We start from the raw sequence: 72089 nt of genomic DNA, 5'->3' as shown, positions 1-72089 counted from the left end.
AAATTATTGAAGTTTGAAAACCCAGAACCAAGAAAATAGAATCCCCTTCCCCACTCCTTGTCAAAGGGGGTGAGAATTTATAAGTTTACTATAATAAAGAGTGACTTTGTATTTGAAAATTTTTGGCCATCACTTATAAAAATTATGAAAATGTGTAGGGTAATTTAAAATGTGACTTCAATACATTAATAAGTCAACTATCAGATACTTGCTATATACAATGTGGTTAGTTTTAATTTATAAATGAAGGCTAAATGACATGTAACTGTTAGGGAAATATGGGAAAACTAATAATATATAAGCCCTAAGTTGTGGTTAGTGAAATTTTCTATTTGAAATAAACTCTTAAGTATAATCTGATATTGCTTTGAGTTTGATTTCAGATACTGTTGCTTGAAATGTTATTAAGCCAGTTTTCTACCAGTTAAAGAGGAAATGGTGTGTGCTTAAGTCTGAGAATGGCTACATGTAGATGTCTGTCCCTGAGAAAAATTGGGGGAGAATCTTAGCGGAGCCTAACATAAGAGTCTCTTGACTCAGTTTCCCCATTGTGCTTTTTTGTGAAGAGTCAATTCCCTACCTGGTTAATCCTGAGTTTTTGATACTCTGTGAATGATGTGGAGCTTTTCTACATGATTGACCATCAGATATGTTTTGTACCTGGAATCAAACAAAGCTAAGGGAGATTTTTTCCCTGTTATGAAAATTTGTCAATCCTTTTTCCTTTCATGACAGATTTCTATAATTAGAGCAGGTAAGGAGTAGAATTTTTGTAAGTACAATACTAAATCTATTAATTAATGGACTGACATTGGAGCATCTTTGAGTCACTATAATAGGATGCAAGTATGAACAATCTTGAAATTTTAATCTGTATTTGTGGTCAAATTATAATATAGGGATCATATCCTCCTAAGGAGGAAGGGAAATTAGACAAAATAATTAGACAAAGTAAAATTTGAGAAAGTAGCAGAATTAGACTATATTCTCTAAAAATAAGAATAGATTTATGAATAGGATTGACTTACAAATGCAACTAGTATGGAAATTCAAGCTTCATTGTGTTTTAATGATCAGTTCATGAAAATTGGATTAAGGATTTTACATATAAAATTACATTAAGAAAATGAAATTATTTTCTCATTTTATAAGATACTTATCGGTCTGATCATTTTAAAAGACAGAAAAGTTAATTTTGCAAGTCAGACCCTCATGAATTTTTTTTTAAAGATTTTTATATCAGATATAGGGTTTAGGCAAAGAAAAAAACAGAAAATGGTATATAAAAACTGAAATTCTCTAAAATCTCAGGTGAATTCTGGGTTCCTAATTTGATGGCCTTTGTATAGCTCTTTTGTTAATCAGATTAGCTCCATAAGATTTGAACAGGTTTTCATCACATGAACTTATTATTGAAAAACCAAATTTAAGAATTTGTGTTAAATTTTATTGAATCTTGTTACTGGCAGATTTTTTTTCTAGATAATATTTTATTTTTCCCAACTAAATGCAAAAAACAATTTTAACTTTTTTTTTTAGGTTTCATGTTGCCAGTGTTACCCTTTTTTCCCCTCTCCTCTCCTATCCTTGAGATGGTAAGCCATTGGATATACATTTTACATGTACAATCATATAAAACATTTCAATATTAGTCATTTTTTGGGAAAAAAAACCTCAAACTCTACCTTCCAAAGAAAAAGAAGGAAAGGAAATAATAAATAAATAGTATGGTTTGGTCTGTGTTTGGACTCCATCAGTTCTTTCCCTGGAGGCAGATAGCATTTTTCATCATGAGACCTTTGAGACTGTATGGGATCATTGTAAAACTGTTAATAGCTAAGCATTCACAGTTTTTCATTGTGCACTATTGTTGTTACTGTGTACAGTGTTGTCTTGGTTCTACTCATTATCACTTCATTTAAGCCTTTTCCTATTTTTTTCTTCCTGAAATCATCCTGCTTGTCATTTTTATAGCACAATAATATTACATTAAAATCCAATTCTTAGCCACACCAAAAAGAGCTGCTATAAATATTTTTGTATGAAAAGATCTTTTCCCCTTTCTTTAACACCTCTTTGGGATAGACACTTAATAGTATTGATAGGTCAAAAGATATACACAATTTGATAGCCCTCTGTTCATAGTTCCAAATTGCTCTCCAGAATGGTTGGATCAATTCATAACTCCACCAACAATGCTATACCAGTTTTCCCATATCCCCTCCAACATTAATCATTTTCCTTTTCTATCATATTAGCCAATCTGACAGGTGTGAGGTGGTACCTCAGAATTGTTTTAATTTGCATTTCTCTGAAGCATCTTCTGATACAAGTATAGATAACTTTGATTTCTTTTTCTGAAAACTGACTGTTCATATCATTTGACCATTTGTCAATTGGGGAATGACTTGTGTTCTTATAAATTTGACTCACCTCCCTACGTATTTGGGAAATGAGGCCTTTATCAGAGATACTTGTTGTAAAAGCAAATTTTCCCAATTTTCTGCTTTCTTTCTAATTTTGTTTGCATTGTTTTTGTTTCTGCAAAAAACTTTTTAATTTAATATAATCAAAATTATCCATTTTAAATTTTGTAATGCTTTCTATTCTTGTTCCCCTCTTCATTGATTTGACAGGTAAAATATTCAATGCTTCCCTAAATTGTTTATGGTATCACCTTTATGTCTAAATCATCTACCCATTTTGATCTTATCTTAGTATACACCATGAGATGTTGGTTTATACTTACTTTCTGTCATACTGTTTTCTAGGTTTCCCAGCAATTTTTGCCAAATAGTAAGATTTTCCCCAAAACTTGGATCTTTGGGTTTATCAGACATTAAATTACTATGGTCCTTTATACAATGTATCATGCACCTAATCTGTTCTGCTGATCTACCACTCTATTTCTTAGCCAGTACCATTCTTTTGGTGATTACTACTTTATAATACAGCTTGACATCTGGTATAGCTTGGTTACCATCATTCATTATTTTTTTAAATTAATTCCCTTGATATGTTTCACATTTTATCCTTTTAAATGAATTTTGTCACTATTTTTGCCAGGTCTACAAAATAAATTTTGAAGGTTTGATCGGCATGGCTTTGAATAAGTAAATTAATTCAGGTAGAATCATGATTTTCATTATTTTGGCTTGGCTTCAGAATGAGAAATTAATATTTTTCAGATTATTTATACTTGACTTTATTTGTGCGAAAAGTGTTTTGTAATTGTGTTCATATAGTTCCTGAGTTTGTCTTGAGAGGTAGACTTCCAAGTATTTTATATTGTCTGTAGTTATTTTAAATGTAACTTCTCTTTCTAGCTCTTGCTAATGGACTTTGTTGGTAATATATAGAAATGCTGATTTACTTGAATTTATTTTATATTCTGCAACTTTGTTAAAGTTGTTCATTATTTCAAGTATTTTTTTAGTTGATTCTCTTGGAATCTCTAAGTATATCATCATATCATCTGCAAAGAGTAGGTAGTTTTGTTTCCTCATTCCTTATTCTTTAGCCACTGAAATGTAGCATGGAGAGGAGGGAGAGGCAGAAGCACAGGCAGAGACAGAGCCAGAGGTAGAGGCAGAGGCAGAGGCAGAGGCTGCCTCCTGAACTCCAGGTTTACTGGCTAGATTTCTTTCTCAAAAATCAAGCCTCTAACCCAATTCACTCTGGAGCTCATAGATTGGACAATAGGTCCCTGCCCTCCTAAGCACATAGTGAATGTAAATACCAAATAGTAACTGCTTCTCTTTTGGCCAGGAACCCTGAGGGTCTTCTCCTTCCAGTTTGATTTTTTTGGGGGGGGTTTTGATTAAAGAAGCCATTCCTTGATTAACTTTTTAAAGAGGGCTGTTTGTTGAATGGGCCTTACCTCACTCAAAGTGAGAACCTGAAAAGATCTTAGCCTGAAAGGGCCAGGGTCTCACAATGCATCCTGGGCCATCTCCTGTTGTCCTGGTGAATATCAGGCCACTGGACCTAGATGGCTCTGGAGGAGAAAGTGAGGCTGGTGACCTTGCATAGCCCTCCCTCACTCAAATCAAAGTCAACTGCAAGTCATGTTGTGATTTCCCTGATATTATGGTCCTCTTCAAGAACGAAGGAAAAACACAACAGCAACCTTATTATAATTCCTTAATTTTTTTCTTTTCTTATTATATAACTAGCATTACTAATATAATAATGAATAATAATGGTGTTAAGGGACATTCTTACTTCATCCCTGATCTTATGGGGAAGGTTTTTAGCTTATCCCCATTATAGATAATTCTTGGTGATGATTTTAGACAGATGCTACTTATCATTTTAAGGAAAGCTCTATTTATTCTTTTACTCTGTAGCTTTTTTTGGTGTTATTTCCATGTCTTGACAACTTGTTTTTTTTAAGTTTAAAATGTGTTTACAATTAAGAAATATTTTTCTCTCCCTACAACCCCCTTTCAGGAAAAAAGAAAAAGAAAAACAAAGCCCTCATAAAAATCATTCAATTATTCATAGTCAAAACAAATTCCTACATTGGCCATGTTCAAAAATCTATACCTCAATCTGCATCTTGACTTTATTATTGCCCTCTCAGGATGTTGGTAGCATGCCCTCATTATCATTTCTCTGCAATCATAAGTGGTCATTGCACAGATCAGAGGTCTAAAGTCTTTTAAAGTTGTTTGTCTTTACAATGTTGTTATTGTGTAAATTAGTCTTCTAGTTCTGCTCACTTCACTCTGCATCAATTCATCTGGGGAGTGTCAGACTTGTTGACTTGGCTATATGAACACCTATGTGCTCAGCAACCTGCCTTGTGACTGATACTACATATACTTCTAGAAGTGGAGTGAGTCATGGAACTGAGTAGAAATGAGATATGTTCCTCACTTCCTAAGACTGTACTCACATGTCTCTATGTCATCTGTGTCAGATACATTATGAATTACCTGCTCTTGATATCACTCTCCTATTATATTTGTTGGCTCCTCTCTCTAATGTTTTTAATAGAATAAGTGTTGTATTTTATCAAAGGCTTTGTCTGTATCTATTGAGATAATTATATGATTGATATTTATTTTTTTGAATCACTATTCATTAGGGAAATTGGTTTATATTTTTTTTCTCTGTTTTTACTCTTCTTGGTTTAAGAATTAGCACCATATTTGTGTAGTAAAAGGAAAAGTCCTTCTTCACCTGTTTTTTAAAGTAGTTTATATAGTATGGGGATTAATTGCTCTTTAAGTGTTTTGTAAAATTCCCTCATGAATCCATCTGGTACTGGGATTTTTTCTTAGGTAGTTCATTGATGACTGGTTCAATTTCTTGTTCAAATTTATTTTTCTAAGATGGGTTTATATTTAACTATTCTATTTCCTCTTCAATTTTTGTAATGGCAATCAGAGCAGGATTTTTTTTGTTGTTTTCTCTTTTAGAATGCTAAAGTAATTGAGTGCCTTTGATTAAGTCTTGCTAGATGCTAAGCTTCAGGCCCACACCCTTTTGCTGATTAGGTGTGAAGCCTTCAGGGTCTAAGAGGGGTATATAAACTCAGAGGTTAGCATTTTGTTTGGGCGTCTCACTCACTGGAAGAGTGTGGTGTGATTTGACTAGACAAGACTCTGGACAGCTGTTGTTAAGAGCCTCCCAGGCTTTGAAAAAACTCAGATGTTGGTGCTTCTCTGGTAACTATGTATTGCTTTGGATAGACTTTATTTTTTGTTATTTGCTATGTTTATTTAATGTGTGTTTGTTATTTCTGTTTGTATTTGCTCTGAAGTTCTGGGGGCTGATGTTCCCCCCCACCCCAACTAAGTGAATGATACATGTATGTTTAAGTAAATTGAGATTGTTTACTCCTTAACATTGCTTTTCTTAGAAAAGCACATCAAAGAACCTGTGCTGGCAACCCTTCTGTGTGCTGGTGTTGTTGGTCTTACACAGTCACAGTAGTGGCAAGCAACATTATTGTTATAGCTACACACACACACACACACACACACACACACACACACACACATTATCCATTTCACTTAGATCATCAGATTTATTGGCATATAGTTGGGCAAAAATACCTCCTACTGGAAGATTTTAGCAAAATTACCTAGGAATTTCTATAAGTCATTTGGAACGAGAGAAACAGAGCATTTTTCAGAGATGTCCTGAGAATGAGGTCTAGTTCATTCTTTCTTTCTTTCTTTCTTTTTTTCTTTCTTTCTTTCTTTCTTTCTTTCTTTCTTTCTTTCTTTCTCTCTCTCTTTCTTTCTTTCTTTCCTTCCTTCTCCCTTTCTTTCTCTTCCATCTTTCCAGGATATCATACTCTTACCTGTGGGTGCTCTGCCCCAAGAGAATGCCCATTTTAATCTCTGAAACTTTTTTCCCTCTTTCTTAAAAACCAGCATTAACTCCAAATAATTCTGGCTCTCATTGATTGCCCAACAGTAGGTCCCAGGTCAAGCACTACTTGGGATTGTTTGGGCCCAGATTGACTCAGAATGAATATAAATAGAAATTCTTCTTATTTTGACCAGAAACCCTGAGGATCTTCCCCTTTCAAATCTATTTTTTTTTAACTAGGTAAAGAGGCCATTCTTTGCCTCATTTCTTACCTAGCTTGTATTTCTTTTCTCTTTGTCACTTCCCAACTCCTCACACTACAAACTATATCAATTCACATATAAAAGAAAGGTCAGCATTTTCAGTTACAAAATCCTAACCAACACATATCTTTATGTAGATTATGAAAAGTGTGATAGCAAATAAAAACCAGTGACTGTGAAATGCCCTGTGACAATCAAAATGCAGCTAGCTCTAATCATTTGGCAAGGGGTGTGTGTGTGTATGTGTGTGTGTGTATGTGTGCAAGCTATCACTTATAGAAACAAGAAAGTCAGGAAGAGAACAAGTACAGTCAAAGTTCAAGTACTAGAACTTTGAATGATATTTATTGTCATGCTCTCAAGTCAGCTTTTTTTCTTTCTTTTCTATGTTTCTGCCTCAGTTCTTTCTAGCTCAATTTCAAATGCTGCTGCAATTATCTGACAAATTCTCAAAGGAATATGTAGGCTATAAATCAAGAGGTGGCATCAATGGGACAGCCAATGAAATTATGATCCTGCTGGGGAGTTGTATAAATCCTAAACTTTATACAAATCTTTACCTATCAAGTCTCAGAGTTACCTTTTTTGATTTATTTAGGAAAAAAAAGGCTTATGTTATCTTTTGATTGTTTCTTAAGTACAGAAAACAATAACTAATGTTAACCCTTATCAGAAATAGTGATAATGAAACTGGAATAGAGTTAAAGTTTAATTAAAGTCTGAAGTACTAATCAAAATCAATATTAAACAATCAATAAAGGTCCTCTACGTGCAGGAAGAGTACTAGGTAATGGGGTTACAAAGACAAAAACTGTTGTCAACAGTGGAGCAGAAAGAGAGTATACAGTTTTCAGAGATTTGGTGTACAGCATTGCATTTACTCATCTGGGCCAAAACACTCACAAACATCAATATTGCTTTGACAAAAAATGGTAGGGAAATTCAGAAGCTGATAAATGAAAAATGAGGATTCCACAGGGTTAACCAGCAGGATATTTCAGTGTTTCATTCCATCAAAAGTGAAGTACAATATTAACAGCCATAGTGTATGATGACTGACTTTGATAGACTTAGCTCTTCTCAGCAATGCCAGGACCTAAAACAAGTCCCAAAGACTCATGATGGAAAATGTCATTCACACCCAGAAAAAAGAAATATGGAATCTGAATGTAGATCAAAACAGACAATTTTTTTGTTATGTTTTGTTTTATATTTTTCTTTCTCATGGTTACTTCCATTCATTCTAATTCTTTTATACGACATGACTAATGTGAAAAATATGTTTAATAGGAATATATATGTAGGGCCAATATCAGATTATATGTTGTGTTGGGGAGGAGGAGGGAAGGGAGGGGCAGAAAATTTAAAACTTATTTAAGTGAATGTTCAAATTAAAAACAAATAAATTAGCTTCAAACAAAAGTAAAGCACAAGTGAAACTTAGCAAGATAAAGGATTCTTGGCTCAGTAAGAGGCAGATGAAGTTAGTTTTATGCTGACGTTAACAACTGAAAGTACTTTCATGGTGCCCTATAGGCTATTAATGGGCCAAAGACATGCATCTCAACTACTCAGTGCTGGTAAAGCCACATTGATTAGTGATAAGGACTTGATCCTGGAGAGGTAGGCTAACCACTTCCATAGACTATCATCAATCAATGCCGAAGTCACTGAAGATATACTTCAAGTTGAAGTCAATCCCTCTTTATCCAAATTTCCAAATGAAGATGTTTTGAATGCTCCTAGGCTCTTCTCATGTGGCAAAGTGCCTGGTGCAGATTCTATTCCAGTTGAGATTTAAAAGGTAAGAGGTCCACTGATCACATAAAAGCTGACAGAAATTTTCTGGGTTATATGACAAGACGAGGTTATCCCCCAGGAGTTTTAGGATGCCTCTATTGTCTATCTCTATAAAGGTAAAGGAAATAGATTGTCCTACGACATTCACAGGAGTCTCTCTCTCTCCCTCCCTCCCTCCCTCTCTCTCTCTCTCTCTCTCTCTCTCTCTCTCTCTCAATTATTGCTGTCAAGATTCTTGCCAGAGTCCTCTTTTAATAGGGTAATCCTTCACCTGAAATCCATTGTGGCTTCAGAAAAGGCTGAGGAATGGTTGATATGGTGTTTGCTGCCTGACAACGCCAGGAGAAATGACAGGAACAAAGCAGAGTTCTGTACACAATATTCATCAATCTGACCAAGGCCTTTGATAATGTCAGTCATGAAGGCTTGTGGAAAATTATGTCAAAGTTTTATTGCCCAGAGATGTTTATGATTATCATAAATCAGTTTCACGGCAGTATGCTTTAATGGGTTCTGGATAATGGACAATGCTCTTTCCCTTTCCGAGTCACCAAAGGAGTGAAGCAAAGTTGTGTGCTTGCTCCCATTCTTTTTAGTATGATGCTTTCAGCAATGTTATGAGACACCTTCAACAAGAATGAAAATGGCATCAAGATAAACTACCATTCTGATGATAAATTATTCCATTTGAAAAGGCTACAAGCCAAGACCAAAGTGGAAGGAGTATTGGTGCTTGATTTTCTGTTTATAGATTATTGCACACTCAATGCAACCTCTGAAACTGAGATGTAACAAAGTATGGATCAGTTCTCTGCTTCTTATACTAATTTTGGTCTAACAATAACACCAAGAAAATGCAGGTTTTCCACCAGCTAGAACCATCACTTAAAGCAAATGGAAAAATTTTGAATGTTGTGTATAGGTTGACTTTCTTTGTCAATATACTTTCCAAGGATGTATGTATAGATGATAGGGTTAATGCACACATTACCAGTAGTTAGCTTAGTGTTTGGAAGGCTCTGAAAGAAAGTGTGGGGAAGAAGAGGTATTAGACTGCCTATCAGTGAAGGTCTAAAAAGCTGTTGTGGTAACCTCATTGTTATATGCCTATAAAACCTGGACAGTATACCAGCGTCATGCCAGGAAACTGAATCACTTCCTTTTGAACTGATTCTGCAGATCATCTGGCAAGATAAAGTACTGGACACTGAGGTTCTTTCCCTAGCTGAATGGTCAAGTATTCAAACTACTACAGAGAGCATAGCCCCAAAGGGCTGACTATGTTGTTTGAATGCTAAATATACATTTGCCTAAAAGACTACTTTACAGAGAATCTTACCAGAAATAAGAGAGAGAAAGAGAGAGAGAGAGAGAGAGACAGAGATAGAGACAGACACAGACAGACAGAGACAGAGAGACAGAAACAGATAGACAGAGAAAGAGAGAGAGACAGAGAGAGAGAGAGAGAGAGAGAGAGAGAGAGAGAGAGAGAGAGAGAGAGAGAATCACCCTCCTGTGATTGTCACTATAAAGAATACAAGTAAATCTGAAAAGGTTTTTGTGAAAAATGCAAAGAGGAAAAAAGTCAAACTAGAAGAATGGAGTATACTTGTTTTGAAATAAGGAAGGTCTAAGTCGAAATCCTACCCCAGACCCTTACTATCACTTTCAACCTGGGCAAATGATTTAACTTCAGAGCATTGGTAAATGTAAAATGTCTAGAAAAAGAGCATTTATCTCACAGTGAGATTGTAAGGGCCAATGTTAATCAGGGCGGTGCTTTTTGCTGTTCTTCTCTTAATTGCCTTTAATGATTCTTGCCTTTCAAATGCAATGGCCAGCAAAATGGGATTTTTTACTGTTCTTTGAGTGCTTCTCAGCATTGAGGTTATCAAGTGCCCCAGAGCCCTGAGACAGGTATATAAGATCCAAGGTTGGCGTTTGACTTTTGTGGCACACTCATGGAACGAGTATTGAGACCCTGGGCAAGCCGTAACTGCCCCCCAGCTTTGCTAACCTAGACCCATTGGTTCTTCTCTGGTAACTATGTATTGTGATTTGGTCAGACAAGGTCAGTCTGTTATCTTTGTAATTTGTTTGTATTTGCTTTGAAGTTCGGGTTGCTGACTTTTCCTCCTGAACTAAGTGAGTTTATATATCTATCTATATCTTTATCTATGTCTATGTCTATATCTATATTTATATCTATATTTATAGCTATATCTATATAGCTATATCTATCTACATATGTGTTCTATGTATGTATTATGTATATATGTAAAGTATTAATTAAAGCTTGAAATCAAATAAGCAATGAGTATTTATTAAGTGCCTATTATGTGCCAGACTCTATACTAGGTGCTTGGACACAAAGACAAAAATTGAGCCTGTGACAATTAATAACTATATGAACATGGGCAAGTCATATGTCATGGTACCATGAAAAAAGACATGAATGTGTATTCATGAGGCCTGAGTTTGAATTCAAGCTCTGCCACCTACAACCCATATGACCTTTGAAGAGCTATTTAACATACTTGCACCTTACTTTTTTCACCAATAAAATGAGCAGGTTGGATTCAGAGGTCTCTAAGTGCCATTCCAATGTCAAGAAAGTGAACTCTGGGCCTTACCTTTCTCATGTGTGAAATGGAAAAAAAAACAACATGAACACTATCTTCCTTCCAGTTTTCTTGTGACTAATTTGTGCACAAAGCTTTGAAAAATGATTATTTAGATCTGTTTTTATGAAAATAGGGCTTTGTAATGCTGTTGATAATGTTCTTTGTCTTGGCAGCTAGAATTGCAAGTCATTTTAGGTAATTATTTTAAAGGGGATTTCTCTTTCTAGATTTTTTTTCCTGTGTTTTGTTGGTAATAGAGAAAGGCAGATGACTTGTTTCTTTATATTTTATATTCTCAACTTGCTTTTGTTGTTAATTGTTTAAATTAGTTTTATAGATGATTCTTTAGGTTCTCTAAGTAAACCATTATATCATCCACAAAAAGTGAGTTTTGTCTCCTCTTTACCTATGATTATTCCTTTATCTTTTCTTATCTTATTGCTATCACAGTCATTTCTAATATGAAATTGAATAGTAGTGGTGATAATAGACAGCCTTGCTTCCCTCTTAATGTTAAGTGGAAAGACTGGTAGCTTGCCCCCATTTTTAAATGGTTTTTCTTGATTTTAGAAAGATAATACTTATCATTTTAAGAAAAAAATTTATTTATTCCCATGCTTTCTAGTATTTTAACAGGAATACATTGTACTTTGTGAAAAGTTTTTTCTATGTCTACTGAACTAATTTACATGATTTTTGTTGTTTTGATATTAATACGGTTAATCACATTTATGGTTTTCCTAATATTGAATGAGTCTTTCATTCCCCATATAAATCCATTCTGGAAATAGTGTATGATCTTTGTGATATAGTGCTATAATCTTTTCACTATTCTTGTATTTGCAATTTTTCACCAACATTCACTAGGGAAATTGATCTATATTTTTCTTTTCTGTTTTGATTTTCTTCAGGTTAATGGGGAAGTTAGTCTGTAGGTTGTTAAGATTTGTTTTTTTAAGGTTCATTTATTACATGCCCAATTCCTCTAACTAGACTTTTTCACTTGTATTGTTGAAAGTGATTAGAGATAAAAAATTTTCCCCTACATACTGCTTTGAATTTGAATTTTTCTCTCATTTTGTCTTGTTATTGATGAAATTATTAATTACTTCTATAATTGCTATTCAACTCACCCATACTTTGAGATTACCTTATGTAGATTCCAATTAATTTTTAATCTTTGCTTCAAAGGCCCTTTATTGAATATAATATTTTTCATTATGGTTGGTAAAAAGATACATTTAATTTTTTTTGCTTTTGTGCTTCTGTTTGCAAAGTTTTTATGCCCTAGTACACGGCCAATTTTTGGACTTAGTATGCACAGTTAAGAAATAAGTATATTCCTTTCTATCCCAATTCAATACTCTGAAGATGTCTATCATATCTTTTATAAAATTCTATTCATCTCATTAACTTCTTTCTTGAATAATTTTTGTTAGATTTATCTAGGTCTGAGAGAGTTAAATTGAGGTCCCCAACTATTAAATTTTACTATTTCTTCCTGTACCTCTTCTAACTTTTCCTTCAAAAATTTAGATGCTAGGCTATTTGGTGAATATGTTTAATATTGATATGAATTGATTGTCTATATTATCTTTGAACAAAATTCAGTTTCCTTGTTTATTTCTTTCTGTAAGGTCTTTTTGTGCTTTGATTTTGCCTGAGATCAGGATCACTAAACCTTATATGTATGTATGTATATATGTATGTATATATTTTACTTCAGCTGAAGTATAGTACATTCTACTACAGCCCCTTATTTTAAATACACACATATCTTTCTCATCAATATTCAGAGATATAAAACTTACCGTAAGAACTGCTTTCACTGCATCCTGCAAGTTTTGGTATGTTGTCTCATTATTGTCATTCTCTTGAATGAAGTTATTGACTGTTTCAATGATTTGTTGTTTGACCCACTCATTCTTTAGTATTAGATTATTTAGTTTCCAATTAATTTTAGTCAATCTTTCATGGCCCTTTATTACATAAATTTTTATTGCATCATGATCTGAAAAGGATGCATTTAATATTTCTGCTTCTCTGCATTGGATGGTGAGGTTTTCACACCCTAGTACATAATCAATTTTTGTGTACATGCCATGTACCACTGAGAAAAAAGGTATATTCTTTTCTATTCTCATTCAGTTTTCTCCAGAGGTCTACCCTATCTAACTTTTCTAAAATTCTATTCACCTCCTTAACTTCTTTCTTGTTTATTTTTGAGGTTAGGTTTATCAAGTTGAGAGAGGGGAAGGTTGAGATCCCCCACTAGTATAGTTTTGCTGTGTATTTCTTCCTGTAACTCCCTTAACTTCTCCTCTAAGAATTTGGATGCTATACTGCTCAGTGCACGTTTAGTAATCATATTACTTCATTGTCTGTGGTGACTTTTAGCAGGATATATTTTCCTTCCTTATCTCTTTTAATTAGGTATGTTTTTTTTTTTTTTTTGCTTTTCCTTTGTCTGAGATTACTATTGCTTCTCCTCTTTTTTTTTTTTACTTCAGCTGAAGCATAATATATGCTACTCCAGCCTTTTACCTTTAACGTGTGTGTACTCCCCACCCCCACCCCCCTTTCAAATATGTTTCTTGTAAACAACATTTTGGAGGATGATGGTTTTTAATCCATTCTGCTATTCACTTCTGTTTCATGGGAGAGTTCTTTCCATTCACATTCACAGTTATGATTACTATCTGTGTCTTTCTGTCCATCCTATCCCCCTCCCCATCCCCATTTAGGTTTTTATTTCTCCTTTCCCCTTTTCTGTCCTCAAAAGAGTTTTGCTTTTGACCACTGCCTCCCTCAGTCTTCCCTCCCTTTTATCAGCCCCTGTCCTTTTTCTTTCCCTTTTCCCTTACTACTTCTTCACTTCCTTCTAACCACTCCTTCCTTTTGCTTTCCCCTTTCCCCTCCTAGTGCATGTAGGGCAAGTTAGAATTCTATACCTAACTGAGCATGTTATTCTCTCCTTGAACCAAATCTGATGAGAGTAAAGTTCAAATAATGCTCATCTCCCTCCCTTTATTACCTCTACTATGTTTTTATGCCTCTTCATTTGATGTAACTTATACTTTTCTGACTCCTCCTTTCCTTTTCTCCTGGTACAATCCCTTTTCACCCCTTAATTGGGTTTCTAGTCATTATATCAATTAATTTATGCCCATACCCTCTGTCTGTAAATATCCCTTTTAAATGTAGTAATAAAGATACAATTCTCAAGATTTATAAGTATCATCTTCCCATGTAGGGATACAAATAATTTGCCCTTATTGAATAACATGTTTTTTTTTTTCCCTGTTTACCTTTTCAGGCCTGTCTTAGGTCTTGTATTTAAAGACTGAATTTTCTGTTTAGCTCTGGTCTTTTAATCAGGAAGGTCTGGAAGTCCCCTATTTCATTGAATGTCCATCTCCTTGCTGAATGAATATGCTCAGTTTTGCTGAGTAGTTGATCCCTGGTTGTAATCCAAGCTCCTTTGCTTTACAGAATATCATATTCCAAGCCCTCTGATCTTTTAATGTAGAAGCTGGAAGGTCATGTGTGATCCTGACTGTAGTTCCATGATATTTGAATTGTTTCTTTCTGGTTACTTGCACTATTTTCTCCTTGATCTGATAATTCTGGAATTTGGCTGCAATATTCCTTGGTGTTTTCAATTTGTGATCTCTTTCAGGAGGTAATGGGTGGATTCTTTTGAGGACTATTTTACCCTCTAGTTCTGGGATCTCAAGGCAGTTTTACTTGATGATTTCTTGGAAGATACTGTCCAAGCTCTTGTTTTCAGCATGCCTTCCTGGTAGACCAATAATTCTTACATTATCTCTCCTGAATCCATTTTCCCAGTCAGTTGCTTTTCCAATGAGGCATTTTACATTTTCTTTTATTTTTTTTCATTCCTTTGATTTTGTTTGACTGATTTTTCATGCTTCATAGACTCATTAGCTTCTACTTGCCCAATTCTAAATTTTAATGAATTGTTTTCTTCAGTTAGCTTTTGTAACTCCTTTTCCATTTGGCCAATTTTACTTTTTAAGGAGTTGTTTTCTTTGGTGATTTTTTTTCCATTTTGTCAATTGTATTTTTAAATGATTTGATAAATATTTCTTCTATCTCTCTAATTTGACTTTTAAAATCCTTCTTGAGCCCTTCCAAGAAGTCCTTTTTGGGCTTCAGACCAGTTCATATTCCCTTTTGAGGTTTCAGATGTGGATATAGTGACAAAGCTGTCCTCCTATGAATTTGTATTTCGATCTTCCTTGTCCCCGTAGTAAGAATCTATGATCTTTGCTTTTCTAAGTTGCTTTTTGCTCATTGTGTTTACCTTCTTCCTGGCTTTTAAAGTGGATCGGGCTATGTCCCATGCTTTTTGTTCTGGGGACAAGGGGCCTGATTACTGGCTTTGTGTGCTGGGGCCTCTGGTTATGGCAGCTGGAAGCTTTAAAATGTTGTAGCCTACCTCAGCCTGGTGCTGAGCTGGAACTGGCTGATATGTGCCAAGGCCAGGTGAGGTCTTTCTTCATTTCCCTGGGGTTACAATGAAGCTTGGGTTATAAGGTGTCAGGGATTGGTGGTCTGGCTGTTGGAGGTCTCCTCCTCCCTGACAGCTGTGCTAGAGCACTAGAAGGCTCAGCTATTAGTGGATGCCCATCCATGGTGCAAGTGGTGGTTCTCTGCAATGGTGTCTGCCAATTCCACTAGCTGTGTGAAGGCACTTGGGGGGCTGGCGGAGGGTTCTTGGTGTTTGTGTTTGCTGGATCCACCTCCCTGAGGCTCAGGATCTCCTGCTGGTTTGCTGAGGTGAGGCTTACTGCTACCTTGCCTGTTCATCTCCTGTCCTGTACTGGTTCCTTTCAGCCACAGCAAGTGGGATATTTCCTATTAATCCCCCTAGCTTCCTGAGTTAAAAAAAAAAAAAAACTGCTGCACTGCTGGCTCCACTTCTCCAGGATTTTTTTCCTGGGGTAATATTTTCTGGGTTTTTCAAAGTCAGTAAAGGAAAGTGAGAGCAACTTATTGCTTACTCCACCATCTTGACTCTTGGAAGTGTTCTTTCTATTTCAAGTGTGTCTCTTATAAACAACATATTGTTGGATCGTTTTCTAATATATTCTGCTCTTGCTCTGTTTGATGATTTCGTCTCATTTACCTTCACAGATATTATTGCTAGGTATGTATTCTCCTCCGTCCTATGCCCTTATACTTTTTCCACCTTCCCTTTCTTTGTTTTGCTTCTGAATAATGCCTCCCTTAATATCTCTTCCATCTTCTCCCCCCCTCGCATTTGCTCACAATCCCTTTCTCTCTTATTTTCTTGTTCAGTGAGGTATATTCCTGTGCCCAAGTGTGTGTGTGTGTGTGTGTGTGTGTGTGTGTGTGTGTGTGTGTGTAGTCTTCCTTTTAACTCTTTAAGTATTGCCTCTCCCTCTCTCACTGTTCCTCCCTTGTTATTCAAACTCCTCTTTTCATGTTGTATTTGTATTAGATAAATTTTCCCATTCTTTCTCTCCCTGTCCCTCTCTCCCATTGTATTCTCTTCACACCTTTTCCATTCTTATTCTGAGATCTTCCAGACATAAGTCACACTCAAATCCTCTATCTTACTAGACTCTCTTTATGATGCTTGGTGATAATAAAGTTCTGAAATAGCATATGTATCATCTCCCTATATAGGAATATTTTAATGTTATTTAGTACATTATGATTTCTCACTCATGTTTATCTTTTTATGCTTCCATTGACTCCTGTATTTACAAATCAAATTTTCTACTCAGCTCTATTCTTTTCATCAAGAGTTCTGGGAAGTTTTCTATTTCATTAGTGATCAATTTTTTTCCTTGCAGATTTATACTGAGTTTTACTGGGCAGGTAAGCCTCGAATATAAATATCTAAGTTTGCCATCTCAAATATCATCTTTCATTCTCCCTACTCCTTTATAAAGGTGGCTTCTAAATCTTGTGATATGCTGACTGATTCCACACTACTTGAATTCTTTCTTTCTATCTGCTTACATTATTTTTTTTCCTTGACACAGGAGCTGTGGATTTTGACTATAATATTTCTGACAGTTTTAATTTGAGGTTTCTTTCAGGAGGTGACTGGTGGATTACTTCAATTTCTTCTTGCCTTCTGCTTCTAACACATTTGGCAAGTTTTCTTTAAGCTTTCTTGAATTATGATGTCTAGTATCTTTTTCTCTCAATCATGGCAATGAGAGAACCAAAGTTCTTAAATTATCTCTTCTTGATCTATTTTTCAGGTAAGTTGTGAGATTTCATATTTTCTTTTTTTTTTTTAGGTATTTGTTTTTTTTTTTTTTTACTTTTTGTTAAGGTCTCATGGAGTCATTCACTTCCATTCGGCCAGTTCTAATTTTCAAAGAGTTATTTTCTTCAGTAAGTCTTCCCCTTTTTCTAATCTGTTGATTTTTTTTTTGCACCTTTCCTCTATAGCTCTTGCTTCTGTACCCATTTTTCCTCTACTGATCTCATTTTATTTTCAAAGCTATTTTATCTATTTTTTTAAACTCTAGCTTTAGCTCTTCTACAATTTCTTGTTGGACTTGTGCAAAAGTTTCATTTTTCCTTGGAGCTTTGCTTCAGGATGTTTTGGGGTCATTCTCTTCTGTGTTTCTTTCTTGCCACAGTAGCTCTTTGTTGTGGGTGGAGATTCTTTTTTCCCCTTATTCTTTTAATCTATTTCTTCATTTTGCACTTGATACTAGTTCTGGCATCTACATATTTCTTAGTGTCATAAGGTAGGAGGATATATCTGGCTTTAACTTCTGTTCTTTTACATTCCTTTGCTGTTTTCACAGGTCAATCCGGGAGCTTGCAAGCTTTCAGTGCTCCCAATGTGGTGAGATACAAGGAGAGTCTATTCACTTCTTTCCTGATCAGAGCTATGAAAGTCCTTGACCCAGATTTGGGTCTATTGGCTTGTCCTTAATTGGAAGCTGTAGTAGATTACTTCTGTATTAAGCCACTCTTAGCCCATTGGAAACTCTGAAGGTTCAGAGAAACTGAACTCTTGGCTCCCCTTTAGGTTGGGACTGCAAGCTTACACATTTAACTAACAGCAAGAATTGAGTCAACACTCTGTTTCTGGGACCAGAGGTCCACAGCCATGTTCCTGGAACTTGTTCCTTGCTCAGTACAGTTAGGGGCCATGATTGCAATAGCTCTTCTCCACCCCAGAACTGTGACCAAGAATTAGGTACTAAGTGACAGAGATTCCAGATGGCATAAGTTCCTTCACCCAGCACTACTTCAGGGATCCTTTGGGATCTCTTTCTGCCCTTGTACTTCCTTCCCTGCTGCCCTGTCTCAGATATATTTCAGTCCCTAGGTTCTGGAATCCCCCACACTTTAAATGTTCCTGGCTTCCCTAGTCTCTGCAGGGCTCACTGGGCTGCTTTCCTGGGCTGTAAAATTAATTCACTGTGACTTTTTCTTGTCTTTCCTGATCAGAAATTGGTTTGGTAGATTTATAAATCTTTGTGAAGAAGGAATGGTAAGGAGCTAGACTCTACTGCTTCCTCTTATTCCATTATCTTTACTAGGTCCTCAGTCAATGATACCTTTTTTTATGGATCCTGAGACTTTATCAGCCATTTTGGCTACCATATCACACTATTCATTCATATTGAAATTTTAGTCAATTAAAATATCCAAATTTTTTTGTTTCCGATAAACCTACTATATAACTTAACCAATACTATCTTCTTCTGTGAAGGTCATTTTTTGAACCCAAGTACAAGCCCTCACATTTCTCTTTATTAAAATTTATCTTATCTACTAATATAAACAGAAAGGGTTTGGTGTGAAGTTTTGGTTCAAGCTTTTGGTGTTAGAAACACATATGAAATACCAGAAGTTTGTGTTTAACCCTATAGACAATGAAAAAAATACTGGAAATTCAACTAGGAAAATGGTCTTTTGAAAGTAACATTTTAGGAAGAATAATCTGGTATGCATCCAGAGGATGGATTCATGAAGGGAGAGATTCAAGGGAGGGACACCAGTTACAAACCTACTCCAATACTGCAACAACATAGGGATGAGATCGCATAGATTTACACTTGCATGGCACAATAGAATGGCAATGAATAAACAAATAAAAAAAAATGATTGCTGAATGGAGATGGTGAAAAAAGAATTAAACATCTTAGAATATTCCAGTTGGAAGAACATCTAATCTTTCTACCAGCACCATTTAATTGATCATTGACTTTTCTTTCAAACATTCAAGAGCCCAAATTAAATAGGTCAAGGACTTAATATTTATTGGGGGAAATTTTAAAGTATCAGAATTCCATTGAACCTGACTTGGACAGAAAGAATACATCAAGATAGGGGGTTGGGTTTCTAGTGGCTCCAAATGTTTTCATGTTTTAATTGTACCTCAACCACATCATATCCTTGGGTGAAATAGAGGCTAACCAGATATATAAGAGAAGTTGTTTTGACAGTTTACAAGATTGGGTATAAATGCTCTTTTTTTTTGCCAGTTTTTGTCACCTGAAATCAAGCCTGTTATATATTTGATGAATTGTTAGCATGAATATTTGTGTGGAAACTGAAGATACTTTTACAATTTGCATAGAGAACAAGAAAAAAGACAAATGTTGATGTTTATGGGTGAAACCCTGAATGGGTACACAACCAAAAGAGTGTGACTTGTGAAGAATCCCTAATACTGAACTCAATCTATGAGAGCCCAAGTCTTTTTTCAGGGATTACATGCAAATGTTTGTGGAAGGAAAAAAGAACTAACTGAACTGTTTGTCCCCTTACCAGTGCTATCAATGTTAAATTGGACTTCTATAGGAACATTCTGATCAGTTAATTGGCAATAAAAAATTAAGATAATCAAAGCCTACACATTACTCCTCCAAGTAAATAATATCAAAATGACTTTAAGGCATACTAGACATCAAGGAAGAAATTTCCAGAAATATCTTTAGTGGTTTGTAGCAGCATAGTAGTTAAATAATGAATATTAAATAAAGAATATTTTATTTTTCTCCAATTACATAAGAAGACAATTTTTAACATTCATTTAAAAATTTTTTGCGTTCCAAATTTCCTCTCTTTCCCTCATCTCCCCTCTCCCAAAAACATGAAGCAATTTAATACAGGTTATATATGTTCAATCACAGAAAACATGTTACCATGTTAGCTATGTTGTGAAAGAAGATACAGAATCAAAGGAAAAAGTGAAAACAAGAAAGTAAAACATAATGTTCTTTGATCAAATGCAGAACACTAAAAATAAGTAATATGCTCCCCACAATATTATTACATTCAATATGTTGTAATTTTCAAGGAGTATTGTTGATAAAAATAAAGAAGAGGCAATTCATGGTTTTCTCTATGTTTATCCATTGAGTCACCAAAGCTTAGTAATATCAAGTGGTACTAATATGGTGGGGGTCATTTCTTTTGGAATATGATCAGCTGGATCACTGCATGTGACACTTGATACCACTGAACATAATACATAGCTCTCAAACATGGAGGTGTCCAGAAGACCATCTGAAATATCTAAACACTCCTCTCCTATGATTAAAAAAAATCACTTCTTTTTTTTTGATTCATTAGGTAAATTAAGTTACATTTGCAACCCTAGGATTCAGGGTCTTTAGACTATAGAAGAGAAATCTGGGGCATGATTGTAGATACAGGTGAGTAGAATGAGAAAGAGAATTTCTAGTGTTGGTTTCTCTTCTTGGACCTTGGTACAGCCTGAAGGACAATGGGTACAGTTGGTGAAAGAAGAGGCTGATTACTCAGCTTCAGAGGAATCTGCAACAATAAAGAAAAACAATTAGAGTTCAATAAGCAAAGAGTACCCAACAACAGAAAGAAAGAGAAGTAGTTACAATTGTTAATGATATCTTATGGAAAAGAAGATTATACCAATGAAGAACAAACAAACTAGAACGCCATGCAAAGGAGTATTAGAGTGATATGATTGTAATTGAGACCCAATGTAGGTTTAACTTCTGAGACGGTCACAAAATAATCAATCAATAAATATGTATTAACTGTACACTTAGGTTTTATTAATATTGGTCTATTGTAAGATAGAATCAAGAATCTTATGAAAATTAAGAGATTTTATTCACTCCCATGACCTTTGACACTGCATATTTTTTCTCATAAAACAAAGGAATGAAAAAGGAGCTACTATACTTTGGCCTTCAAAAACTATATTTTTGTGACAAAGAATTTTGTATTATTGGTATTGTTATTATAATTAAATGACATTAATCATACACCCAACAACACTCTAACTGTTTCTCTCTTGGGCTTTGTTGCAAAAATTTGGCTAACAGCTGCTGTGGGGGTGAAAGACCAACACAAGCCCAACAACAAGAATGCTGCCAGCACAGGTTCTTTTGATCTGCTTTACTAAGGAAAGTAACATTAAGGGGGTTAACAATCTTATTTCAATCCAACATACAAATATCATTCACTTAGTTCAGGGGAAAAAGCCAGCACCCTGAATTTCAGTGCAAATACAAACAAATTACAAACATCAACAGACAGACATTTTCTGATTCAAATCTCAATGCATAGTTACAAGGGTTTAAAAAGTCCCAACATCTGGGTTTACAAGCTGGAGGGCTAGTAACTACAGCTGTCCAGAATCTCCACATCAACATGCCTCCAAGAGTGAGAGCTCTCAGCAAATAACTCTGTTCTATCTTTTTGTGCACTCTTTAGCCATCATCAAATGTCATCTGAGTCACTAGAACTTAGGCTTCTACTATTGGCTCTGGTCTTAGCAACTCCCCTTAGGACCCTGAGGGCTTCATGCCCACATAGGCTTAGCACCTAGTAGATAGGGTTTTGGGCCTGGGGCTTTGCACCTAGTAAGGCTCAATCAAAGACACTTAATTAATTTATCATTCTAAAACAGTAAAAAGTCCCAACTTAATTGATATTACAGCCTTCTGTATATTTCAATTTTAATAAGGTAAGTTAACTCTTAATAGCCTGCCCACAATAAATAGGCAAATTAGGTTGAATTAAATTTGTCCATGTGGCATAGGACAATTCTCTACTTTGAAAATAAAATCATCTTGATAAAAACCATCCTAGGTACTGAAACAAAAGACATGAATCCTCACCTGTGTCTCTTCACAAGTCCTAAAGGAAAATTCCTGCAGGAGTCGGCTAGTTGCAACTTTCATACTCATAAGTGCAAATCTCATCCCAATGCAGTTTCGGGGACCAGCACCAAAGGGCAGGTACATATAGGGGTTCATGTGCTCTTTATTTTCCTTGCTGAACCTGGTTTTTCAAGATAGAAAGAAAAAAGAGATGAGAGAAAAAAAAAAGAAGATCTAAGACTTGTCAGAAGAACAATGAATCTGACCTTGGAAGAAGTGCATCAATCAATCAATCAATAAACATTTACTTAGTAACTGCTATGTGTCAGGCACTGTGCTAAGTTTGGGGATATATAAAGAGGCAAAAGATATTCTTTGCCCTCAAGGAACCTGCAATTTAATGCGAGAGCCAATATGCAAAGAAATCTATATAAGGCAAGCTATATACAAGATAAATAGGAAATAATAACAGAGGGAAGAAAGGCACTGGAATCAAGAGCGGTTGAAGAAAGAGTCTTGCAGAAGGTCAGCTTTGTGCTAGGACTTAAAGGAAACCTGGAAAGTCAGAAGTCAGAATAGGGGAGGGTGTGCTTTCCAGGCAAGGGGAACAGCCACAGAAGATGCTTGGAGCTGAGCTGGAGTATCTTGTTTGTGAAACAGGTAAGTGACCAGTGAAACTAGATCAAAGTGGAGTAGGGTGGAAGAAGACTGAAAAATAACTAGAGGCTAAGGGCATGAAGGGTTTTGAATGACAAATAGAACATTTTGTATTTACTCCTGGAGACACTGGGGAGACACAAGAGTTTATTGAGGATAGGGGTTACCTGGTCATGCCTGCACTTTAGGAACCTCATTTTCATAGTTAAACGGAGAATGAATTGATGTGGGGACAGACTTGAGGTAGGCTGACCAACTAGCAGGCTACTATAACAATCCAAATATGAGGTGATGAGGCCATGCACTGGAGTTGGAACTACTTGTGAGGAGAGAAAAAAACATTTTTGAAAAACATTGCATAGGTGAAATCAGCAGGTCTTAGCAACAGATTGGATATGGGAGGGTAATGGGGAGAGATAGTGTGTAGTCAAGTTTAACTCCAAGGTTCTGCATATGAATGACTAGGATCATAATATTGCCAAAAATATGGAAAGTGGGAAATGGGTTTATGGGGAATAATAATGAATTCTGTTTTGATTATATTGAATATATTATATATTATCATGTATATATTATCAAGAAAAATCCTGGAGCAGAATATATTATGCTTCAGCTGAAGTAAAAATAGAAAAAGCAGGGGTAGCTATCTTGATCTCAGACAAAGCAAAAGCAAAAACAGATTAATTAAAAGAGATAAGGAAAAAAAAACATGTCCTGCTAAAAGGGACTATAAACAATGAAGTAGTATCAACACAAAACCTGTATGCACCAAATGGTATAGCATCCAAATTCTTAGAAGAGAATTTAAGTGAGTTAGAGGGAAAAATAGATAGCAAACTATACTAGTGGGGGGAATCAATATGCCTCTATCAGAACTAGATAACTCTGTCCACAAAATAAAAAAGAAAGAAGTCAAGAAAGTGAATAGAATTTTAGAAAAGTCATATATGATAGACCTCTGGAGAAAACTGAATGGGGACAGGAAAGAATATCCCTTTTTCTCAGTGGTATATGGCCCCTACAAAAAACAATTGATCATGTACTAGGGCATAAAAACCTCACAATCCAATGCAGAAAGGCGAAAATATCAAATGCACCCTTTTCAGATCACGATGAAATAAAAATTATGTGTAATAAATGGCCATGGAAAGACAACAAATTATATAAAAATCAATAACTTCACTCAAGAGAATGACAATAATGAGACAACACATTAAAACTTATGAGAAGCCACCAAAGCAGTACCAAGGGGAAATTTTATATCTCTAAATGCTTACATGAATAAAATAGAGAAAGAAGAGATCAATGAAATGGGCATGTAACTAAAAAAGCTAGAAAAAAAACAAATTAAAAATCCCCAACTTAATATCAAATGAGAAACTCTGAAAACCAAAGGAGAGATTAATAAAATTGAAATTAAGAAAACTGTTGAACTAAGAAAGAAAACTAAGAGCTGGTTTTGTGAAAAAAACAAAACAAAACAATAAAAGAGATAAACCTTTGGTTAATTTGATTAGAAAAAAAGAAAGAAGAAAACCAAATTGCTAGTATTAAAAATAAAATGGTGAATTCACCACCAATAAAGAGGAAATGAAAATGACAATTAGGAGTTAATTTGCCCAACTATGTGCCAATAGACCTGACAATCTAAGTGAAATGGAGAAATATTTACAAAAATATGAATTGCCGAGATTAACAGAAGATGAAAGAAAATACTTAAATAACCCTATATCAGAAAAAGAAATTGATAATAAGCCATCAGTGAACTCCGTAAGAAAAAATGTCCAGGACCAGAAGGATTTACAAGTGAATTCTACCAAACATTTAAAGAGCAATCAATTCTAATACTATGTAAACTACTTGGAAAAATAGGTGAAAGAGTCCTAACAAATTATTTTTATGATAATAGGGTGCTGATATTGAATTGGGAAGAGCCAAAGCAAAGAAGGAAAATTATAGACCAATCTCCATAATGAATATAGATGCAAACATTTTAAATAAAATATTAACAAAGAGTTTACAGCAAGTTATCAGGAGGATAATACACTTTGGCCAGGTGGGATTTATACCAGGAATGCAATATTAGGAAAACTGCCAGCATAATTGACCGTATCAATAACCAAATTGACAGAAATCATATAATTATCTCAATAGATGCAGAAAAAGCTTCTGACAAAATACACCACTCATTCATATTAAAAACACTATAAAGCATAGGAATAAGTGGAATTTTCTTTAAAATGATGAGTAGCATCTGTCTAAAACCGTCAGCAAGTACCATATGTAATGGGAATAAGCTAGAAACCTTTCCAATAAGATCAGGGCAGAAACAAGAATGTCCATCATCACCACCGTTATTCAATATGGTACTAGCAACATTAGCTTTAGCAATAAGGGAAGAACAAGATATTGAGGGAATTAGAATAGGCAATGAAAAAAAATAAGCTATCACTTTTTGCATTGGATATAAGGGAATATTTAGAGAATCCTAGAGAATAAACTAAAGAAACTACTTGAAATAATGAACAACTTAAGTGAAGTTGTAGGATATAAAATAAAGCCAAATAAAGCATCAGTATTTCTATATACTACTAATAAAACCCAGCAGCAAGAGTTAGAAAGAAAAATTCCACATGACTAATGTGTAAATATGTTCGTTCATGTACAGCCTGTATCAGATTGCATGACAACTTGAGGAGGAGGTAGAAATGGAGGAGAAAAAATTTGGAACTCAAAATCTTATAAAAGTGAATGTTGAAAACTAAAAATAAATTAATTAATTAAATAATTTTTAAAAATAGAAGCATTCCTGAAACAAAGACCAGCTGAATAGAAAATGTGACATTTAAACATCTGATTCAAGAGAAATATAGAAAGGTAAACAAGTGAGAAATCATGAGGAACTTAAAAAGGTTAATACATTTACATTCACAAATGGAAAGATGATACTGTAACTTGCAAGAAATTTATTATAATTTTAAGGTACTTAGAAGGAGTCTGAGGTCCTCTTCCTGCCCCTCACCATCCAGAAGTCATTCCCAGAAGTCGGCTGCTCAGAGACAGGGCCCCCAACTTTGAGGTGGATAACATGATTGGCCACATACGTTTCCATGACTTCCTCGAAGAATCAAGGGGCATTCTCTTCTCCCACCCTCAGGATTTTACTCCAGTGGGCACTACAGAGCTGGGCCATGCTGCAAAGCTGGCCCCAGAATTTGCAAAGGGGAATGCTAAGATAATTGCCATTTCTATTGACCCTTTCCACGACCATCTTGCCTGGAGTAAGGTTATCAATTCATACAAAGGAGACAGGCCCACAGAGAAACTGCTTTTTCCCATCATTAATGATCACAAAGGAGACCTGGCCATCACGTTGGGCATGTTAGACCCAGATGAACAGGATGAGCAAGACATGCCTCTGAAAGCTTGTGTGGTTTTTATTTTTGGCCCCAATAAGAAGTTGAAGTTGTTTATCCTATACCTAGTAACTCTGGCAGGAACTCTGATGAGATCCTCAGAGTGGTGGATTCCCTTCACTTGAGGGACTACAAGAAGGTTGCTACACCTGCTGAATGGAAATGTAGAAATATCGTCATTATTGTTCCAACTATCTCTGAAGAGGGGGTCTAAAAAACTCTTTCCTGAAGCTATCTTCACCAAAGAGCTTCCTTCAGGCAAGAAATATCTATGGTACATCCCTCAGCCATAGGTTACTCCAGCAAAGACCATGCTGGGGTCTGGCTAGGGCTCCCTTGAAGATCTCTACCAGAAGGGATGCCAGCCTGCCAATCATGTCTTCCAAAAGAAATTGATCTAAAAAAAATTTCTGGGAAAACTGCAAAGCAGTCTGGCAGAAACTAGTCATATATAAGCATCTCATACTGTATAGCCAGATAAAGAAAAGATGGGTTCATAAGTAAGCACAGAGGGTGATATCGTAAGCAAATTAATGAAGCATAGAAAAAATTACTTTTCAAATGTATGAGTAAAGAAGGTTTTATGACAAAACAAGAGAGAAAGAGGATCCCAGGAAGTGAAATGGATGATTTGGGTTACATGAAATTTAAAAGTTTTTGCACAAACTAAACCAATTCAGCCAAAATTTGAAAGAATGCAGAAAACAGGGGGTGGGGGGAATTTATAGAAATTTCCTCTGATAAAGGTCTCATTTCTCAAATATATATGGAACTGAGCCCAAATTCATAAAAAAAAATGAGCAATGCCCTATTGACAAAAGGGCAAAGGACATGAACAGGCAATTTTCATAAAAAAGATACCAAAGCTATCTATCGATATCGATAGTCACATGAAAATATCCCCTAGATCATCATTGATTAGAGAAATTGAAACCTCATCGTCTCTCAGGTACCACCTCAATCCTATCAGATTGACTATTCTGAGAGGGAAAAAAATGACAAATGCTAAAGGTAATATGAAAAAAAAGGTTTATTAGAACATTGTTTGTGGAGTTGTGAACTGGCACACCCTTCTGAAAAACAATTTTAAACTACACCCAAAGGGCTATAAAACTGTAAACTCTTTGATCCAGCAATCCCACTACTACATTTCTATTCCAAAGAGATCAAAGAACAGAGGTAAACCCATATATACAAAATATTTATAGTAGTACTTTTGTGGTGGCAAAAAATTTCAAATGGAATGGATATCTAACGAAGGGGGAATTGCTGAACAAATTGTATGATTGTAATGGGATATTATTGTGTTGTAAGAAATGATAAGGGGGATGGTTTCAGAAAAAAAAAAAACTTATAGGAACTGAAAGTAGTTGCCCAATTTGCACAGTAACAGGAAAATTTTAATAATGATGAACTGTTAAAGACTTAGCTACTGTGCTTGATGCAAGAATCCAAGATTAATTCCAAAGTTACCATGATGAAAAATGCTATCTACCTCCACAGAGAGAAATTCTGAATTCTGAATACAGATTGAAGCATATTGTTTCACTTTATTTTTCTTGCTTTTTTGCACAAGGTAAAAATGGAAATATGTTTTCATGACTTCACAGGTTAAATTAATTGATATTGCTTCATTCCTAAATGGATGGGGAAGAGACCAGAAGGAAAGAGTGAATTTAAAAACCAAAGTTTTAAAAATTAACATAAAAAATAAAAAGGAGATATACAAGCAAACATCAAGATCTGCCTTAAGAAGACAGTGGCAATATTTAAAGCACCACTTGTATATCTTCAGAACAATTCCTTCCTATTATTATACCCTATTTGTTATTTGTAATTTTTTTGAAATCCCAAACTAGGCTTGAAAGGAAGAAATTTCAACAGACTCTCAACAATCTGTTCTAATATCAATTTTATATACTTTGTAGAGATGCTAAACCTTAACTTCCTAAGAAATGAAATGAATGAAACTGTTGATCTCTTATTACAATAGCATTTCATTAAGAGTAAAGCTATTTTGGGCTGTTGGGTGGCAGAATAGATTGAGCCAGGCCTGGAGTTGGAAAGACCTGAATTCAAATGTGACCTCAGAAACTTACTAGCTGTGTGACCTTGGGCAAGTCATTTAGCCATGTTTGACTGTTTCCTTATCTGCAAAATAAGCTGGGGAAGTAAATGGTAAATCACTCCATTATCTCTGCCAAGAAAACCCCAAATGGGGTGGTGAAGTGTCATACATGACAACAACAAAAAACTTTAAATAATTCTTTAAAATCTAAAAATGAAGACAAGAGTAAAAGGAGACAAAGTGTTGATACCTATTGTTGGTAACTTTTGAGCCTTTTTATTGGTGAGGAGGTTAGCTACAAAGGACAGAAGAGATATAGGACAATAGCAGGGAGAGAAGGATCAAGTGAGGATTTTTTCAGGATAGAAGACTCATGGGCATGTTTGTAACCAGTAGGAAATTAGTACGTAGACAGGGACAGATTAGAAATAAGTATAAGAGCATTGATGACAGATGATAGATCTCTTAGAAGAGATAGAATCACATGAACGAGTAAAGGAATTGGCCTTAGTAAAGAATACAGTTATTTTATCTTGTGATACAGGCAAAAAAGAGGGGCTAGTATCAGAAGGCATATGAGTGATGGGAAATGAGGAAGTGGCGAAAAGGAGTTCACTGTGAATAGCCTCATTTTTTTCCTGGTAAATATGAGGGAAAGTTCTCAGCTGCGAGAGTGGATGGTGGAGGAGGAACGGGAGGTTCAAGGAGGGAATAAAATGTTTGGAAGAATCACTGCATAGAATGAGATCATTAATACCATTATCCATATAACTAAGTGGTATCAGAGGTGGGCTTTGAATTCAGGTCTTCCTGACTGTTATTGGACTATCATGTCTTCTGTCTGATATGCCCTAAAAATTTACTTTCTGCTAAGGGCTTAAAAACTTCTGCAAATAAGTGATCCTGTCACCTAACTCAGTGTTCTATCCAAACTGTTAACTGCTCATACTGAATAACCTTTTCTCTTATTAAAAAAAGTGTTTACCTCTCAGGGCGGAACTCCTCAGGCTCTGGCCAGTAATCTGGGTCACGATGAAGGACAAAGGGAGAGGCCATCACCACTGTGCCTTTAGGAATCTTCACTCCATTGATCTCAACAGTTTTCTTAGCAACCCTTTCAATCCTGCCAGCTATGGGAAAAAGCCTGAGATTTTCATTTGTCACCATGTCTAGGTACTCCATCTGTACCAGGGCATCATATGTGACTGATTCCTGGAAAGACAACAAATAGTTTTAAGTAGGAGGTTCTAAGTACTAAGTTGGCATATTATATCTACCTTTACTCACTTGGTCTTAGAATGGGTCTATACCAACTCCAATACCTGCTCACCAGATGTTACAGTATTACCTTCTGGAGGAAAGCTATAACAGTACTTTTACTATTGAACCTATGGAATGTTGGGATTCACTGCAGTGGTCATCATGCTAATGAAGTGATTCAAAACTTCTGAGCTCTGTCAAAGTGAGATTTGTATTTGTATAAATATTTTCAAAAAATGAGCCTTTTTGAGCCTGTGACAAAACTCTTTAGCCTCAGTAGAAGGAAGTTGTGCTAAGAAGAGTATTTTTCTTCTGTTCTTCTGGCTTGTCTCTTGGAACAAATCAAGCCAATATAAAGACTAGGATGGGACAAAATTTGCTCGGTTAAGTTTACTTTACATACACTTGAAACCTGAAAAGAGCCCTTCTGTGTCTTCATTGCTCCCCAACTTCCACTTCTCGTCATCTCTGCTTATTCATCCAAAAATAACTATTATCCTTACTCTAGAAGTTCACTATCAATGGTGGGATATTCTAGTATTATTTCACGACAGTTTAGTATTTTATACCTCCAAGAGACTTCACAACAGAAAAGACTTAAAGGAATGCATCTGAAATGGTGGAATTTAGAAGAGATACTTGGGGCAAAGAGGCTTTCCCAGGGTCCCTCCCAACAGATAAGTTACATAGTTATCAAATTAAAAGGGCAACTCTGATCATATCACCCTGTTCTGACATTTGTATATAGCTTAGGTGATATTAGGGGGCTTGGAGGGAGTATGGGAGAATCACTATTTAGCAGTCATCACCTATCTTCAAGGAAAAAAATATCCTGGCAATCTGCAAAATACTAGAAAAAATCAGTAACATACAAAAAGATCTGGTCCCAAACCAAGCAGAATTTGTCCCCATTCATTTGTGTTCCCTAGATTGTACTCAGCAACATTATATGTGCTAGGTTTGGTTTGCTAGGAAGTCAATGAGATCTCAAGAAATCATTTTACGAATTTATTTCCTCTTCTTCCTACTGTCACCACTCTAGCTTGGTCACTCATTACTCTTTGAATGGACTATTTGAATACATTCTCAAGGCTATCCCTTAACTTCATAGAGAAATGACTATTTAAGTATTCTCATAATGACGATTATCCTACTTGGTCCAAGAGTGACAGAAGGAGGTGATCCTGGTGCCTCACAAAGAGCTTCCTTGGTATGAACAAACTCCAATGTCCATTCATAAGACCTTTTGTCTTGTGACACCAGGAAGATTTTATAACTCCTGTTATCTATCAGTCACATGAGATTGAATGAGAATCTGAGAAGAAGGGCTGAGAGCCAAGTAGTGAACAAAACAAACAAGAGACAAGAAAACAGAATATGAAAGGATGAAAGGAGAAAGAGAGTAAGTGAGGACTAGAGAGGAGATGCAAAGTCACAAAGTTATTTAGCATCAGAAGAGATGAGAAATGAGTGCCACTAAATGAAGCAAGGGCCATGAAGTGGCTGTAGGAACAGAGGACAAGTGGGTTTTTCCAGTATTTTGCTAATAATTGGCACTAGTTCTTCAAATATTTCCTTCTCTGCAAGCAGAACTCCATGTAAACCTATGGTGTCTCAACATATCTTTGCCTTTTCAAAACCTGACCATGCCTTAATAATGGGCAAACACTCAGTCAGCACAGCTGATTTTGAGAAAACTTTTACCAGGAGATGAGGCAAATTGGTGAATAGGAAGTAAGTTGGGAGGGGCTGTGAATAGCTCTCTTCTCATTCTCTCACCTTGTTGGGCAGAACTGTATCTATCTCCTCCTGAAGTTTCTGCTGGAACTCAGGGTGGGTGGCCAGATGGTAAAAGAGAAAGGAAAGAACTGAGCTGGTAGTTTCATAGCCAGCAAAAAGAAAGATAATGGATTGGGCCAGGATTTCATCCTCACTCAGATCTGAAATAAAGGCAAGGGAGTTATTCAGACAAAGTCATCATACCTTTGTTATTTCATTCAGGCATATCACAAGAATTTAGAAAAAAGATATTTTACCTGACTCTCCAGAATACTTAAAAGAGATCTGAAATACATTCCTTGATATGATAAGAATTTTCCACCAAAATTTATTACAAGGCAGGAAAGAGATTTAGTCTAACTGGGATTGCTCAACCAGTTTTCTCCCATATCTGTTCTGTTCTTTCCATACACGTATCTCATCCTCATTTGTTATTTCTGGGTGTGATAAAAGTAACTTTTCATTTCAGGGAATTCTCTCTTCTTTCCAGTGCACTGTCATAGGACAGACATATTAGAAGGCTATAATGATAGTCTGGAGGAGAGGGGATAAGCACCTGTGGAAGGTGGTTGTGTATAGATTGAAGGAAATATGCAAGAGAGATCTTTGAAGGATATTACAGATTTAGAGCTGGAAGGGACCTCAACAGCCATGAAATCAGTAAACTGAGGCCAGAAGAGGTTAAGTGGCTGTCCCAAAGTCTCATAGGTGAGAGAGAATTAGAATTTAAATATAACTCCTCAGACTTTAGAATCTATGCTCTTCCCACTGTACACCACCTCATCCTACCTCTGATGGGCTTCATGAAGGGAAGGTGTCCAGAAAGTAACAATAAAAATGGCTTCATTTCTATACATAGTGCCTAGTGTTTGTAGATTAATTTTATACATTCTTTCATTTGACCACCATTACCAGACTGTGAAATTGCTAGTGCAAGAATGCTTCTCACCATTCTTCTGATAGGGCAGTTGAGGTACAGAGCAGTAAGATGACTGTTCCAACATCACTGAGTTAGTAAGTGGTTGAAGCTGAGACTGGAATCTGGCCTTCTGACTCCCAACTCCAGTTACCCCTTCACATAATTATGCTACCTTCATCAGGCTAAATTCTTGTAATAATGCTTAGATGCAGCATAGGAGAGTCTAAGTTCTACTTATGGTTAAATGAGAATAGTGCTAATTAAAACACAATATGAGAAGTTTGCTCACAAGTTTTATATTGTAAGAGAAACTTGTATTGTGAGATCAGTCTCTTTTTTCTTTCCTGTATTGCTGTTCAGTTGTTTCAGTCACGTCTGACTCCTTGTGACCCCTAGTTGGGGTTTTCATGTCAAAGATATCAGAGCATTTTTTTCCATTTCCTTTTCTAGTCCATTTTACAGATGAGGAAACTGAGGCAAATCAGGTTAAATGACTTGCCCAGGGTCACACAACTAGTAAATGTCTGAGGCCAGATTTGAACTCAGGAGGATGAGTATTCTTGACTCCAGGTTTGGCACTCTATCCTATGGGCCATCTAGCTGTCCACATAGCTGAGCATAAAGAAACATGGCCTAGACCAGGGAGTAGAGTAAAGTTATAGGATTCAGAGCTAGAAGATAAGTGAATGATCATCTGGGTGAATGTCCTTCTTTTGCCTATGACATGTAAGTCCAGACAAGTGAAGTGATATATGCAGGGTCACATAAGTACTTAGTAGCACAGTTAGGATAAGAAAACAGATTTTCTCTCTTGAAAAAATTGTGTTTTCTCACCTCACTATGCCACATTGTTGTCTTAGGCATAGATGAAAAAGGGACTTCATTGTAACCATGCTTCAGACTAACTTCACCATCAAGAATTCAAATATGATTTTGAAAATTGCCTTCATCTAGTTCATTTTACAGATGTCAAGCATCTTTCTGAGGTGGCTAGGTGATACGACAGAGTGTTGGACTTGGAAGTAAGTCAGATCCGAATCCAAATCCTACTTCAAAGTTTTACTAGCTATGATCCTGTGGAAGTTGCTTAAACTCTCTCAGCCTTTGATCCTTTATCTCTAAAACAGAAATAAGAATGACAAGTAAACAGAACTGTTATGAAGATCAAATGAAATAATATATGTAAAGTGCTCTGCAAATCTTAAAACCCTGTACAGTCATCATCATTGTCATTGTGGTTGTTTTTGCCATTTGGAATATCATCTAAGCAAATTTGAAATTTTGTCATACTTCCACAGATAATAGCTTCAAGATTCCAATTTGTGATTGCCCTCATTCATAAATTACCTTTATGAGATTGTGTCTCTGAATTTTTAGAAGTCTGAGAATCCATCATAAGCTGAAGGAAATCTACCCGTTGCTGGAAAAGTAATGGAAAACAATAGTTCTGAGAAAGTACTTGAGAAGACAGAAATGAACTATGCAAACAGAAAATTAATATCCCTACTGTATGACAGGCAAATGAAGATCTGAATTATTTGAGACATTGTGGCTTCAGCTCAGTGACACAGTTTGAATTCTATCCAAGGCATTTCCACCAAGGACCCTGGATGGTCAAAGAGACTGAGCCTCAAGTGAATGATATAATAGCTTAAAATCAGATTCCCAATTTGTGAAATATGATGTCCCAATCACCAGCCCAGGATTTGGGAATGGGAAGCATACCCTGAATAACCTAAAAGAAAATACTAAACATTTCAGGGAATGAATTCTCTTAAGCCTGACAGAAAGAAAGATAACACTTCAATGATTTGTAATTTCATTGATGTCAACACCACTGATCGTAATCCTACAATAATTTCATAGCTGGTTATTCAGGATCACTACAGGCAAAGAAATTGATCTCACTGTGGTCAACCAGTAGACATACTAGGACCTGGATTGGTCTGGGTAAGCAAAGATATAATAAGCCAACATACCCAAACTTGAAGACTTTGTAGCTTTTAACGGTCAGCAATAGGTTATAGTTTTCTGGACTGGCCTTCAAGAATTAAGGGTCATAGCTTTTCCAGAAAAAGGCCACTCAGAGGGGAAATTTGTGAGAACATGAAAAATCTTCCAAATGTGGGCCAAGAGTCCACACGGAGAATTTGAATATATTATTACTGGCACAATTGTAACTTTTGTATCCATTCTTATACAGCCTTTGGTATTGTTAGCAAGGCCTGTTTTGAGAGTGTATAAATAAAGAAGAAAGGTACTTTGTTCTTTCTTATGTTCCTGCTATACATCATATACTAATTTGCAATATAATATTGGGTATATGTCTTATCCCACCCTTGTGGTTGTAAAATATCTGAGAGCTGGGACAGTGTCTTTTTTCTCTTTGTATTTCCACAGACACAGATCACTCAGACTGGCCAATAGTAAATGATAGGACTGCAGAGTTAGAGCTGGAAAAGAGTTTAGAGAACACCAAGTGACACTTCTTCAGGTAACAGTAAGTCCTTAAAACAATATGACAATTGGAATTGAATAAAAATTATAGCAAACAAAGATGAACATCAATAAAATGAAACACAAGTTTTGTTTGTTCTATTCTGAGGATAAAGAGTACAACTATGTATAATGTACATATATTTTATTCTAAACATTCGAGAGACTTACATTTTGTGAATTTTTCTTTCGTTCTTCCTTTATTTTTCTAATTGATTTTGATAAGAAATCTATTGTTTCTTTTGGAAATACAGTTACATCCATTTTTTTTAACAAAGGAATAAGGAATGGAAAAATCGCTGAGGAAAACAAAAACACAATATTCTTATGAAACTGTAGAATTTTATGAGTGATATTATCACCTTTATTTGGAGTGTAGATAGGGAGATGGTACAAGAGGTAGAAATTGTAACATGGATTGCTCATTTCCTTTTCATATCACCAATTATCTGTGAACTGGTGAGGGTCAATGAAAAGTCCAACAGTGGAAGGGAATCTCTCTCCAAAATCAGGTGTCCTGTGCCCATCCCTAATCCTCTAGGTTAACTGCTAAGCTTCCTATAACTGACCCGGTCAGCAAATAATTCCCCTGAGGATTTAGATCACTTGCTGTCTGAAAGCTCTCATTCCCTAACAGACAGCAACTAAACAACAGAATCTCCAGAATTCCTCTTAATCCTCTATTAAATTAAGAGGGTAGACTGAAGGGCTTCCAAGTTTCTGTACATCTCTAAATCTATGGTCCAACTTGTTGAAGTTATTGAATTACCTTCAGGAATATTGGGACCACTGAAATTTTAATTATTTATTTCCGTAAAGAAGAATTAACTTACTTATTGTAAGTAAAAGCGGATCCAGAAAACTGAATTTAATTAACTTCTTGATTTCTCTCACAAAGGGATCATTTTGGTTATTCAAGGAATCAACATTGACACCAAATGAAGTGCTAGTTATCACATCCATGCTGTAGGCCCCAAAAATGCTGAAGAGAGAAAGCAAAAAAAGATTCAGAACAGGCACTGCATCTTTCCTCTCCTAATAAAGACATGAAGTGAGCCTCTAAACCCATGGTGTGAAACTCAATAGAAGCTGGGGTCACTAAACCATTCCAAAGGATACCTGTGGGCCATATATTGAAATTAGAAAAGCACATATTAATATTACTTGTACTCTATTGCATTTTTAAAAAATTATTATATATTTCACTATTACATTTATTGAGAGCTGACCAGGTTTGCCAATTGGGCTCTATGTTCAATCCAGCAGGTCATATGGGCCAGAGTTAAAAATGGTCAGTAGCAGCTACTAGGTGAAGTTTTTCAGAATAAATGTCCATTCTTTTCATCATCTACTTAGAAATCCAAAAAGCGTTTTGTAAATGAATGAGTGAATGAATGAATGATAGCTTGGACACTCATGGGACAAAATGCATAGCAGTGCTGATTGGTATTATCACTTCCTTTTTCTAAGGTATTAGAGAAGGTTAGATTTCCCTCATTTAACCAGGGTATATTTTCCTCCCCACAGTGTAATTACTCTCCACTTCCAATTAATAAGCTATTATTTACTAAGTGCTTACTAGTGTCAGGCACTATTCTAGGCACTGGAGATACAAGAAAAATGCAAAAACATTCTCTGGCCTCAAGAAGCTTATATTTAAAGAGTGAAAGGATACACACATACACACATACAAATATATACATACATGCATATATTTCAATATTTACAAGATAAATACAGAAGAAGTGGAAGGTGGCCACATTGGTGAAGGTACTAACAGCTATATCTATAACCCCATATTCTACTGGGTTTTTTAGATTAGCCACACTATCATTGCCATTCTTCATGTTTTTCTTTGTTTTTGTAATTTTATTTATTTTAATTTTAATTTATGGTATAATCTAAGCATTTCCACTAATAACAGCAACAACAACAACAATAATAATAAACTAAGCTTGCACATGAAAGTGCAAACCTATTATGTACAACTTGCTAATCCTTTTGAATATATAATAAAATTATCATGTAAATTTATTTTTCCCTTGGTTTTCCTCCCCACCACCCTAGAGTTGGCTACCATTAGACACATATGGGTATTTGGATATGTGTGTGTGTGTGTGTGTGTGTATGTGTGTGTGTGCGTGAAATCATTCTATACCTATTTTTATTTTTCAGGTCTTTCACTGGATGGAGATAGCTTCTTTCTTTATATATCCTTTGTAGTTAATTTGGATACTTAAATTAGTAATAATTTCTTAGTCACTCAAATTTGTTCTTAAAACAGAATTATTGTTACTGTACACAGTCTTCTCTTGGTTCTGCACATTTTCCTCTTTATTACTTCGTGCAAGTCTATCCATGTTTTTTTTTCCAACATCATCAAGTCCAACATTTCTTATAGCACAGTAGTTTTCTATCATGATCCTATATCACAACTTGTTCAGTCATTCCTCAATTAATAGGCATGCCCCAAATTTCCAGTTCTTTGCCACCCCAAAGAGAGGTGTTATAAATATTTAGAACATACAGGTTCTTTTCCTTTTTCCCTAATCATCTTTGGAAATATACCTCATAGTGTTATTTCTGGGTCAAAGGATACAAGCAGTTTAATAACTCTTTGGGCATAATTCCAGTTTGTTATCCAAAATTGTTGGATCACTTTACAATTCTACCAACAATGAATGTCCAGTTTTTCCAAATCCCCTTCAACATTTGTCTCTTTCCCTTTCAATCATTTTAGCCAATCTGATAGGTGCAAAATGACATCTCAAAGGTGTTTTAATTTGCATTTTCTAATAAATAATAAATTAAGAAATTAATGAGCCCTTAGAATGCAGGAAGAGATGCATAGTGTCCAGAATGAAACAGGTAATGGTCCTGGTGCTTCTGGCCATGGTCAGACCATATCTATAGCACTATGTCCTAAGTTCTGGGCATCATATTTGGAGAAGGACATTAATAAGCTGGAAGTAAATGATGTACAATGACTAGTTTGGTTAAATGATTAAAAACCAAAACTTTGCTGAAGGAACTAAGGATACTGATAGTTTAAATAAAAGAAAATTTAAGGAAGATACTAAAAATGATTTAGAGCATTTTTTCATATGACCATAAATATTTTTATTTCTTTATCAGGAAGCTGCCTGCATACATCCTTCAGCCAGTGATCAATTGGGGAATGAATCATATTCTTATAGATTTGTCAAAGGTTTTTATATACTTGAGATATGAGACCTTTATCTGAGAAACTTTATAAAAAAATCTTTTTTTCAGTTTTCTGCTTTCCTTCTGATCTTGGAAACATTAATTTTATTTGTACAAACCATTTTTAATTTAATGTAATCAAAATTATCCATTTTACCACTCACTCTGCTCTCTATCTTTTGTTTATTTATACATTATTTACCTGTCCATAAATCCAATAAATAATATGTTCCAAGTTCTTCAGATGTTCTTGTAATATCTCTCTTCATATCTAGGTGGAGTATCCATTCTGACCTTATCTTGGTAAGTGGTGTGAGTTATTGCTCTATGCCCAGCTTCTTCCACACTTCTTTCTAGTTTTACCTACACTTTTTACCAAATCTTAAAATTTATCTTAAAATCTTGATTTTTTTAACATTTTAAAATACAAGGTTGCTGTATTTATTTATGGCTGCATGTTGTATACCTACTATGTTCCATTGATCTACCTTTCTCTGTTGGGACCAATAAGAGAAAGTTTTGATGATTACTGCCTTCCAATATAGTTTAAGATCTGGGACTTCCTTTACATTTTTTCATTAGTTCCTTTGATGTTCTTGAGGTTTTTGTTCTTCCAAATGAATTTTGCTCTTTTTTTTTAATTCAGTAAAATATTTTTAGCAATTGAATTGAGATGGCATTGAATATATAAATTAATTTAGGTAAAACTGTCATTTTGGTCATATTGTCCCTGCCTATCCATGCACTATTAATATATCTCCATTTATTTAAGTCAGATTTTATTTGTATAAAATATTTTAAAAATATTGTTTATAAATTTCCTGGGTTTGTTTTGGCAAGTGTACTCCTATGTATTTATACTGTCTAGAATTATTTTAAATGGGGTATCTTTTCCATGTTTTCCTTAATAAATTAAATAACAATAAATTATTTTTGATTGACTAAGCCACAATAAGTGTGTGCTCCATGGATAAACATTCAGCAAAGGAGGTTGAGAAAAAATGATCAGACCTAACAGGAGGAGGACCAAAATTGAGAAGAATCACAAAACACAGAGAATAGAGAGCATTCAGAAAGAGAATGTGGTTAACAGTGTCAGATGCTGCTATGGAGTCAAAAAGGATTAAAATCTATAAGAAGTTATTGATTTGAATTAAGAGAGCAGTAATAGAGATGGAGTTAGTATGGAAGGGAAGCGAGAAGCACAGAGAGCTCCCTTTACCCCCAAGTTAGTCTAGAAAATGGATCAGACTTGTTAATGATTGGGAAATCCAAGAAGGAGAAAAAAAATGACTTTTCTCCATCCAGGTTGTAATAGGGAGACATACAAAGGTCTTTAAACACTTGCCAGAAATTAGCTCTTTGGAACATTCCATTGACTAGAGAAATAAAAGGAAATAAAAGGAAAATTTCTAAGAGAAAAAAAGATTCTTTAAAAAAGTACTGGGACATTGAGAACTCATGTAGGGTAGGGGAAGGGGTACTGAGTGACAGGTTGTCACCTCCAACACCTTTCTTGGTCCCAGATGCACAATGGACTGTGAAGGGACCAGGATCCAGATGTGAGGAACAGTTTACAGGCCCTATCAAGCAAGGAGGAAGTTCAGAAGGAAGAAAGAACAATGTGCTTCAGATGCAAGGAAAAGAGTTTGTTTTCAGCTCTAGCTTTTAGATCAATATGAAGCCTACTGAAGAATAATAATGAAAGGAATCTCAGCTCAAAGGGAAACCATTTAACACCTGGATGATAGTGCTCCAGTCTAGCAGCAGCCTATTGCTACTCAGATCCAAATACAGGTCAGGAACCTGCAAAGCTCAGACATTCCTGGTGAAGGGGGAAGAACAGAGGAACTGATTAGACTTTGCCATGGAAAAAAATACTTAGAACATCAAAAACTTCTAAGTTTGCAGAATGAGTTGGACTTTGGAGCTTGGAATAACAAAACAACAAATAATCCAAAAAACCTACAACAGAACAAACCCAGGTATTTCCTCCAGAAGTGTGGAGAACCTGGACCTAACATAAAGTCAGAAAATTGGAAAAAAAAAAAGAACAAACCAAAAGAATACCATAAAAAAGTTTTTATAGTGACAGAGACACTCAAAACACAACCCCCCCCAAAAAAATAACTCCAAAAACATCCACAAGCAAAGCCTCAAAGGAAAAAAATAATCAACTTGGGCACAAATTCAAATGAAATTTCCAGAAGAGATAAAGCAAAAGGTTAAGGAAAGACTTTAAAATATTTTTGTAATTTAAAAAGGTTATTGGTAACTTTGGAGACATTAAAAGAAAAACTTTATAAAAACCTTAGTGGAATGACAAATTTGGAAGCCAGATTTCATAGAGTTCAGAATATGAAAAGATAAAGAAAAAAGGAGGAAAAGTAGAGCAAACAGCTTAATCCAAGTTTTAGCCTCAGAGGGAAAGATTTCTTCATGTTGTCCTTTACACTTACTTTGCTAATTAAAAAGTCAACAGAATAACTTTATAAGCGAGTGCTTCAGTTTCTGTGGAAAGATGGCAGAAATGAGGCTTAAGCAAGTAGGGTGCCCTGTTGCTCCTCAGATTCCTCCAGCTGTTGCCCCGTACTTACTCTTTCAGTATTACAGGCTTGCCTTTCTCTGCTTCCTTCCGCATGTTCTTCACTAACACATCTCCATATTGGTTAATGATGGGAAACATCTAAATGACAAATGACAATAGTTATATGTGGAAAACCTAGTTCCAAAATAAACCTAATTACCTAAGCTTGAAGGAGCACAATATTTCATGAAAGTCATTTCTCTTTTAAAATGTAAAGAATTACTTATCTATAGAAAGAACAGTCCTTCTAGGCCATGTATTCAAACTACTTCATTTTAAAGATGAGGAACCCGCAGGTAACATGGTTAAATGACTTGCTAATGGTCATTCAGGTAACAGGCATCAGAGGTGAGATTGCTGATCAGGTTCTATAACTCCAGAGACTGTGCTATCTGTCCATTGCACCACAACAAACTAAGATAGAAAATATTCCCTTTTAGGAAGCTCAAACTTGTGGTCCTATAAATTAGGCTTTAACTATAAAAAAATCATTGGAACTTTTTTTTACTCTCCCTTAGACTCAGTTTTCTACTTTCTTTTTGGAAGTGGGGAGGCAGGGCAATTGTGGTGAAGTGATTTGCCCAAGGTCACACAGCTAGTAAGTGTGTCAAGTGTCTGAGGCTGGATTTGAGCTCAGGTCCTCCTGATTGCGGGGTTGGTGATTTACTCACTGCACCACCTAGCTGCCCCTAGACTCAGTTTTCTTGAATCTGATGAATGTCCATTGCTTTACCTCCTTGAGTTTTCCACTTGTAAATGTTGGAGACAACACTGTTCGAATCCTCTTCCATTGGTCATCTTCAGCAATTGAGATAGCACTCTCCAAAATCCCTACTGGACCAAAATTCTAGGAGAAAAAGGTAAAAGGCAAGACCATCCTTGTTTGAAGTGGTAGAACCAGAAGTAGAGATCGATTACACTTTCCAATATAAAAAGGAATTCTTTCTAATTATCTATAGATTGTTATTTGACCCTTTACAGCCCATGAGCTTTGGTGGTAACAGTTTTCTTTTCTGAATACTTAAATGTTGTGACTGTTTTACCTGCAGGAGCAGTTTCCAGGCTGTATCACTATAGAGGTTGTTTTCCAGGTTGATAGCTGGTTGTATTAGGCTAAATGGATTACTCTTCCTCAGGGTCTTGGGTGCCCTGTCCTAGGCTGTCTCCCACAGTGTCTGAGGTGAAGTGATGGTTGAGGTGGTGGTGGTGGTTGTGGTGGGGGTAGTAATTTGACCTGCCTGACACATATCACCTCCTATCTCTTCTTCACAGTTATTCTGGTTGGCCTGTAACACGTGAGATAATTATTTGACAATTGGTAGATATGGCCAGCACCTCCTCCTGAGGTTTTGTCCCCAGGATCATGACTAGGAATGCCTAGCCAAAAGCAGAAAAAGAGGATTGGGGGAACCTTCTCAGCTGATGTCTCCTTTGCCCATCTGTCTCTTTGGAGGCAGCTGGTCAACAGTTATTTCCTGTGGAGAAGAGGAGAGCAGGCCCATTTTTCACAGTGACCTTTCCCTTTTATAATGGCCCTGGGGGCTGCATTATAAGCAAGTCTAATTGTCATGGAGACATTGCTACTCCCAAATCTTTGGGCCCAAGAGATGTAAATGGGGCTTAAATCACCCAGTAAAAGTTGCCTTCTATCTCCAGTTCAAGTTTTATTGCCCTCAGCTAGGCTGTCTTGCCTGCCCTGTCTTCTGCAAGAATGGCAATAGTGAAGCTGGTGTTTATAAATGGCCTAAAAACTGTGTGATCCCTAACACGCTCAGCATGTTTTCCTGATTGCTGCTAGCTTTCATCTTCCTTGTAACTTACCCGACGATTGGTGAAGACAGAATAGCACTCTTTTACCAGCACTGATTTGATAGTTTCTGGGTCCATGATGGACAATACAGGTTGTCTGCCATCAAAAAACCTATAGCCCCAAATGGAACAAATTACAAATGTTACATTGTTGGAAACAGAAGTTTCAAGGGGAAACTATAAATTAATGGCCACGAGCTCACTGCTGCCTTATGTTTGCTCTAATTTGAGATGTGGGAGTGAGCCAGGAATCTAAAATAAAACTCATCTGGGAATATTTATGAAATATTTAGTGCATGCTTACATAAGAATCCTGGCTCAGACACATCCTAGCTCTGTGACCCAATGAAAGTCCGTAACCTCTTTCAGTCTTAGTTTCCTCATCAACAAAACAAGGAAAAATATAGCATCAACCTTAGAGGGTTGTTGTGAGGATCAGTAAGACAACATGTATAAAGTACTCTGAAAACCTTAAAGAGCAGATTCTGTTGTTTTTGTCGTTGATGATGTTGTGAGGTATGATGGGAGAAGGGAATAGCTTCATTGAGGAGGTGACATTTGAAATGAGCTTTAAAGAACGGTCAGGCACTCAGTAGGAAAAGGATGGGAGGAAGACATTTCAATGACAGCAAACAGTCACAGTGGCATGACAGTGGCAAGTGTGATTGGGAGCCAAAGAGTTGTCAGTTTGGCTAGAGAACACAGTGTATAGAGGAGACTAATAGGAAATGAGCCTGGGAAGGTGAGGTGGTAACATGCTAGAAGAGTCTTGAATATTGGGAAGTAGGTTGTGAATTTACTTTGGGGAGGCAATAGGAGAACCAGGAAGGACTTTTTGCAGAAGTGTGAACATAAAATGAAAACAAGAAAGATTATTCGGGTAATTGTATTAAGAATTACAAAGAACCGGCACAGCCAGGTGGCACAGTGAGTAGAGCACCGGACCTGGAGTCAGGAAGGACCTGAGTTCAAATCTGGCCTCAGACACTTGACACACTTACTAGCTGAGTGACCTTGGGTAAGTCACTTAACCCCAGTTACCCTGCCTTCCCCTCTCAAAAAAAAAAATAAAAAGAATTACAAAGAACCAATTCATGATAAAAAATGCCATCTACCCCGGAGGGAGAATGGATGAAGCTATTGTTTTTCATTTTCTTTATTTTAATTGGTTATTTTTGATAGGCTAACATGGAAATATGTTTTCATGACTTCACCTATATGATTGATATCATATTACTTGCCTTCTCAATGGGTCAGGTAGAGACTGGAGAGAAGGTAATTATTATGAACTCAAAATTTTAAAATAATGTTGGAAGTAAAAAAAGCACTTTCTAAAAATAAGCATTTTTTAAATGGACCAATTAGAAGGGATAGTGGAAGCAAGAAGAATCCTATCAGGAGGCTACAATAATACTCTAGATGAGTGGAAGTTAGGATGGATAGAATAAAAGAATTTGAGGGATATTAAAAGGTAAGAAAACATTAAAGTAGCAAATAATATGGTCAAAGCCAAGCATTGAGACAAATAAAAACCAAGGGGAGCAAGCAGAACAGGAAAATGGTCAAGGACTGCCATGTACAATAAGAGTGAGGCCTACTCAGTTTACTGAGAGTGAATAAGACAGGTAAATGGAAATAAGATGGTAATTAAATTGTGGAATTTCAACTCTAGATTTTGGTGTAAGAGAAACTATTAGTTCAAAGGTGTGAACATGCTACCTGAAGGTGGGAAAGGAACTCTTTGGAATTGTATTGTTTGAAGAGTGGCATGGTCAGATTATCTACTGAAATATTCCTTTGTAGTCAAATGCAGGGGATGAGTAGAGGAGAAGATGGGGAACTAGCAGCAAGGTCATTGAAAAACTTGGGAAAATTACTTGGGGGTGAGCAGATAATAAAAGTAAAAGTATTTGGGGGTAGTAGAGGAAGAATGATTTGGAAAAAAACAGTAATGATTAAAGAATATGCCTTCTCCATCTTCTAACCACGTCAGTAGGTGGTGGAGGGATTAGGAGACAGAGCAGAAAACATTTTAAGAGATATGGTATTTTCAGGAGAGTGTTGTGTTTCTATTAAATCAGGGAATTAGAAATCAAGCTGGTTTAAAAGTTTACAGATGTGCAGGAAAGTTGGCAGATGAAAGAATGAGAGTTCCGTGAAGGACAGAAGCAATAGGTGATAGAAAATTAGGTTGGAGTGGGCCTGGAAAGTAGTTGGAGTGATTAGAATAAAGAAAAGGATTCAGGATGAAGCATTGTGGGTACTTGCACCTGAAGTGAAGGGAAAGGATGACCATGATTATGAAGACAATTTAAGAAATGTGTTAGCATGGAATACTTTCCAGAAAAGGTCAATAGATTACCCTCCTGAGAGATTAAGACAGAATTTAGAATCTCAGTGTTCCAAAGCAACTAAGATGTAACACAAGGAGGAAAGATGTGGTGGAAGATGACTAGCAGGGAATAAGTCTAATAGAGTAGCACAATCACATCAGCCAAGGCCATTGACAGCTGTGCAGCTTTGCCAAAATGAAGTGCCCCTACACCTAGATGTCTTGTTCACATGCAGTCCCTATATACTTATCCCTTCACATATGTGCTCTATCCACATGTGTACCAATGGGTAGTTGTCCAGGCATAATTTCAACAAAGATCTCTTCTTCTCATTGAATTATAATGTATTTGTGGGAGAGTGAGCACAAAGTTTATAGAGACCATGTCCTGTTGTTGATTAATTTTCATTGCTATTTAGTTATATTCTCTGTTACAGAGCATGTGCCCTATGCCTAACTAGTAAGAGTAAAACATCCAAAATCTCTAGAATCTGGGATAGCTAATAGGAGTGTTCAGATTGACAAGGTATCAGGTGCTATACTAATGTTAACCAGTATGTTATTGGTTACTCATGGAAATTAAAGTGAGATTGGTTCATGTGATATTATGTAATTTGTAGTTCCATAAATAATCAAGTATCACACAATTATTTTTAACAGTTCTAACAATGCCACTGTCGTTTAATTCTTCACACTCACTGAGAATGATAGTTATTAAGTATGATTTATCACAAATTCGTTGGGTCCAGATTCATGTCTCAGAATTAATAAGATTTTAGACAATGAATTGTCTTTTGATGTATAATTAATTCTCAAAGAAATATTGTTTACCTTCATGGCACAATATGTTATTACCTCTCTGAGCATCTTTTTTTCACTACTATTTTTTTTAAATGTTGAATTGTACAAGAAAATGGAAGCTCCTTCAGGGAACTTCAGGAACTTTGTTCTGACATTGTATCTACGTTGCTCAGTCGGCCTGTGTATTGGTAGGCACTTTATAAATGTTTCTTTATTTCATCAACATTCACATTCTCATAGCACTGAACTAAAACAATGGGATATATACAAAATCCATGACCCGAAGTAATATACTAGGGCATCTGTTATGATGCTATTGTCCTGAACTAGAATTCTGTGGCATTAAACACATCTCTAATACCTCTATTTTCACAAATGCAATTGGGTTGAGTGGGAAGCTGTGGGTGACTGACCATGGAAATGTGTATGCATAATGGAAAGATAATTTGGAATACTTACCCCCAGGTTTTCCCATATTTTTTAAAACAAGTCATGTCAAAATCTGTAAAACCCTGCAAAAAACATTTTAAAATCAGATATTGGCATGAATTTTTAGTGATGAATGATGTTAAAATGCATTATATTAGGAAGTTAAATATAAAGTAATTGCATTTTTTATTATTGTTTTGATGTTCTCCACTTTTCCTGGAGATTGCTGCCCACCCCCCATCTTTACTCATTGACCTCTGACCCAGTTCAGATGTGGCCTCTTCCATGAAGCTTTTCCTGATGTCTCCAGGAGAAAGAGATTTCTCCAGGATCCTTGGTCTCTTGATTTTAACTCTACTGCCTTTTTCCTGTTCCGTGAAAACCTACTCAATATGAAGCTTTTACTATTGACTTTATTTGCCTTGTGCCTTAGGGTGGGAGGCCTTACAGCTGGCCTGCTGTGGCACTGGCCTGCTGAGCCAAAAACACTGGGCCTCAGTTGTTGATCTGTGCTGTGCTAAGAGCCTTCCACTGGCTTGATTGAACACTGTCTGCACTAGGCTGTGCTACCCTTCTAACCAAATGACCATTCCTAAAGTCTTTCCAAGTTATCTTAAATTAGAAAGTTGTTTCACTCTGTCATTTTGTAGGTTCTGTTCTCCATAATCCTTATAGAGGCTTGATTTAACACTGTTTCTGAAGGATAGTGGGGGGAACTTAGGCAACTTCCAGGCTTTTCTATGACATCTTGGCTCCAGCCCACTAAAAAGTTATTGTTAATATAATTATGATGATGAAATCTTTTGGCAAATCCCTTTTACATTTCACAGTATCTTACAATTTTCTATAGCTATTTCATATCCATTTCATGAGTCAATGTGTCTCATTTGATTCTCACAATTGCCTGATAAAGCAATTAGTAACTACTGACCCATCAAACTGAATCTTTGGATTCTAATTCTTTCCAATATGTGACACATCTTCCGACCTAAAGTTTCTCCTGGAATCTCTCCTATCTGGAGAAAAATCCTCAGTGAAAAGTGCACAGTAGTCAGTGAAAAGTCAGAGATCCTTCAAAATTGCTCTCAAAACCTAGGTTGAAGTTCTTCATCTCCCACAAGCTAGTTGGGTGACCCTGGGCAAAGTAACTAATCCATACTGCAGGTAACTCTATAAGACTAAAAGTTGTGGGGAAAGTCAGGAGGTAATAGCTATTACCTGACCTGGGAATTCTTATGCCAGTAAATTAGTCTAGTCATCATCCCCTGGAGCACTGAGGGGACAGGACTCAAAAGGAATTTCCCTTTGAATCAATGGGCAAATCTGCCAGAGAGTATTAATAACACTGACAACCACTCAGGCAGAAATTAATGTAAAACATTCAGTATCTAAGACTTGTTAATGAAGCCCTTTGCCCCATGAAAAGAGGGCCTGAATACCACTACACAATACATCTTAGAACACTGAAGGACAAGTGCATTACAACTTATTTTTAAGAAATCTGAGATTGACTCTTTGACCCAGCAATATCACTTCTAGGGCTGTATCCCAAAGAGATCATATAAATAGGAAAAGGACCCACATGTAAAAAAATATTTATAGCAGTTCTTTTTCTTGTGATGGCCAAGAATTGGAAATTGAGAGCATTCCCATCAATTGGGGAATGGCTAAACAAGTTGTGGTATATGAATGTAATGGACTATTATTGTGCTATGAGAAATAATGAGTAGGCAGACTTCAGAAAAACCTGAAAAGACTTAGATGAATTGATGCTGAGTGAGGGGAACAGAACCAGGAGAACATTGTATGCAGTTACAGCCACATTGTATGATGATGTAATGGCAAATAAAGTGGGACATTTTGTTGTCTTTTGATTTGGAGTACTTCTCAGCACTAAGGCAATCAAGTGCCTTTCTTTCAATCAAGAGTCTCTTATTGAATAGAGAATCTTTGATGACATGCTTAAGTCACAGGAAGGCTTAGATCACATGGGTTTAAGTAACATGGCTGTGATGTCCTCTGACCCTGAAGAAGTGCATATATACTATGAGGTTAGCGTTTTACTTGGGGCTCACTTATTGGAAGAGTGTCATGTGGAGATTCTGGGTAGCCTTTAAAGAGTCTTCCAGCTTTGAAAACCCAGATGCTGGTGCTTCTCTCTCTCTGGTAACAGTATATATTACTATAGTTAGGAGGTTAGAAGCCTGTCTACTGATTTGTGTTTATTTGCTGTTTATATAATGAATGCTTGTAATTTCTGTTTCTGTTTTCTCTGAAGTTCAGGGTGCTGGCTTTTTCCCCTGAACTAAGTGAATGATATATGTATGTTTAATTAAAGTAAGATTGTAAACTCCTTAAAGTTGCTTTCCTTACAAAAGCAGATCAGAGGACCTATGCTAGAAGCCCTCCTGTGTGCTGGTGTTATTGGTCTTTACACAGTCACAGTAGTAGCAAGTAGCATTGTTGTTACAGATGACAAATTAATAGATTTAGCTCTTCTCAGTAATGCAAGGTTCTAAGACTATTCCAAAAAGCTCATGCTGGAAAATGCTATCCACATCCAGAGAAAGAATTACAAAGTCTGAATGCAGATTGAAGCATACTATTTTCTCTTTCTCTTTATTGTTTTGTTTTGTTTCTTCTTTCTCATGGTTCATTCCATTGGTTATAAGTCTTCTTTACAACATGACTAATATGACAATATGTTTAATATTAATGTGTATGTAGAGCCTATATCAGATTGCATGCCATCTTGGTGAAGTGATAGGGGAGGGAGGGGGAGAAAAGCTTGTAGAACTGAATATTATAAAGTAAAAGTGAAAAAAAATAAATTTTTAAAAAAAGAAATCTGAGATCATACAAAGAATTAGAAGATCCTAGACTAGCTGAAAGTCCAAGCCTCTCATTTTACAGATGAGAAAACTGAGGCCTACAAAGAATAATTGATTTGCCCAAAATCATATAGCATAAACATCAGAGCCAGCATGTGTATACAAGTCTCCTGACTCAATAGCAAATGCTCTTTTCACTGCCCAAAGTGAGTAAAGGAGAATTCATAGAAACTTACTTTGCGATAAGAAAGAACAGTGCCAAAGAAAGGAAGAGGTGCTGGTCCTGGAATTCCCAGGTCCTTAAAGAGCTTGTGTGTCCAGGTCCCATATCTGTAAAGTGAAAAAAATACAAAGACATTAGAGCCAAGGCCAAGACCAAAGACATAAATGGTGCAGTCCACTTGTCATTAATCAGAAGAGGAGGAACTATAAAGGTATTGCTGACATAAGGCTGGGTTCACTCAGATCCATGAACCAAGCAGGCACTTCCAGAGATATTTACTGGCTCCCACAAACATCCTGAGATATTACACAAACCAGCTGAGATTCCCTGAAGTCTCAGTAAGACTCAGTAAGGCTTGAGGCAACACATTAGGTGTAGTCAACTTTGGCAAGCCTTGAATAAACCATTATCAGCATTGCTGCTGGAATATAACTCCGTTGTATTGTTCTGTGACTAGTACCAAACCTCTGTTGCTAGACAGGACCCAGTCCAGGGTCAATGCACCAATATACACAACTAAGAAAGTTCAAGAAATGAGAATCAGACATGAATCTCTTCTCTTCTCTTCAGGACCCAACCCAGTTCTGATGCCTGAGATACCTCTTGAGAACCAGAACACCAGACTTCACAATCATAGTTTACAATATCTTTCAGTGAACTTAATGACCCCTCCCAACACCAAAAACTTAGATACCATACCTCTTATTGTTAGGACCTTATATGCAGGAAGAGCTATTTACACCATTCCTAATATCCCTCCATCCTTGATACTAGAAAGAGAAATGACTATTTGCTATGACTAGCATATTCCCACTACTTACTCTTCCATTTGATGCAGAGTTCCCACATGACCAAGCAAAAATTACACACTTCCTTTGCCTCCATTTGCCATCCTCTTATTTCTATACATCATAGTCCTATCCCTCTCAGATAGCAATCTAGCTCTGCCCACCTCTTCCATTGTGTCTTCTGGATCTTCATTCTATTATCAACACATTTCCCTTTGTCTCCTGGGTTCTTATGGCTCAGAAATACTACTCCTCATGGAGGATTCAGTATATTCCTCTCTTCCTCCTTATTATTACTCCAAGACCCTAACTCTGTCATTACCAAACAACTTATTGTCCTTTGAGTTTTATACTTTCCAAATGTATCTTACCCCATACAGTTCTGGAAGCAGTTATATACTGGATTAAAGCCCTCTTTTCTCAAGCAGTTCAGATGCTGGCTCATTCTTTCCCTCTAATCTAACACTGCCCTTATGCCAAGTGACATCAATATTCAGTTAGTCCCCAAGATACCCTGGCCTCCCTGTTCCTTGATCTCAACTCCCATGTCCTACGCCTTCATCTCCCATCAGTTGCACACAGGGATAACAAAAACTTTGATCTCATTATTACCTTAAATATTCCACTTCTATTGACAAGGATTCTAAAATTGTCTTGTCTGACCATATCATAAAATTTCTTTTCTCTACATATCTTATTTTGATCCCCAAACCACCACCATTCAGTAGCCTCTTAGTTATTGGCTTCACTTTTTTGGTAAAAATAATTTTATGTTAACAAGCATTGGCTCACATTCCCTCTATCCTCATTTTCCACACACACACTGTGAAAAGAAAAAGGGAAACAAAATCTCTATAACAAATAAACAGTCATGCAAAACACATCCCCGTATTGTCAATATCTAAAAATGCATGTTTCCCTCTACATTTCTAGTCCACCACCTCTGTCAGGAGATGGACAGCATTCTAAACTATCAGTTCTTTGGACTCAAACTTAATCCTTATGAGAATCAGAGTTCTTAGGATTTTCAAAATTGATCATCTTTTAAAAAATATCAGAACATTAATTCTTCTTTTGGTATTGCTCACTTTGCTTTGCATTCAGTTCAAAGTGAGATTTAAGTCTTCATACTCTTCCTCCATCCTTCCTTATTTGTTTGAATTTTTACTTCAATTCTACTTGAATTTCTCCTTTCAATTCTACTCCAACTATGAGATATGTACCCTCGAATATGGTAAAAATTTCTAAAAAGCCTGGATGGGAACTATATTATTTTCTTTTCTTGTTGTTTATATGCCACTTCATGTGATTCTACTATGACATAGGCTTCAGTGTGGGGGTAAGATTATGACTATAGTTGCAAAGGCTCAACTCTTTAAGTTTTTGCCTCACAATACAATTTCAAATTTTTTTTTTAAAGAACCTTGGTTCTTTGAAAGAACCATTCATCATCTGTACATTTAATATTGATATTATTTCCTCATCAGGGTATAGTTTCCCTTCTTTTTTGCTTAGCATTTCTGTTTGCTGATTATAACCTCAAAGTAGTTAAGTTCCATAAATAGACTATATTGTATTATGTTACTTTACTACATCTATGTTATGTTGTGTTGTATTGTATTCTTAGGCAGGCTCCTTCTCTTGCCTTAACCTCAAGTCCCTCATCTGTCAAATGAGGGAGAAAATGAGGGAGTTGTAGAGGATAAGCCCCAAGGTCCTTCCTAGGTCTCATATCCTATACTCCTATAAATACCATAGTACATCTTTTCCCTCAGACAGCAAGGCACAAAGAAGCATACATTGGTTATTCTAACTTCCATTACAGTACTTAAGATCATAAATCTAGAGCATTAGGAGGCTTCCATGTCCATCTTCAGAATCCTCTCATTGTATAAATGAGAAACTGAGGATCAACAATTTAAGATACTTGGCCAAGGTCACATAGGTAAGTGAAAATCAAGAGAATCTTCTGAATTTAGGTCCTTTCATTCTAGAGTACATTATCATTCTGGTTTGCTAGGTGCCTCCTAAGCCATCAGTGTTGCTGTGATTTTGGCATGAATGCAGGAGGATCCTATGGAATCTAATATTCATATTTCCACAGCTTTTTGGCCTTATGGTATTTCTTGATACCTCTAAGAAAAAAAAACTGGGCTATTGGTATTAGAGTATTAAACTAACTCCCTGTTCAATAACAACTTCATTTGTTCCAAGCTGGTCATTTTTTTTATATCCATGTGGAGAATTACTAACAAGTACCTTTTATTCGCTTACAGTGAATTTCAAAAATCCTAGTATGGAAGGGGAATAGGAACATCAGCTTCTATTACCTGGCTAAATTAGTATGATTCAGAGTCTGCAGGGAAGAAAAATAAAAAGGAAAATTTATGGTGTTCTTCTGTGAATCTTCCTCTCACATTTAGCACATGAAGCCACTAACCAGGCCCCTATCCCCCAGCACAAGGAGCGTGGGACAGAGTCCTCTGTGCCGCAGAAGCAGAGATCCACTTCAAAAGCCAGGGGAAAGGCAATCACAATGATCAAAAAGCAATGTAGAAAAGCAAAGACCACAGATTCTTACTATGGGGACAGTGAAGATTAAAATATGAATTCAGAAGAGGACAGTATTGACACTATGCCCACATCTGAAACCTCAAAAGGGAATAAGAACTGGTCTCAAGGCCAAAAAGCCTTCTTGGAAGAGTTCAAGAACAATTTTTGAAGTCAAATTAGAGATGTAGAAGAAAAATTGATCAATTCCTTTAAAAAATACAATTGACAAAATATAAAAACAAATTGCTGAAGAGAACAACTCCTTAAAAAGTAACATTCACAAAATGGATAAGGAGGTACAAAATCTAACTGAAGAAAACAACTCCTTAAAAAGTAAAACTGGTCAAGTGGAGAAGGAGGTATAAAAGTTAACTGAAGAAAACAATTCATTAAAAATTAGTCTTGGGCAAGAAGCTCTATGAGGCATCAAGAATCAGTCTAACAAAATCAAAAGAACAAAAAAACAGAAAATGTATACTTCATTGGAAAAATAAACTTTCCTGTTGAAAAGAGCAGAGTTCAATGGAAAATTTCATCTTAAAATACAAAATTCGAGACACGCATAAAAGGTAAACAAGAAAGAAAAAGAATATGTTATTCAAAAAGGGCAAATGGTTTGCATCTCTACATGGAAAGATGATACTTGTAAATCTCAAGAATTGTATCTTTATTATGTCTCATTTTCTTTTTGGAGGGGGGAAGGCAGGACAATTGGGGTTAAGTGACTTGCCCAATGTCACACAGCTAGTAAGTGTCTGAGGCCAGATTTGAACTCAGGTCCTCCTGATTCCAGGGCTGGTGCTCTACTTCCTGCACCCACCTAGCTGCCTCTGTATGTTTATTATGTCATTTAAAAAGGATATACATGGACCAAGGATGTGGGTATTAATTAACTGCTGTGATGATAAAAAGCCAAATTAAGGGGTATGTATGCTTATAAATTTGACAATCTTAGTGAAATGAATGAATATTTACAAAAATATAAATTGCCCAGATTAACAGAAGAGAAAGTAAAATAGTTAAATAACCCCATCTCAGAAAAAAAGGAATTGAACAAGTCATCAATGAATGTCCTAGGAAAAAAATCTCCAGCGCCAGATGGATTTACATGTGAATTCTATCAAACATTTAAAGAACAATTCCAATACTACATAGACTATTTGGGAAAACTGGCAAAGAAGGAGTCTTACCAAATTCCTTTTACCATACAAATATGATACTGATACCTAAAACAGGAAAAGTCAAAACAGAGAAAGAAAATTGTAGGTCAATTTACCTAATGAATTGTAATATTAATTAAGTTGGGGCTTGTTTTACTGTTTTAGAATGCTAAGTTAATTAAGTGTCTTTGATTGAGCCTTATTAGGTGCAAAGCCCCAGGCCCAAACCCCTACTTTCTAGGTGCTAAGTCCGTGTGAGCATGAAGACCTCAGGGTCCTGAGGGGAGTGCTAAGACCAGAGCCAATAGTATGCGTTTTGATCGCTCAGATGACATTTGATGACGTCCAAAGACTGTATAAAAAGAGGGAACAGAGATATTTGCTTGAGGCTTTCACTCCTGGAGGAGTGTTGGCATGGGTCTCTGGGCATCTGCTCTAAGAGTCTCCCAGCTCATCATCTCAGATGTTGATGGTTCCTTGGTAACTATGAATTGTAATTTGGTCTGTTTGTATTGTGTATATTTGTAACTTGTTTGTGTTTGCTCTGAAGTTCAGGTTGCTGGCTTTTCTTCCTGAACTAAGTGAGTTTATATGTATATGATGGATTACAGTAAGATTGTTAACCCCTTAATGCTACTTTCCTTTGTAAAGCAGATCAAAAGAACCTGTGCTGGCATCGTTCTTGTTGTTGGTCTTGTGTTAGTTTTTCACCTCCACAACAGCTGCTAGTCAAATTGTTGCTACATGAATATAGATGCAAAAATTTTAAATCAAGTATTAGCAAAAATATTACAGCAACTTAGGAGAATAACACACTTTAATCAGATAGGATTTATACCAGGAATGCAAGGCTGGTTCAATATTAGCAAAACTATCAGCATAATTGATCATATGAACAACAAAACTTACAAAAACCATATGATTATCTCAACAGATGAAGAAAAAGCTTTCCACAAAATACAACACGCATTCCTATTAAAAACACTAGAGAGGATTTACATTTTAAATTTATCTGTTGGGAGACCCAGCGCAGCCCTCCCAGTGCAGCCGGAGCGGGAGCACGACGCGCATCGCGGACCAGGATGCCTAGGAAGAAGGTCGTTGCCCGGTTCGGAGCCGCGGCCAAGGCGGCGGCGACCTGGTTCCAGCAATGGGACGACTGCGGCTGGCGCGGCGGCCCCTCGAGGAAAGCGTTGGGCGGCACGGCCGCGGGCAGGAAGCGGGAATGGCTAGAGCGTGGCAGCTCCAGCAGGGGTGGCAGCAGCCGCAAAGAGGACTGCCTGGCAGAGCTGGCCTGCAGCAGGCTCGGCCCGGGGCCAAGTGGGCGGCCAAGCCAGCAATGCCGTGCAAGGCGGAGGCAGGACAGGCCGTAGTCATCACAGAGCCGCAGCACACCAAGGAGCGGATAAAACTTGGAAGGCTCTAAGTGCAGAGGGAAGCTTTTGATTTTGGGGGTGACCAACTGGGACCTCATTGTTTTGAAGGAAGTGCCTAAACAGCAAGCTGCTTACCGCAACCTGAAGCAGAACTTGGGGGACCTCACTGATATGGCTGTCTCTCCGGGGTTCAAGTGAGGACAGTAGTCTCTGGGCCCTGTGCTGCTCACAGTCTCCTCATCATCACAGAAGGGAAGCTGTGGAGCTGGGGTTGAAATGAGAAGGGGCAGCTTGGACACGGTGATGCCAAGAGAGTGGAAGCTCCCAAACTCATCCAAGTCCTCAGCAAGGAAGTAATTGTGTCCGCGGCATGTGGGAGGAGCCACACTCTGGCTTTGACAGAAATTGGCTCTGTGTTTGCATTTGGAGAGAACAAGATGAGGCAGCTTGGCCTTGGTAACCAGACCAATGCTATCCCCAGCCCTGCACAGATAATGTACAATGGCCAGCCAATTACCAAAATGGCTTGTGGGGGTGAATTCAGCATGATAAGGGACTGCAAAGGAAACCTCTACTCCTTTGGGTGCCCTGAATATGGTCAGGTAGGACACAATTCTGATGGGAAATTCATGGCCCAGGCTCAGAGGATAGAATATGACTGTGAGCTGGTCCCCCGCCAAGTAGCCACCTTCATTGAAAAGACAAAAGATGGACAGAGTTTGCCAGTCCCCAACATGATGGTCCAAGATGTTGCCTGTGGCACCAATCACACGCTCGTTCTAGACTCTCAGAAACGTGTAATCTCTTGGGGGTTGGGAGGGTATGGCTGACTGGGCGGCGCAGAGGAGAAGGATGAGAGGGTCCCTTGCCTGGTGAAGCTCTTCGATTTCCTGGGCCACCGGGGCCTTGCAAATCTAACATCAGCTACACCTGCTCCTTTGCCATCAGTGAAGCCAGTGGCCTGTTTTTCTGGGGTGTTACCAACACTTCTCCGGAGTCCACCATGTATCCCAAAGCTGTTCAAGACCTCTGTGGCTGGAAAATTAGAAGCTTAGATTGTAGGAAAAGCAGTATTATCGTGGCTGCAGATGAGAGCACCATCAGCTGGGGCCCATCTCCAACCTTCGTTGAATTGGGTTACAGTGATCACAAGCCCCAGTCTTCCACCGCTGCCCAAGAAGTGAAAACCTTGGATGGCATTTACACAGAGCAGGTTGCCATGGGCTACTCACACTCCTTGGTGATCGCAACGGATGAGGGTGAGACTAAAAAGAAAAGCTAAAAAAAATCCCTGAGCATAATCCCCGCACCCTCTTCTGATACCAGGGCCAGCTAGGCTGCTGGAGGCCCCTCCAGGCCGCTGCAGGCAGCTGTCATTTCCAATGTGCACTGGGACACAGAAGGAGAATGAGAAGAGATGACACAGTGAAAAGGTGGCCCGAAGCTCCTATTTGTTAGTCTTTCCGAGGTTCCATTTTATAAGCAAATTCAACATTTACTACCTTTTTACTGTATGATTTCCGAAGAGTTTCTCACACCCTTCCGCTACCCCAAATGTTAGTCATAATATTTGCTCTTAAAAAAAATAAAAACACTAGAGTGAATAGGAAATGGAGCATTCCATAAAAGGATAAGTAACTTCTAAATAAAACCATCAACAAGCATTATTTGTAATGGGGATAAGCTAGATGCATTTCCAGTAAGATTGAGGGTGAAACAAGTATGTTCATTATCACTACTATTATTCAATATGATATTAGAAATGTTAGCTTTAGCAATAAGAGAAGAAAAAGAAATTGAAGGAATTAGAATAGGCAAAGAAGAAACTAAGTTATCACTTTTTGCAGATGATACGATGATTTACTTAGAGAATCGTAGAGAATCAAGTAAAAAACTACTTGAAATAATAAGCAACTTTGCAAAGTTTCAGGATATAAAATAAACCCACATAAATCATCAGCATTTCTATATATTACTAACAAAGCCCAATAGCAAGAGACAGAAAGAGACATTCAATTTCAAGTTACTGTAGATATTACAAAGTATTTGAGAGCCTACCTGCCAAATCAAACCCAGGAACTATATGAACACAACTACAAAGCACTTTTCACACAAACAAAATCACATCTACTCAGTTAGACTTAGCTCTTCTCAGCAATGCAAGGATCTAAAACAATTCCAGAAGACTCATAATGGAAAATGCCATCCACATCTAGAAAAAGAAATATGGAGTCTGAATGCAGATTGAAGCAGACTATTTTCTTTTTTTGTTTGTTTTGTTTTTTGTTTTTCTTTCTCACGGTTACTCCCATTTGCTCTAATTCTTCTATACAACATGACTAATGTGAAAATATGTTTAATAGGAATGTATATAGAGAGCCGATATCAGATTGCATGATATCTTGAGGAGTGGAAGGGGAGGTATGGAGAGAAAATTTAAAAGTTATGTAAGTGAATGTTGAAAACTAAAAACAATTAAACTTATTTTAAAAAGATGAGCATTAGCAAATAACCTATAATTTTTTGGACAGAATGAAATGCCTTTTAAATGTGAAATTTAAAATAATAGGGAGAAAAATTGGAAAGGTTAAAACAAAAACACAATTGATGTGAACTCAGATTTCTTTAAGGACTTTTCTTTTAAATTACTTGATCAATAACACAGGAACATCCTCACAGTCTATTCTTTTAGGAAAAGACAATAGAGCCTTTGATCAAAGAGTTTCAAGCTTTCCCTTGGTACTTTTTCTCAAAAACTATGTCAACTCATTTATAGAAACAAAGAAAGTCAGCATTTTCAGTTGCAGATATTCAAAATAACAAATATATCCTTATATATATATTATGCCAAGAGTAGAAGGAACTAGAAACCAATCATTGTGAAATGTCCTATGACAGTCACAAAGGAGCTGGGTCTAATTCCTCGATAAATTGTAAGGGGAAAAAAAAGACGTTTTCACTTACAGAAACAGGAGAGTCAGGAAGAGAACAATCAGTGCCCAGGTGCCAGCACTTAAGCTTGGGATGATGTTCATTTTCAAGCTCTCTAGTCAGCTTTTTATTTCTCTCTTTCTCTTGTCTCTCGTTGCTCTTTAGTTCTTAATACCTTGACTGGAATATTCTGAAAGGAATACATAGACTGCAAAACAAGGGGTGGAGTTAAAGGGACAGCCAATGAAACTATGATCTAGCTGGGAAGTTTTATGGATCCCATACAAATACTCATCCCTGAAGTCTCAGAGTTTATCTTTATGTATATATTGTAGGAAAGAAGTACATGGAATCCTATGATGGTCAGTTAAATTCAGAAAACAATGATTAAACTTGGTCATTTTAAATATGTAATAGTAATGATACAAACATCTTTGATTTTTATCAGAAACAGTGCTGACAAAACAAAAGTGGAGTTAAAGTTCTATGGAGGTCTAAAGTACAAATGGAACAGTCAACAAGCATATTCTAAGTAACTGTATGAACTAGGCACTGCACTTAGTCCTTAGGATACAAAGATGACAATTCGGGCTATAAGAATTAATACGTGGATGAGCATGGGAAAGTCACGAGTCATAGAACCATGAAGAAAAGAGGTGAACTCAAATTCATTAGGCATAAGTTTGAATGCAAAGTCTGCCACCTACAGTCATATATCACTAAGATTCCACTTTGCTGATGAGGCTGTATCATACATAGTTACAGCATGAAAACAACAGAATTATGGGGAGGAGGAGGAAAAGTCCACCTTGTGTCCTCTAGTCTTCCATAGAAAAACCTACCTGTATGGAAGTTGCTCTGGAAGCTTCACAATGTGACCAAGTCCCAGATGCTGACCAGGGTTAGAAACATCATCCAAAAACAAATTAGAAGCCTCAGGTAAAAAATTAACTGCTTGCTTGCAACTACTGATAAAAAAATAAATTCTGTTCATACTCTTCCCTAAATCATAAAATCATATGATTTCCTATGATGTGAAAGGAAGCTGAAATGCCATCTTACTACAGAAAATACATGAACAAACATCTTTTCTGCAGTAGGCCAAGCAAGTGCTCATTTAGCCTTTTCTCTTGTTAGTTGTTGAGTCATTTCAATCGTGTCTGACCCTTAATGAGCACATTTGGGGCTTTCTCGGCAAAGACACTGGAGTGGTTTGCTATTTCTTTCTCCATTCAATTTCACAGATGAGGAATTAAAGGAAACTGGGCCACACAAATAGTAAGTGTCTAATGCTGGATTTGTGCATAGGTCCTCTTTACTCCAGGGCTGGGACTATCCACTACATCAACTAGACTTTCTCTGAAGACTTCCAAAGAAGGCAAACCTTCTACCTCCTGAGGCAAACTAGTTCCAATTCTGGGTAGTTCTAATCCTTAGGAATTTTCTGCTCCAATCAAGCCAGCACAAATCTCCCTGTAATTTCAATGGTTGGTCCTAGTTCTGTGTTATACTGCCATGTAAACCAAATCTAATCTCTCATCAATGTGGCAACTCTTAAAATATTTGAAGACAGCTAGAACACCTTCCTAAATTGCCTCTGCCCCAAGCAAAGCATCATCACTTCCTTCAGTTGATCTTCAGATGGCATAGATTAAAGCTCTCTGCCAATCTTGGTTGTTCTTCTTTAGATATTTTCTTTTTTTAAGGGTCATTTCTCAAGCATGTTGGCCCTAATTGGCACAGTATTTCATATTGGATGTGACTATAGTGGAGGACAGTGCAACTGACATCTTCCTTGTGCGAGACGTGATACCCCTTTTCTTTTTTCAATTCAATTTTGTTTCATTATCAGCTCCAAATTCTCTGCCTGTATCTCCTTCTCCCACCCCTACCCATGGGTATGCAAGAAAAACAAAACCTCTTAAAGTTGTGTATATTGATGTAAAACCAATTCCCACATTAGCTATATCCCTATTCCAAAAATAGAAAAGAAAGTTTAAAAAAGTATGCTTCAATCCACACTCTGAGTATGTCAGCTCTATGTCCTGAAGTTGTATAGCATATTTCACCATGGGTCCTTTTGATGCCGTCACAGTGCTTAACAGCATTCCATAGACTTCAAAGTTGACTATTTTTTACAATATTGTAATTGTCTAAGTGGCTCTCCTACTTCTGCTCATTCCACTCTGTATCAGTTCAAATAAGAGTTTACAGTTTTTTTTTTCTGAAAACTTGCCCTTCATCTTTTCTTACAACACAGTATTTATTCCACCATACTGATATACCAGAACTTATTCAGCCAATCTCCAATTGATAAATATCTACTCAATTTCCAATTATTTGCTGTAACAAAGAGAGCTGCTATAAATATTTCTGTAAATGTATGTCATTTTTCTCATTCTTTAATTCATTTGGATTATAAACCTAAAACTGATATTGATGAATTATAAGTGTATAGTGAGATTAATAGATTTTGTTTATACTTCCAAATCGCTTTATTGAATGGTTAGACCAGATCACACAGTGAATTAATGTGCACTTTTCCCACAGTCTCTCCAGTATTTGTCATTCCTCTTTTGTCAACATAGCCTATCTAATGAGAGCAAAATGGTATCTCAGAGTTGTTTTAATTTGAATTTCCCTAATCATTAGTGACTTAGAGCATTTTTATATGACTAGTCATAGCATTATTTTATTCCTCCGAAAACTGCTTATTCACATTATATGACCATTTATCAATTTGGAAATGGCTCTGTTCTTATAAAGTTGCCTTAATTCCCTATATGTATTCAAAATGACACTTTTGGATAGAATTCTGGGAAGATGGCAGAGTGTCAGAAAATTGCAAGCTCCCTAGTTTTCCCCCATAAACAAGACTAAATGCCATCTCAGGGTGAACTTGGAACAGTTAAACACACACACACACACACACACACACACACACACACACACACACACAAGTTTGGGCAGAACAGTGGTCCCCCTTAGTCAACCAGAGAAGATACGAAGAAAAATCCTAGGACTGAGGTTTGGGACCTTTGAAGTCTAAAAACCTATAGACTAGTTCCATTGTAACAACAAAGGGCTAGCCCTGGGGCTATCTGGGTTGAGATGTATCCTCAGGCCCAGCCACAAAATTCTTCACCTCCTGAATGTGTGGGGAACTAGGCTTCTAAATAGGGGAAGATCAAAGGAACCTCTGCTGAAAAGAAATACCAGGCCCAGCTTTGTTGCCAAGATATGGCCCTCAATGAGAAAGAAGCAGTGAGATGGGGATGCTGCTAGCTGTGTGCACTTACAGTGGGCTGGAGGTCTTGGTTTTTGTTCTGGGCCAGAAGTAGGATCTGAAGCAGAGGCACCATCTCCCATATCCCGGGCTAGAGATGATTACAAAAAAAGCTGCTACAAATTTTTAAAAATGAATAGGCAAAGGAGAAAGTATCTAATCATAGAAACTTACTGTGGGAATAGAGATGACCAGGGTTCATCCTGAGAGGAAGAGAGTGAAGCAAGGAAACATTCTCCTGCCTAAAAGAGTGATGTCAGATAGTTACCTGCCCCCCCAAAATTCTTAGAAGCACTATAAAAATATTTTAAAAATTAAATTAAAGAAATTGAGGAAAAACTAAAACAGAAAGAACAATCCAAGAAAAACAAGATTATGAAAAGAAAGTCAACCAATTAGAAAGAGATCCAGAATCTTTTTTTCTTAATTAATTAACTTTTAGTTTTCAACATTGATTTCCACAAAATTTTGAGTTTAAAATTTTCTTCCCATTTCTCCCCTCTTCCCGCCCCAATACAGCATTCATTCTGATTACACCTTCCCACAATCTGCCCTCCCTTCTATCATCCACCACATCCTCTTCTCTTATCTTCTTCCTTTCTATTTTTCTGTAGGACACAATAGATTTCTATAACCACTGCCTGTATCTCTTATTTCCAAGTTGCATGTAAAACCAATTTTTAACAGTCATTCTTAAAAAAAACTTTGAGTTCCAAATTCTCTCCCTTCCTCCCTCCCCACCCACCATCATGGAGAAGGCAAGCATTTTGATATAGGTTATACATGTGTAGTCATGCAAAACACTTCCATAATAGTATTGTGATGAAGGACTATATTTCCCTACATCTTATCCTGCCCCTCATTTATTCTATTCTCTCCTTTGATCCAGGCCCTAATCAAAAATGTTTGCTTCTGATTATCTCCTCCTCCCATTTACCCTCCTTTCTAATCCCTCCCCTCATTTCTTATCCCCTTCTCCCTACTTTCCTGTAGGGTAAGACAGATTTCCATGTCAAATTGAGTATATATGTTATTCCCTCCTTAAGCCAAATCTGATGAGAGTTCACTAAAGTTCACTCACTCCCTCTCAACTTCCTCCTCTTCTCCTCCACTGGAAAAGCTTTTTCTTGCCTCTTTTGTTTGAGATTATTTACTGCATTCCATCTCTCCCCTTCTCCCTCTCCCAGTACATTGCTCTCTCTCACATTTTATTTTTTAAGATATAATCCCTTCATATTCAACTCACCCTGTGCCCTCTGTCTCTCTCTGTCTCTCTGCCCCTCCCTCTCTGTTTCTCTCTGTGCCTCTCTTTGTTTCTCTCTAATGGATATGTATATATATATATATATATGTATGTATATACACACATACACATATACATATACATATATACATACATATGTATATATAAATAAACACACCAGTGTGTGTGTGTGTGTGTGTGTGTGTGTGTGTGTGTGTGCATGTGTATGTATTCCCTCCGACTACCCTAATACTGAGAAAGGACTCATGGGTTACAAATATCATCTTTCCATGTAGAAATGTAAATGTAAACAGTTCAACTTTAATAAGTCCCTTATGATTTCTCTTTCCTGTTTACCTTTTCATGTTTCTCTTGAGTCTTGTGTTTGAAAGTCAAATTTTCTAGTCAGTTCTGGTCTTTTCATCAAGAATGCTCAAAAGTCCTCTGTTTCATTGAATGTCTGTATTTTCCTACTCACTTTTGCTGGGGAGGTGATTCTTGGTTTTAATCCTAGGTACTCTGACCTCTGAAATATCCTACTCAGCCCTCCCATCCTCTAATGTAGAAGCTGCTAAATATTGCATTATCCTGATTGTGTTTCCACAATATTTGAATTATTTCTTTCTGGCTGTTTGCAATATTTTGTTCTTGACCTAAGAATTCTGGAATTTGGCTACAATATTCCTACAAATTTTCCTTTTGAGATCACTTACACAAAGTGATTGATGGAATCTTTTAATTTCTTTTTTACTGTCTGGTTCCAGAATATTAAGGCAGTTTTCCTAGATAATTTCTTGAAAAATGATGTCTAGGCTATTTATTATCATGACTTTCAGGTAGTCCAATAATTTTAAAATACTCTCTCCTGGACCTATTTTCCAGGTCAGTCATTTTTCCAATGAGATATTTCATATTGTCTTCTATTTTTTCATTCTTTTGTTTGTTTTGCAAATTCTTGATTTCTCAAAAGTCATTAACTTCCATTAGTGCCATTCTACTTTTTAAGCAATTATTTTCCTCAGTGATCTTTTAGACCTCTTTTTTGATTTAGCCAATTCTGGTTTTCAAGGCATTCTTTGCCTCATTGGCTTTTTTGCACCTCTTTTGTTGTTAGGGTTAGTTCATTTTTTAAGGTGTTGTTTTCTTCAGCATTTGCGGGGCGTCTTTTCTACCAAGCTGTTGACTCATTTTTCATGATTTTCTTGCATCATTTTCATTTCTCTTCCCAATTTTTCCTCTACTCTTCTCTTACTTGATTTTCAAAATTGTTTTTGAGTTCTTCCCATGACCTGAGACCAATTCAAATTTTTCTTGGAGGCTTTCAGTGTAGTAGCTTTGACTTTGTTGTCTTCTTCTGGTTGTATGTTTGGTCTTTTGTTTGTTTTCTGTTTTTTAATTAAGATTTTTTTATTTTTAGTTTACAGCACTCAGTTCCACATGATTTTGAGTTCCAGGTTTGGTTGTATGTTTTGATCTTCTTTGCCATCAAAGTAAGATTCTATAGTATGACTTTTCCCCACAGTTTTTTTTATTACATTTTCAATTTTTAGTCTGCAGCACTCAGTTCCACAAGTTTTTGAGTTCCAAATTTTTTCCCCTACCTCCTCTACCCTACCCCCCAAAGATGGTATGGAATCTGAAATATGTTCTACATAGACCTTCACATTAAATTTATTTCCACAATAGTAAAGTTGTAAAGAAAAATCATGACCAGTGGAAAGAATCATGAGAAAGAAGAAACAAAACCAAAAAAGAAGAGAAAAAGAGAGAGCAAATTGTTTGCCTCAATCTGCATCCAGACTCCATAATTCTTTCTGTGGATGTAGATAGCTTTTTCCATCATGAGTCCTTTGGAGCTGTCTTTGAACCTTCTATTGCTGAGAAGAACCAAGTTTATCAAAGTTAGTCATCACAGAAGTAGTATGACTGTGGTGGTCTAAAATGCTCTCCTGGTTCTGCTCCCCTCACTCAGCATCAGATTATGTAGGTCTTTCCAAGTTATTATGAAGTCTGTATCTTCCGTATCTATTATAGCACAACAGTACTCCATTACATTAATATATCACAAATTGTTTAGGCATTCCCGAATTGATGGGCATCCCCTTGATTTCCAATTTTTGTTACCACAAAAAGAGCAGCTATAAATATTTTTGTACACATGGGTTCCTTTCTCACTTGTGTGATCTCTTTGGGATACAAGCCAAGAAGTGGTAATGCTGGGTCAAAGGGTATGAACATTTTTATAGTCCTTTGGATGTAGTTCCAAATTGCTCTCCGGAAAGGCTGGATCAGTTCACAACTCCACCAACAATGTAACAATGTTCCAATTTTCTCACATCATCTCCAGCATTTATCATTTTCCTGTTTTGTCATGTTAGCCAACCTGACAGGAGAGACGTGGTACCTAGGAGTTGTTCTGATTTGCATTTCTCTAATCAACAATTATTTAAAGCATTTTTTCGTATGCCTATAGATAGCTTTAATTTCTTCCTCTGAAAACTGCCTGTTCATATCCTTTGACCATTTCTCAATTGGGTAATTACTTGTATTCCTGTAAATTTGGCTCAGTTCCCTGTATATTTTAGGGATGAGGCCTTTATCAGAGACACTGCTTGTATAGATTTTCTCCCAATTTTCTGCTTTCCTCATAATCTTTGTTGCATTGGCTTTGCTTGTACAAAAACATTTCAATTTAACATAATCAAAATTATACACTTTGCATTTTATAATGCTCTCTATCTCTTGTTGAGTCATGAATTCTTCCCTTTCCCATAAATCTGACAGGTAAACTATTCCTTGCTCTCCCAATTGTTATATTACATGCCTTTATTTGCAAATTATAAACTTATTTTGACTTTATTTTGGTATATAGTGTAAGATATTGGTCTATGTCCAGTTTCTGCCCTACCGTTTTCCAATTTTTCCAGCAGTTTTTGTGAAATAGTGAATTCCTAGCCCAGAAGCTGGACTCTTTGGGTTTATCAAGGAGTACGTTGCTATACTATAGTCATTGACTACCGTGTCTTGTATACCTAACATTTTCCACTGATCCGCCATTCTGTTTCTTAGCCAGGACCAAGTAGTTTTGATGACTACAGTATAATATCTGGCATGACTAGGCCACCTTAACTAGTATTTCTTTTCTATAATCCCCTTGATATTCTGGACCTTTTGTTCTTCCAGATGAATTTGTTATTATTTTGTTCAGCTCTGTAAAATAAGTTTTTGGTAGTTTATTGGTATGGCACTGAATAACTAAATTAATTTTGTTAAAATTGTCATTTTTATTGTATTAGCTCAGCCTAATGATGTTTTCCCATTTACTTAGATGTGACTTTATTTGCATGGAAAGTGTTTTGTACTTATGTTCATGTAGGCCCTGGGTTTCTCTTGGCAGGTAGACTGCCAAATATTTTATAGTGTCTACAATAACTTTGAATGGAATTTCCCTTTCTATCTCTTGCTGTTGGGCTTTGTTAGTAATGTATAGGAATGCCGAGGATTTATGTGAGTTTATTTTATATCCCAAAACTTTGCTAAATGATTTTTTGTTATTTTGTCAAGTAGTTTTTTTCCTTATTCTCTAGGATTCTCTAAGTAAATCATCATATCATGTACAGAGAGTGATAACTTAGTTTCTTCTTTGCTTATTCTAATTCCTTTGATTTCTTTTTCTTCTGTTATTGCTAAAGCCAACATTTATAGTATCAAATTGAATAATAGAGCTGATAATGGACATCCTTGTTTCACCCCTGACCGTACTGGGAATGGATCTAGCTTATCCCCGTTACATATAATGCTTGCTGATGGTTTTAAATAGATGCTACTTATAATTTTAATGAAGACTCCATTTATTCCTATGCTTTCCAGTGTTTTTTTAAAACAGGAATAAACTTATTTTGTCAAAAGCTTTTTCTGCAGCTATTGAGAAAATCATATGGTTTCTGCTAGTTTTGTTGTTCATATGATCAATTATGCTGATAGTTTGCTAATATTGAACTGGCCTTGCATTCCTGAAATATATCCTACCTGGTCATAGTGTGTTATTCTCCTGATGAGTTACTGCAATCTTTTTGCTAGTATTTTATTTAAAATTTTTGCACTAGGGAAATTGGTCTATAATGTTCTTTCTCTGTTTTGACTCTTCCTGGTTTGGGTATTAGTACCATATTTGTGTCATAAAAAGAATTTGGTAAGACTCCTATTTACCTATTTTCCCAAATGGTCTATAAAGTATAGGAATTAATTGTTTTTAAGTGTTTGATAGAATTCACTTGTGACTCCATCTGGCTTGAAGATTTTTTCCTAAGGAGTTCATTGATGCCTTGCTCAATTTTTTTTTTTCTGAGATGGGGTTTTTTAAGTATTTTCCTTCCTCTACTGTTAATCTGGGCAATTTGTATTTTTGTAAATATTCATCCAGTTCACTAAAATTGTCAACTTTAAGGGCATATAATTGGGCAAAAATAATTCCTAATAATTGTTTTAATTTCCTCTTCATTGGAGGTGAATTAACCCTTTTCATTTTTGATACTGGTAGGATGATTTTCTTCTTTCTTTTTTGGACATCAAATTGGCCAATGGTTTTCTTTATTTCAATTTTATTATTCTCTCTTTTGGTTTTCAGTATTTCTAATTTGCTATTTAATTGAGGATATTCAATTTGTTCTTTTTCTACCTTTTTCAGTTGCATGCTCAATTCATTGATCTTCTTTTTCTCCATTTTATTCATGTAAATTTTCAGAGATATAAAACTTCCCCTAAAAACTGCTTTTGCTGAATCCCAGAAGTTTTGATATTATGTCTCACTATTGTCATTCTCTTGAGTGAAGTTACTGATTGTTTCGAACATATGTTGTTTGGCCCACTCATTCTTTAGGATTAGATTATTTAATTTCCAATTAATTTTTTGTTTATCTTTCCGTGGTCCTTTATTACAAATAATTTTTATTGCATCATGATGTGAAAAGGGTGTATTGACTGTTTCTGCTTTTCTGCACTGGATTGTGAGGTTTTTATGCCCTAGTACAGTCCAAAATATGGCCTGTGGGCCACATGTGGCCTTCAGTGCAATTTTATGTGACTTACCTGTGGGTTTTAATTTTTGCAAGTAAAAAAATAATTTAATAATCTACATGGAATTCATAATAATTTTTTAATTCCATCACTAATAAATTATCTCATTGATGTTAGTTTTCTTTGGTGTTTTCAAGCGGTATTACAGACAGAACATATCACATGGAATTTTCATTCGATCTGTGGGATGTGTTCTGTCTGTACAATGTGGACTAGTCAATATGCACCTACCTTTATACTGCTATGTTGTCACTTCATTACTTTGTGTTTGCTTTTGTGCTTCATGCCTTAGCTTCACGCTATGCATTCTCCCACTTTCCATTAGTGCACTGTATTTTTTATTCTGGGTGTGGCCCTCGAATAATTATTTTATTTTAATGCAGGCCTTAGGTAACCTAAGGTTGGACAGCCCTGCCCTAGCATATGGTCAATTTTTGCATATGTGCCATGTACCACTCAGTAAAAGGTATATTCCTTTCTATCCCCATTCAGTTTTCTTCAGAGGTCCTTCATATCTACCTTTTCTAAAATTCTATTCACCTCCTTAAGTTCTTTCTTGTTTATTTCGAAGTTAGGTTTATCAAGTTCAGAGAGGAGGAGGCTGAGGTACCCAACTAGTATATTTTTCCTGTCTATTTCTTCCTGTTACTCCCTTAACTTATCCTCTAAGAATCTGCATGCTATACCACTTGGTACATATATGTTAAGTAATGATATTACCTCAGGGTCTATGGTTCCTTTTAGCAGGATATAGTTTCCTTCCTCATCTCTTTTAATTAGATCTATCTTTGCTTTTGATTTGTCTGAGATTAAGATTGCTACTCCTGATTTTTTCACTTCAGATGAAACATAATATGTTCTACTCCAGCCTTTTACTTTTACCCTGTGTGTATCCCATCAATTTCAAATGTGTTTCTTATAAACAACATATTGTAGGATTATGGTTTTTAATCTATTCTGCTATCTGCTTCTGTTTTATGGGAGAGTATACCATTCACATTCACAGTTATGATTACTATCAGTTTCTTTTTCTCCATCCTATTTCTCACACTATTTGTGCTTTTATTTTCCCTTTCACTTTCCTCTCCTCAAAAGAGTTTTGCTTTTGAACACCGCCTCTCTCAATTTTCCTTCCCTATCAGCCTCCTCCCTTATCTTACCCTTTTCCCTTACTACTTCTTCCATCCCTTCTCACCACCCCCCTTTTCTTTCTCCTTTCCCATCCTACTGCCTGTAGTGAAAGTGTGATTTCTATACTTAACAGAGTATGTTATTCCCTCCTTGAACCAAATCATATAAGAGAAAAGCTCAAACACTGCTCTTTTCCCTCCTGTCTTTCCCTCTACTACAATATGTTTCTCTGCCTCTTTATGTGATTTAATTTACCCTTTTCTGCTTCCTCCTTACCTCTTCTCCCATTACAATCCCTTTGGACCCCTTAATTGTTTTTTTTTTTATCATCACATCAGTTAATTTAGACCCATACCCTCTGTCTATGTATATCTCTTTTAAATATCAAAGTAACTATACCATTCTCAAGAATAGCAAGTATCTTCCCCACATATAGGAATGTGAACAATTTGCCTTTATTGAATAACAAGGTTTTTTTCCCCGTTTTTCACTCTTTACCTTTTTATGCCTCCCTTGAGCTCTGGCCTTTTCGTCTTAAAGGTATGGAATTCCCTTAATCATTGAATGTCCATCTCCTTGCCTGAAAGACCGTGCTCAATTTTGCTGGGTAGTTGATCCTTGATTGTAGTCCAAACTCCTTTGCCTTTTGGATTACCATATACCAAGCTGCAAGGTCATGTATGATCCTGACTCTAGTTCTGCAATATTTGAATTGTTTCTTTCTGGCTGCTTGCAGTATTTTCTCCTTGAACTGATAATTGTGGAATGTGGCTACAATATTCCTTGGAGTTTTGATTTGGGACCTCTTTCAGGGGGTGATCTGTGGATTCTTTCAATGACTGTTTTACTCTCTGGTTCGAGGACCTCACACAATTTTCCTTGATCATTTCTTGGAAGATACTGTACAGGCTCTTTTTTGTCTTTTCATAATGGCTTGCTGGTAGACCAATGATGCTTAGATTATGTCTCCTGGATCTATTTTCCAGGTCAGTTGTTTATCCAATGAGATAGTTTACATTTTATTCTATTTTTTCATTATTTAGATTTTGTTTGACTGATTCTTGATGTCTCACAGAGTCATTAGCATCTACTTGCCCAATTCTCATTTTTAACAAATTGTTTTCTGCAGTTAGCTTCTGTCTCTCTCTTTCCATTTGGCCAGTTTTACTTTTTAAGGTGTTATTTTCTCTTCTTAGGTACTATACCTTCTTATCGATTTTACTTTTTAAACATTTGTACTCATTGGTGGATTTTTTTTCCTTTTTCTTGATTGTATTTTTAAAAGAATTGTTAAATTTTTCTTTTGCCTCTCTAATTTGGCTTTTAAAATTCTCATTCAGCTCTTCCAGGAATGCTTTTTGGGCTTGAGACCAGTTCATATTCTTTTTCAAAATTTCAGATATGGGTATATTCTCAATGCTGTCCTCTTCTGAATTCATATTTTGCTCCTCTCTTTCCCCATAGTAAGATTGTATGGTCTTTGCTTTTCTAGTTTGCTTTTTTCATGGTTATCTTTCTTGGCTTTTACAGTGTGTCTCTGCTTCTCAGGCCCTGGGGGGGTCTGTCCCAACTTTCTGTGCTGGGAACTAGGGACCTGGTTGCTGGTTTTGTGTGCTGTGGTCTCTGGTTCTATCAGCTAGAAGCTATATAATGCTGCAGCTCACCTGGTGCTGGGCTGGGGCTGACTTGCATGTGCCAAGGATTGAGGCAAGTTGAAGTCTTTCTAAGTTACACTGCATTTCACAGTGTGAGATGTGGGGGCAGGTTGGGCTGCCTGCTGGAAGTCTCCTTTTCCCCTTGGATTGCTCTGTAGCATTGGTTGCCTTAGCCATCATCTGCACTAATGTCTGCCAATTGGCCTGGCTGTGTGAAGGTCTTGGTGTTAATCAGAGGCATTTTTAATGAAAAGGGAAGAGTTGAGTAAAAAATGTGAAAATCAAACATGGGATTCAAGAGAAATGTGGAAAGGTAAACATGAATGAGAAACCATGAGGAACTTTAAAAGGTTAATACATTTACATTCATATATTGTCACCTGAAAGAACTGATGGCAGTACATCAAGCTATCAAAGCAGAACAAGGAGAACAGTGTCATATATTCACTAATTCATGGATAGTAGAAATGGGTTAGCTGCATGGATGTCAATGCAGAAAAGTCAAAATTGGTAAATTCATGGTTTACAAGTTTGGGGCAAAGAATTATGGGAAGATATATGGGACATGTCTGGCTACTAATTTGTCAGTTTTTCATGTAGATGCTCAAATGACCTTTGCCACACCAGAACATGACTACAATGCACATGCTGATTGAGTAGCAAAGATGGCTACTGAACACTTACTGATGATCTGGCACTAGCCAAATGGGTCCGCCAAACAGCCAGCCATTAGTGGTCCAGGCCACACACCAGTGGGCACAAGATCAAGGGATTAGTATCTCGTATTCATTGTTAATAAAAATAGTAGAGGAGTGTTATATATGTCAATTGGAAAAGGAATGAAATGTTCCTTGGGTAGTAACTGGAGAAATAGTAAGGGGGAAAGTTACAGCCCAAATTTGGCAAATAGATTATATTGGACCACTACCCCAAGAAAAATGATGCAAATTTATATGTACTTGTGTTGACACCTATTCAGGTGTGCTAGTGGCTTGTCCTTATACAAATGCACCTCAGAGGAACACCTGTAAAATTCTAGGTATTATAAGTCCATATTATGGAACCCCAATGCAGATTCAGTGTGACAATGGGTCACATTTCAAAGGTAATGAAATGAAGAGATATTGTATGTTGAACAATATAGAGTGGATGTATCATATTCCATATTATCCACAAGCATCTAGGTTAACAGAAAGAATGAATGGAATATTGAAAAAGTTCTAATAATTCATATCAACATTGGAAAGATAATTTGTTCACTGCTTTACATAATTTGAATAATACACCATTAGGAGGAAGTACACCTCTAGTGAGAATGATGACCCCAAATATGCAAATTAGAAAACAGTAAACACATAAGATCTCAAATATTGAGTATTGTACTGTGAGGGAAAATGTCCCATCACTGTATCCTGGAACACCTTGTTCACCAGGATATGATTTATATTGTTCAGAAGACTTTTGGTTGGATAAAAAAGAGATAAGAAAAATCTCTACTGGGATACGTATAAGAATCCCTAGGAATCATTTTGGATGTGTATTTCCCAAATCAGGCTTAGCAGCTCAGGGAACACATGTATTGGCTGGAGTGATAGAGTCTAATTATCAAGAAGAAATTATTGTAACATTCCACAATTGGGTAAAGAACCTATGCAGTTGTGTAAAAATGATAGAATGGTTCACGTGATTATTATTCCTTGTGAAACAATATCCCTTGTGAAAACTGACCCTCCTTCCAAAATAGCTAGCAGAGGATAGGAAGGGTTTGGTTCTACTGATGGAATATAATTGGGAGCTAAAGTGTGGAAGTGTGGAAGCCAGACAATGTTCCAAAGACTGCAGAAATTATAGCATATGGTAAAGATAATACTGTAACAGTTGTTTATCCAGGAAAAAATAATTATCAAATTGCATCCTTGACTCATGTATTCTATTGTGAATG

General features: G+C 36.5%; 1 protein-coding gene and 1 pseudogene across 1 annotated transcript; one reads left to right on the top strand and one right to left on the bottom strand.

The window, feature by feature from the left end:
• Window positions 1-19952: 19952 nt before the first annotated feature.
• LOC118833862 (cytochrome P450 3A9-like) lies at window positions 19953-57949 on the bottom strand. Its single transcript, XM_036741278.1, has 13 exons — window positions 57790-57949; window positions 48962-49055; window positions 45925-45977; window positions 42345-42444; window positions 41257-41370; window positions 40534-40622; window positions 35566-35714; window positions 34904-35031; window positions 33584-33656; window positions 31318-31478; window positions 29264-29490; window positions 22156-22318; window positions 19953-20824 (listed from the first exon to the last, which is right to left on the bottom strand). Exons 1-13 carry the CDS (start codon window positions 57858-57860, stop codon window positions 20729-20731), a joined length of 1518 nt encoding a protein of 505 aa, XP_036597173.1. The 5' UTR covers window positions 57861-57949; the 3' UTR covers window positions 19953-20728.
• On the top strand, window positions 22758-26557 carry LOC118858730 (annotated as a pseudogene).
• Window positions 57950-72089: the final 14140 nt, after the last annotated feature.

Source organism: Trichosurus vulpecula, chromosome 1 (genome assembly GCF_011100635.1).
Source record: "Trichosurus vulpecula isolate mTriVul1 chromosome 1, mTriVul1.pri, whole genome shotgun sequence".
In the NCBI taxonomy this organism is placed as follows: domain Eukaryota; kingdom Metazoa; phylum Chordata; class Mammalia; order Diprotodontia; family Phalangeridae; genus Trichosurus; species Trichosurus vulpecula.
The sequence above is the reverse complement of the archived record's forward strand: the minus strand, read 5'-3'. Positions and strand labels throughout refer to the sequence as shown.

Bases quoted from the DNA above. Each gene is read 5' to 3' on its own strand.
- LOC118833862 (XM_036741278.1), bottom strand. From the start codon at position 57,860: ATGAACATCATCCCAAGCTTAAGTGCTGGCACCTGGGCACTGATTGTT. The intron at 49,056-57,789 runs GTAAGTGAAAAC...TTCACTTTACAG, and splicing joins TTCCTGACTCTCCTGTTTCT to ATATGGGACCTGGACACACA. The intron at 45,978-48,961 runs GTAAGTTTCTAT...TGTTTTTTGCAG, and splicing joins CTGTTCTTTCTTATCGCAAA to GGTTTTACAGATTTTGACAT.